General features: G+C 39.9%; 2 protein-coding genes across 3 annotated transcripts; both read right to left on the bottom strand.

Moving 5' to 3' along the window:
- Positions 1-12146: 12146 nt before the first annotated feature.
- On the bottom strand, positions 12147-35960 carry TMEM47 (transmembrane protein 47). Of its 2 annotated transcripts, none has more exons than XM_063182161.1 (3): positions 35528-35945; positions 21708-21848; positions 12147-15930 (listed from the first exon to the last, which is right to left on the bottom strand). In XM_063182161.1, exons 1-3 carry the CDS (start codon positions 35751-35753, stop codon positions 15752-15754), a joined length of 546 nt encoding a protein of 181 aa, XP_063038231.1. In that variant the 5' UTR covers positions 35754-35945; the 3' UTR covers positions 12147-15751. The 2 variants fall into 2 exon arrangements, with proteins under 2 accessions (XP_063038231.1, XP_063038232.1); XM_063182162.1 differs by lacking the exon at positions 12147-15930 and adding an exon at positions 20180-21007 and having other exon boundaries at positions 35528-35960.
- LOC134431552 (collagen alpha-1(III) chain-like) lies at positions 35871-38926 on the bottom strand. Its single transcript, XM_063179553.1, has 3 exons — positions 38917-38926; positions 36965-37076; positions 35871-36429 (listed from the first exon to the last, which is right to left on the bottom strand). The coding sequence occupies exons 1-3, from the start codon at positions 38924-38926 to the stop codon at positions 35871-35873; spliced, it is 681 nt and encodes a 226-aa protein (XP_063035623.1).
- Positions 38927-72089: the final 33163 nt, after the last annotated feature.

Here is a 72089-nt window from a genome sequence, read left to right as displayed (position 1 = left end):
AACCAAATCCTGTGTAGCTCCATCCTTTCACTGAACCAGGTAATGTGAAAAGCTCTTTAAGGTAAGCCTACAGCTGTTAGCTAGCAGTGATAAATGCTTTGAGTGCATTAGCATGAATATATTATCCTCACCCTCTGATTCCCACAATAAATTAAAAACTGGATCTGTTCAAATTGCATGCGTGTGGGGAGAAAGTTCAAAATCAGCAAAGTGTGACTGTATTGTAAAGTTAAATTTGTAGGTAGTTCTCATTTAAAGTTTTATGGGCTTGCAAAGATTGGATAATATGTCAGAATAGTTAGGAGGGGACTGGGAATCCTATTTGCAGTTCTCCAGCAGGCTCAGTCCTCAGGCTGATCTGCTAATAAAGGCAACCCTTGGACCATGGAAGAACTACTGAAGCAAAGAAAGGTGTAATGGTCAGATGCAGTATTAATACCAATTGTGAATTACATATTACTTTGGCCAAGTAGTGATATAAAAAAGGATGTTTCCTGTGCTGGCTAAATGAGGAGAGAGAAGAGGAAACTGCTGACTTTAATCATTACTTGGTATGCTTGGTTTCTCTGTTTATGAACAACAGGAAAAAAATACACATTTCTCACTTAAACTTATTCACACAAAAAAGGGAGGCCAATAATATCAGGATGCTACATGAAAGACTGCTGAATTATTTCAGAAAATATGATGTACTACTAGAAATTCAGTTAGAGCAAGGCAGAGACAAAGAATGGTGGGAAGTGGAACCAGATCAAAGAGGACAAAGCTTAAAACTGTATTATCAGTAAAACACCAGCAGTATCTTTACTATGTACTTAATATATGTGACATTAGGGTTAATCATCAGTGTGGGGGCTTGCAAGGAATTCCTTGACACTCGCAGAGGGACCTGTCCAGCCTGTGGTTGGAGACAAAGGAAACATCTAAACAAAGGCAATTCCCCTCAGTGTGCTGTACTCTGGTATTTCACTTCACCCAGGGAACATCAGGCTCCTCTAAGCACTGTGGTCCTTGCACTGTGCTGTAGTAGAAAACTTATAAGACTCTGCCTGTGCACAAAAAGGAATTTGCACCAGACTTTTATGAAAAAAAAAAATATTCCCAGCTCTAAGCAAGAAAGCAAGATAGGAGAAACGCTAGGGATAAAGATTTGAAACACTGCACAAAGCACCAAAGCTATAGAATCCTAGTTAATATACATGGAAAAATAATTAGTATGCATTGAAGCCTTGGGAAGAAAGCAGATGCACAAGCATTTTTACTGTAGATAAACACAGTGTGGCTGCTGCTGAATGTAAAATACAGAAGATAACTTTTTTCCTTCTTATCCCTCGTCATGCTTGATGATCTTGCAGCAGTTTGGGATGGTAATTAAGTAACAAACTCATGGAAATTAATGTTTTACCTAGTCCATTTAATCTCATTCTTAGCCTGTGAATGTATGGGATGAAATCAAGTATCCCTGTGGTGTCCCTGTTGTCTGAAGTATACTGTTGCTCTATGCTAAGAAAAGATGCAGGTATAAGGATTCTCTACATTTGGATATGAAAAATTGCTGTGAAGTGTGTGGAGAGGTTGTGTACTAAAGATCTGTAATTAACTCTGGAAGTCTTCATCAGGCATATACTGTTATAAAAGGTAATAAGAGGTCATAATTTTAATAAAAGGTAATAATAACAATGATTTCCTTTGTTTTCTCTTTTCTTGTTCATTCTTTTCCTTGTTCTCCATTGCTCACATTGTTCATTAGTGATCTTTTGAGGGTGGTTCAAGACCATCCCTGTCCAAGAGTTCCAGCTTCTTGAATTAAAAGTAGATAAATCACTCTAGCCCTAGAAAAACCTATGAAGAAAATAATTTTCTTTACCTTTCCCAGAAATTAATGTGCAGACTAGACCAGGAATAGATACTCTGAGAAGCTGCTTTATCTTGGTATTTGAGCTTACTACAGATATTCACAACATATGGGGTCAAATATAAACTTTCTTATTTCTCTTGACTGTCACTATTGGATCCATAACTAAAAAGGGGTTGAGCCATAATAGCTGCTTTCTTATCTGGCACTTATAGAACATACTAAGCAAAAGCAGGATTTGACTTGATTCAAGACTTGAAGTGCAAGAAACTCATTACATGTCATAGCAGTGTGAAATTTTAAAAGTAAATAGAGATCCAAAGATGCAGCCTATGGCACACTGAAATACTCAAGAAATATGGAAAAGCAAAAAAGGGAATTAAAGGTTTGGTCTATTCTCTGTCATTGTTGAAGATACATCAAAGAGAAAGGAAATGTTGGGTCAGACTGTAGCTTACACTGGAATTAAGGTGATTGATTTTATATCATTTGCAAGTGCTCATGTTTGAAACCCAAATTAAGTCTTGAGGTGAGGAGCTTCCATGGACTCTCCTCTTGCCTGGTGAGGCTGCCCAGCATCCAGCACACCCAGAGCTCACTTCTCCCACTCAGGACTGATGGCAGAGCACTGGAAGAAAGGGACAAACCAGCAGAGACAAAGGGCTTTTGTGTGGAGACAAGAAAGAGATAAAATGTGATTCTCTGACGGACTGCATAAATCTGACCATATCTCCAATTCCTTAGCAGCCCTGGCGAGGGGAGCAGCATCAGAGGCTGAATAGGGGATATTGCCCAGTCTCCTGTGAAAAGCTTTGCCTGTGCCACCCACAGTCCTGCTGAAAACCAGCTCTGAAATGCAATCACTCCTCTTGCCAAAAGCGTCCTCTTCCCCACAGGAGTCCAAACCTTCCTTCTCTCTCCCCTTGACATTAAGCAAACATTACAAACCCACTCAGCACTTTCTATTGTTGCCAGAAGAGCATTTCTGCTACTGACTTGTACAGCAGAAGAGGTACAAGTAGCCACATGTTCATCAGACATCTTAATTTACACTCCTTCCAAAACCAGCACGCATCTGAGAGCTCATCAGTTTCTAAAACAAATTACACATCACTTATGACATATCAAAACTGAAGCAAAGCTCAGCAGGACTTATCAATTCTCAGCAAAGACTAAATAGCATGGTGAGAGATTTCTAATGCCTGTTTAAAGGGCTTTTTAAAAATATGCATATGGATAACTTTAGCTAGAACATTTCATCATGACTATCTAAAGACAAACTGCAGCTGTCAAAATCAGAGGACAAAAACATCTTTGTGATTTTTGTTGTTTAATGATGAATTTGTCTCTTGCACACAGAATATCACATCTGTCTTATCTTGCTGGTATTTCAGGGCACATTATTTTACCATATAGGAGCTGAATTCCACATTCTTTGTGCCCCTTCAAGTATCAAGACAAATTTGTCTTTGTCCTGCTGCTCTGGGGTACAAAGAATTTTCCAATACCTTGAAATAAAATTGCAAAAAAAGAGAAAACCAGGTGAAAGAGGAAAAGAGCTATCTCATGGTCGTTGTGTATGTATTGCAAAGAAGAATCTTCAATTTTAATTCAAGTTGCTGTTAGAATCAGATGCAACCAGAAGTGAAGTTCAGTAGCTCTTCCAAATATTACCTAACATGCATTTGCTCTGGAAAAAACAATCTACCTCAAGATATCAGTGGAATAAAAAAGCAACAGAACACATATATTTAAAATCAATGTCTCTGCAGACAGCATCCATTCTCCATTGTCTGCACTTTGGCTTGGGAACTCTCTGTTTTCCTCAGTGTTAGGCTTACCTTCAGACTCTTCAAACACTGGGGAAGATGGCTGAGAAAATAAATTCCTGCCTGTTGGAGATGTTCTAACCAGACTCAATCACAGGGGCAAAGGATACCCCTTCTGATGGCCCTCATTTCCCTTCCAGCATCCAGTGACTGGTCTCACAAATACCATGGTTTTTTCTTCAACTATATTCTAAGTGCTGTTAGTCCAGGCACAAACTATTTGGTATAATTCAGATTAGCATTTAAGCTTAATTTTGGGGTCACACCAATATCTGGGAAGTCTCATTCTAAGGTGGTGGACAAATTTTTCCTCTAGCATCTCTTTCTGCCACAGATTCATCTTTTTAAACCCACGTTCTACAGGCAGCCATGGAAGTCAAGGCTGGAGGATACAAGAATGCATCTCTGAAATTAAAGACTGCAGTTTTGTTCTATGTGATGAGGTTCATAGAAGAAAAGTGTAGGAAATTGCTGCAGTTCATTTGGGACAGAGAGAGAATATTCTTCACTTTGTTCCAGGATTGTGCAACCAGTTTACATGGACTGGGCAACTTACACTTCACTGATGTTTGCTGCTCTAAAGGCCCTAAAACCAAAAGAAATCTTTTCATTGACTTCAGTGGTTTTGTATCCAGTTCATACTCTACAGTGCAATCTGTATTTCCCACTCAGATCAATAAAACACAAAGCAAAATATTCACTATGTCGTGTAATCCATCCTGTTCCAGCTCTGTAGCAGACAAATTAGATGTCCTTTTTTGAAGCTCACAATGAATAAATGAGACTTTCTGCAAGTTTTATATGTTCATCAATGATCATTACTTCTCAATTGATTTTCTAAGGTCTGAGATATTCTTCTACCTGCATTTAATATATGCCCTTGGTTTAGTTTTTTTTGACTGCAGTTGAAAGTCTCCTGGCTCTGATTCCAGGCTGAAAGTTCCCTATTTTTTATGACTACAAGATGAAATAGTACTACTTGCATCCTTCACTAAAGAGTCGATACCTTGTCACTCATCAGCATTTTACAGGCAAATGAATGAGCTTACTGAACAGAATATCTGTACTGAAAAAAAATTCCAATTACTATTATAGAATATTCACAGAAAACACGAAATTGAATCCACCCATAGGGTTGAAATTGAGAAATCCTTTTTTATTAATCTTGTGCATTGAATCAAGGAACAAAAATGGTGGCACTATGAGTCACATTGATAATTTAAATTACCTTAAAATTCCAAAGCCAAACATTCAGAATGGCCATCTGACTTGCATTTTTCAGACCAAAAGCTGCAAGAATTATTAACTAACTATTTTGAAATATACACTAGTTTTCACGTTTTCATCCACGGTACAGTTTGTTGAGGCCACTGATGCAATAACATATCCGTAAGAAAAATGACAGGTTTCCATCCAAAGTGAGCCTTTGGGGAGAGTATCTAATGGCCTGTTGGGTCAGATTGTATCAGAATACCTGATTCTTGTTTCAGACACTGATTTTTTGCCTTTTTAACATTTTACAAAGCTTCTGTTTCATCTGCCCTGGGAAACAGACACAACCTGGGACTTGCAACAGCAGCAGTGAGGGAACAGCTGCTGTCCTGAGTGTCACAGCAGAGGCTGGGGAGTGACAAGGACAGGGCACCTGCCCAGCAATGCAGCCACAGCTCCCTTCATAGACAGCAGCAGGCACAAATTCCCAAGGAGCTTTCCTGGGAAGGCAGTGAGAAGCACAGAGAGAAGAAGAGGAAACAATTCATATCTCTATTCACTGCTCCCGTTTTTGCACATGTGGAATGTGTAATGAAGATTGTTTACCCAGAGTGATTTGGTTAATTGGATGTGGGTGAAAGTTGTTTTGAGTGATTAGCCAATCACTCAGAGCTGTGTCCTGGCTGTCTCAGACAGTCATGGGCTTTTCTTTACTACAGTGTATTATCTCCTGAGTATAGTTATAATGTAGCATTAGTGTAATATAGTATAGATTTAATAAAGCAATTGTTCAGCATTCTGAACCATGGAGTCAGAGCACATTATTCCCCACATCAGGAGCTCCCTGTATCGATACAGGAGTGCAGCTGGGGCCAGTTCTCCCCTGCCCACCCCTCCTGGTGTGCTGCTGCAATGGTCAGAGCTGACAACACTTCCCAACCACTTCACTGTGCAGTGGATCACTGAAATTATTCACATTTGCCATGCAATCATGGAAAAATATTGTATTAGAACATCAGAGGTTGTGGTCATGGTATGGTGGGCAGGAACAAGAAGCCAAAGGAAAATATGGCATTAGAGCCTTGAAAACAAAATCTGCTGCAAGAAATCAGGAAAGACCAGAGGACCTTTTTCTATATTCTCTCTTTTAGCTCGAAAGGAATTTTTGCCTCCAGATGGTAACTAATTAATCCCAAGTAAATGTCAGTAAAGGTGACTAAAACACTTTTTGGAGCAGCCATTCCTCACACAAGTCACCCTTTTCTCTTTGACCAGCACTGCCCTACTTAGAGAACAAATCTCACTGCCATCTTAATTATGAATTTGACTGGAAACTCCACAGTATAGAGGGACTGGAAATTTTCAGGGGCTCTTCTTTGGTGTTGGTTGAGTTCTAGCACAACAGAGCCTTAGTCTCAGATGGAATGCCTAGCTATGATGAATTTACCAGTAACTAAAAAAATATTAATTTCAGTAATAATAGTACCCTTATTCTGATTGACCTCAATCCAAGAATACAAGTCCCAAAGATACCAGAGGAAAATTTAAACACTCTTTTTTTAAACAGTGCTGTTTTTTGTCCTGAAAATAGACTCTTACAGATGCTATAAATACACTCAGCATAATGGTCAACAGTTTCTAGCACTGCTCTGTGAATCCTTTTAGCTTTGCTGCTGACTCCTAAAATTGAAACCAATTTAATTTTAATTTTACTTCATTGTGCTTGGAAAGATTTTTCAACATAGGGTTTTCTTTTGTTTTGTTCTTTTGTTGTTGTTGTTTTCAGTTTTTTTAAAGCACTGCTGTTTCAGGTTTTGCTGGCAAATAGTGCTGAACTCATTCAGTCTGTTTGCCAGAGTTAAGGTCAGTGCAGCTTTAGTTTTACAAAGAACACCATTTCTCTGTTTCTCTGCTAATCTTGGCCTGAAAAGACCACACAGTTCCCTTCCCAGCCGAACAGTTTAGCCTTTGTTCCTTTGTTTGGGTTGTACTATTAATCTGCCAGGTCGATAGCACAAACGTGTGAGCTGCTGGTGCACCAGATGACTGACAGGCAATTAGCAGCTTCCAGAGAGCCCTGCTCTGAATTCCCCAGATATGTGGCTGTGTTGGGAGGCAGAGGCTGCTGATCTGACTTTTTTTGTAAACTTTTGCTGCAGCGCTAAAAACGAGATCTGTAAAAGAACCGGTGTAACTGTTCTCAGGAGCTACAGCTGCATGAGACCCACAAAACTGGACCAGAGGTGTGAAAAACTTAACTGCAAGCAAATAATTAACCTGTATCTATTTAGATTTCTCAGACAATAAGGTTTGCAAAGCAGCATTAGTTTTAATCTTTGCCCAAAGAGCAAGTAAAATTCCTCATTAAATCCCAAATCTGAGAAAACATTCTTCTCCAACTTTGTCTGAAAAGGTGTGTAGCCTGTAAACAGTGAAACTTTTACACTTGTTGCTCGTGAAGTTCTCATTTTTTGTCTTCCTGTTGCTAATTTCTTATTAAGATGATCACCCACTTTATGTTCTGTTAAGCTCTGCTAAAAACTAGTAGTGGGAACAACATTCTATAATAGCATTTCTGTACTCTCCAATGATATATATTCTGGTTTTTTTAAGTTTATACATTTGAAAGCATGTAAATGTGTTCAATGCTACTCCAGTTCTCTGTACGTAGAATAAGTCTAAGACATGAGAGTTGCATATCCTTCTCTGCCAACATAATAAAATATTTTATTTCCTCAGAATATTTTTAATGTGTATGAAACTTCATCAACTGAAGTGTGTGAGTGTAGGTCATTTCTTACAGACACACGTGCCCCTGAGAATCGCCAAGTGACAATTTCATCATTCTTGACAGGGTTTGGACTTGGTCAGTCATCACCAGAAGAGCAGGTGACACCTTTACCAATTCACAGTTAATGTGCACAAATCCTCACGGAGCCAAGCAGGGGAAAATCTGCCCATCTGTGAGAGCTGCTGGCCAAAGGGGTCCAGGAGCAGCAGTGCTGGATCACATCCCCCTTGGAGAGCCACGTCCACAGACATGCACAGCTCTGCAAACCACTGCAGGGACACAGTGGGAATTTGTGATGTGAGAAATGCTACTCACTTCCAAAATTTAGAAAAGTTTATTAGAACCTTATCAAAAATACAACAGAAGACTGGATAGAGAAAATACTACGGGGCCAAGAGCACAACATTTTCCCCACCATGTGCTCATCCACACAATGGAGGTTTCGCTTTTTAACCCTTTTGCCCCCCAAAGTTGTGTCCATCAACTCCTTTTCTGCTGTCCAGTGGTGGAGTTCACTTCCTCAAATCCTGATGGGAGGTCAGATGGTGCCATAGTGACAAGCTGACCCTCCCAAATGTCCCAAACCCAGGCTGCCCCCTGATAACAACATAATAAAACACAATTATAAATCTGTAAAACTTTTCCTAGCATGTATACATGATATCTGTCTTTTAATTGTGAGAGTCAATCATCATATTACTCATCTGTCACAGTGAGAAGATTGGAATGGTTCCCTCCCAACCTGCTGCAATGATTGCTTCTGTACAGACACACAACAGCCAAACTCTTGGGGGTTTAGCTTTAGTCCATGAGGCTCGAGAACCAGAAGCTGCAAAGAGCATCAAATATAGATGGATAGTTATCATTGTTATAAATGGATAATGAGATGATTGGCTCTCACAATTAAAGGATAAGAATTGTGTGAATATTAATAAAAGCTTTAGTGATGTATAGTTATGTTATTGTAGTTTAGATGTCCTCTGTTCTCCCCATAGCTCCCTTTCCCCCCTGTATTGTTGCCATCAGACAGCCTGGGTTGCCTAAGACAGATAAAAAGAAGGTGTGTACAAATTCCCCTTCCTGGGGGCAGGTGGGAATGGCAAAGCTTGGTGCTTAGGGGGTGAGGCATGGCAATACCTGACCTCCAATCCAGTGACAAGAAAGCAGTTTGCATTGATAAATGGTAAAGAAGAGCTGACTGACAGACTTTGGGAGGGGCTGATGCAGCCCCCAGGGGTATAAAAGACTGAGCATCCAGCTTGAAGATGAACTGGCCATGTGGTATGCATGAGGTAGTTCCTAGTGCTGTGAATTTTTCCTTATATAGACCTTTTGTTGTATTTTTGTCAAGGTTTAATAAACCTTTTCAAATTTTCAAAGTGAGCAGTTGTTTCTCACAAAATCGACTTTGCCAGGATAAAGGCTGAGGGAAGTTTGGATTTGTGCCTTTGGTTCCCAAGAGAAATGGCATTCTAAAACCTGAGGCTGAAACATCCATGTTGTCACACTCTTACAGCTTTAAAAACAGCCATAAAAATAGGCTGTGCTGGAATTGCAAGATGTTTGGAAGGGAGTATAATAGCACTGCACTTCCGTCAGGTAAGGGCTGTTTTCAAACAAATGGAGCACAATCTGTTCACTCTTACGCTTCTCAGAATATCCTTGCCTGTTCCTTTTGTGAGCTGCATGATATTTTATGTTAAAATGCCCGTGTGTGAAAAGATTCAGAAAAATTCATCAGTGTTTCTTTTAATCCAACATCTGCAAAGCTTTTCAGATGTTCCACAGTGAAAATCATTTTCTCCAGCTCGAACTTTCTGTTTCATTAAATGAATCCCTTTTGGCTTTCCCTCAAGCAAATTTTATTGATGTAATAATTTAAGTTGTTTCCAATTAGGCCTCAGAAATTAGTTATTCTAAACATTTCCATTAGAAATTCTTGATATTAGTTTAACAGCTACTTTGTTAAACAGCTTTGCAGCAAGCACACTTACTTCAAAAGATAACCAGGACAAATCCTGAAATAAATTCTTCTTTTCTTGTAGCATCAAGGGAAGAAATGAGAACAGATAGAAACAAAGTGTGTGTGTTTAGGAAAGAGAGGCCATTTTTTCTCAGTTGCTATTCATTTCACCTTTTTTTAAGACATTTTTATTACAGAGCTATCTGCTGATACAGCTGAAATTAGCCCCCCCACACTCCTGTTATTCCAAGATAAGTGTACTGCTCAGCCTTGCCCTCCTATTCTCTTAACTTCCAAGTGGCTCAAATGTTTCAGCTTTCTTTTTCTGATTGATGTGAAAAATAGATAAGTAGTAGAGAGGGAAATAAGAAACCAAAACCTAAAACAGATGTACCAGCCAAGAAATTATTTTAGAAGAGATGAAGTTTCACAACCTGAATACATCTAAGTATTTTAAATCATTCCAATATTATTAAATTTCCTGAGAAAAAAACTTGACTTGCTCTCAATGAAAAAACTTTAAGAAAATGGCTCTGATTCTGCCTCCTGTGACACCAACATGAAGACAAAGGTATTTTAAGCCCACAGCAGCTCTGAGTCAGAAAGTACTCCTCATCATTGTTATATACCAAGGCTTCTCTTGCTGCAGAAAATCTTTCGTACCTCTTGGTACCATTACAATTTATCTCAGTTCCAGCTGGTTTCACATTCACCAGGAGTCCCAGCTGCCTGCATCTAATCTACATCTGTGGGATCCTGATCTGTGGCAGGGCTGGGGAGCATCCCAGAGCCCTCCATGTCCTGCCCAGCTGCAGTGTCCCAGCACAGAGGGACAGGGCTCTATCAGTGATGCACAGAGCAGCGCAGAGAGCTCTCACAAGGTCCTCAGTGACCAAAGGCACCCACAAGGGCAAAAGCACCACAGGGAGCTCACATTCAGTGGGAATGCATCAAGGGTTTCAGCTCACAAAAGCCTCCAAAGCTGCTTTGCTGTCCAGTTCCTCTCAGGGGATTGAAACTTGGACCTCTTGTGTGTCTTTGTGACCCTCGAGGCTCAGCTCCACAGGCAGGAAGGTCACTTACTTCTCCCAGGTGTCTGTCACCTTGACCTGAGCCTGAGGGCTCCCTGTTTAATGCTCACTTGTGCTCCCATTGTTTATTGTACCCCAACTCCAAATCCTTATCCATGCCTGGCTGCCTGCAGGGAAGGGCAGTCTCCTTTCAGCAGAGGATTAGATCCCTCACAGAGTGCTGAGGGTAAAAAGACAAGTTCTCTCCCTACTGTTCTCTTTTACAGACCCATTAGTGTGACAGAACATACATGGCACCAAAAGTAGCCACAACCAGGTACCCAAAACAGCTCAGCTGCCTGTCCCAATAGTCCCACTCCAGGTGTTTTAAGTTGCACCACTATTCAGCAGCTTTGACAGAGAAGTGCTGATTTGTTACCTCCCCTCTCATTGGAGAGAGGGAGGAGGCTGCAAGACCTTGTGCCAACACATAGGAACACAAATTAGCTAAAATTTGGGCATTAAAATAAGGTCAAACCCTTGGGTAATGTGCCCCCTAAAGCCACAACTACAAGAATTTTAATGCAGATTTCAAGAAATATGCCTTTCATTACCCCTGACTTGATCCCTCAATCCCAGTGGATTCATAGTTCCCTATGAGCATCCTCTCTCAAAGCATTTCAAAGGAGAACAAAGCTTCAGACACCTCCCATCCTTGTTCACCCCCATCACGCTTGTTCCCTGCTCTGAGTTCCTTTCCTGTGAGTTGATTTCCACTCTGGGCACCCATCCTGGTGCCTGCACTCACTCAGCACACATCTGCTGAAGCCAAGCAAGGCTTTTGCCTCCCATTCTCCCCTTGGTTTCTGCTGGCAGCCTCAGGTTGCTGCTCCCCCACTTGGGGGATATCCAGTGATGAAATTTTCTACATTACCCAGTAGTAGGAAGCACAGTATCATGTCCTTAGTGCTTTAAACATGCTTTTCCTTTTTTGCAACACCACCTTTCAGGTTCGAAGCATCTGTGTTTTTTCACAATGAAAAGTAACACAGCTTTCAGAATCAAAATAGACAAAAGTATAAGTTATTGGAAATTGAAGAACAAAACCTGTGTGTAATGAATAAATCCCCCCACTAGAACAAGGTGCTCGGTACTGATTCCCATTTAAACACAGCCTTGTTATTTACATTTAAAGCATTTGGTTTTCTGATGTTAAAATACTTGCATCTTCGTAAAGGCAGTGTGGGCTCTGTGACACCCAGAAACTCACCCTGTGCTATTGCTTTATGGCCAGGTGAGATACAGGAACCCACCAATGACACCCCTCCATCTCTCCCTCTCTCCCTCTGTGTATTTTGATAAGATTCCTTCAGCATGTAATTAACTGAATACCAGGAATATTCATTAGCCTAAGGAGCCTGTTCCTCCTCAGTAAACCACACCACCTGAGCTGCATACATCTTCTATTCAGAGCAAAACAGGCACATTTTCTTAGTGTAACAATTTTTTTTTTATTTCAGTTACTTTTTCACATAAAACTTTATGTAAGCTACAAAAATCGTGAAATGCAGAAATGGTATTAAAACTGCAAACTTAAAAGTTTAGATAAAAAAAAAATCAGTCTTTCCCTGCTACCAATGACCATTTAAAACGAACCATATTTTGATGGATTCATTTAATAAACATACCATACACTTCTCAAAAATAAATAAAGAACAACATCAGAAAAACCAATACTATCAACAACATGAAGCATTTAATCATCTCTTTTCTTTTCTTTGAAAGACATAAATGAAATTTCTAGGCACAGTTTTAGGCATTATAGAGGACACAGAGGCAATAGGTTAGTGTGCACTGCGCTGTACAAAAATACAGTCTGAATAAATTACATTGCTAGCCATAAGATTAGACTTCACTTACCAGTCAGTTCATTGCATGTTTAATAATATACAGTTACATGCTAATCCATATATATCATTTATATTTCAAACACATAGGTCTCTCTATATTTGTTTTTAAAATTTACAAAAGCTAAACGAAGTTGTGCAAGAAATCCAGAAGAGGTGCTGGGTATTTGTCAGCACCGGACGGTATACTTTAAGCTTAAAAAATACAAATAACTAGCCCTGCTTGCAAGTTTGCTATATATATATATTTATTCATATATATTTGGAAGAAAAAAAATGGATTTGTTGTGGGAGAGAATCATTCTGCCAGTGAGATAAAGTCCAAGAACTGAAATAATGGTGACATGACACAAGCACAACATACAAAATTATTAATTTGTCGTACGTACACTCAGGACACAGACTTGCATCTTTTCCGTGGCTAAAAAAACCCCAAGAATCAGCACAGAGTTGCATTTACCTTTAGTTCTGTTCTGAGAAACAGAATGCTTGCCAAAATTTGCAATGGTAAAGAAGAAAAAAAAGACACTGCAGTAGCAACCTAAGCTAAACGTAGGTACCTAAATCCATATACTGAATGCCCAAACACAAAGGTCCTGAGGAGTCTGAGGTGGGTTCTAGTGGACTGCATCACCCTCAAGAGGAAAAGCAGACATTGGGACTGAAAATCAGATCTCTGACTCAACTGTGAATCAAGAACCTTGTCTTTAGGCATTCACGTTTGTAAATTGTTGTGCCAGAACGCCTTTCACATTAACAGCCAGTGCCTTGCAGAGCACACACCATTCATCTGCATCTGCCTTAGGCCTGGCAGCTGCTTTCACTCAAACTCTACATAAAGAAAAACAATTTGATAAATTAGTGGCTACGATGTGGGTTCAGCATTGCACCTTCTTGTCAGCACAGACAAGTGCCACAATGCTGGCCCCAAAACACCATCTCCTTAGAAAGGTACAGACATCTTCTCACAGTGGGCTTCTCTGCACTAATCTAATTCCCATGCCAAACTACAATATTCTCCATGCTGCTAAATAAAAGCAGAACTACACAGCTGTTCAGAAAGATACTGAGTGAACTATATACTGAATATCTGCCTCAAGTCAGTCTCAGGAAATAAAGCAGAGTTACAAATGCTCTCTTGGTGCCTGTGAAATAACTGGAGCCAAGTTTTCCTCCCATCCTTTTTGTTCTCCAGGCATTGCCATGCAGTCCCTTCCATGTCAAGCTCTCATTTAGCTCCATCTAATCTAATTAATCACCACTGCTGATTCTGAGTATTCTGCCACAGTAGTAAAGACTGAACTCCAGAGCGTGCCAGAGTTTTATAAACCATCTCCACAAGCCAGCAATACTTGCACAGTGACCTCCTAAAGGCAGCCCTGTGGTCATTGCAGACTCTCAGCACCCTGGAGATGGTGGCCCAGCAGAAACACAAGAGATGCCATCTTAACACCCATTATTTCAGGAGCCTTTTCCATGGAACCAGCAAAACCGTTTGTGTAGAGGTGGATGTGCAACCCCAGCATATCTGCTTGTGTAGAGGTCCACAGAGAATATATTTTAAATTTCTCCATTAAAAAAAATAGTTATTTCTAAAGATTACAGTTGTATAAAAATATGCTTATAATTAATTGAAAATATCCAAATAAGCAAATTGTAAACAAAAATAAAAGTGATGCGGATTAAATTCATGTGAAGGTTCTCCCTATTTTATATTGGGTTTAATTTCATGAGTACAGTCTCTGGATGTTTTAAATGGGAAATACACTAGGCAAGGAGTAATCAGATGTAGATAATCACCAAAAAGTCCATTAGAAACACAGTTTTTAAAAACAAGAGATTACCTCCTGAAGTGCTAATGTTTTAATATGGACATGATGGGGTCTCAGCTGTATTCTTGATGATCAGGGACATTCACAACCTAACCAGATTTTTAAAAAATGGCAGTTTTTAAATTTGCAACACCCTTAGAAAAGTATTTTCAGCAAGTATTATATTACACATGGAATAGCAAGAAGTTATTTTTGTCCAGTTCTACCTTAACTTGATGTGAACTTTTAAGCATTTCCCATAACACAGAGTCTGTACAAGGGCATATACAGAAGACAAACCATTGTGTGTTTATTTTGTAACACCAATCAAAATTGGGGGTATCAATCCAAGACTTTCAAGAATGTGTACAAAGTTAGTATTTTAACCACTGCATCACAGGTCATATTACAATTTTAGGATGAATCATTTCTCTCCCTCTGCATATATATTTGCATTATATATATTCATTTATACTAACAAATACCTTTCAAAAATATAACTGAACTTATTCCATATGCATTCGTTTCATGACAATGTTTGCAAGTTAAATGGTTACTCAGGACAACTGCAATTCATTCACACATTTTAGATGTCCCAGGGACAGAACAGGTCTTTTTCTATTCCCCTTTATCTTCACCCCTCCAGCAAAACACTGAGAGCTGAGACAACTTCCAACTACACAGTCAGAAGCACATGTCTCTGGGTTTGGACTTCCTTCAACAATCTGCTACAGCTGGCACGGTGATGTCGATTACTAATTCATGAAATCCTGTGTGGGTTGGTGACTTGTTTGGGTTTTACTTTTTTTAAATTATTCCACCAGCAGACTGTTGAATGCAGATATTAGACAAGTCATTAACCAGTTACATTCACTGCCCTCAACACAGTCCCTTGCAACTAATTCCTTAAGAGCGCTTTTGAGCAAGTAACAAGGGGCCAACTCAGCCTATTGTACACGATGCCATTGCCTGCTTATCAGACATCTGAATCCTCTATGATACAGGGAAACTTCTAAATGGAGCCCATACCAGCTGCTCCCCTGAAGGCAATAGCAGATGCTGGCATTGCATTCTCATTCCAACTAGTTTTCTCACAATGATCGCTGTTACGTAGATCCTTTTGCTTGTTGTCAGGAAAAATGAAGTTTATGTATCAGCAGCTTGCAGCATCTGCCTATGAAAGATCAGCAATCCTAGTGTTTGCAGTTCTTCTAAATGGTTGTAAAAGCTGGTTACAGTGTTCACACCCAAAAGGCAAAGGCTATTTTATCAACAGAGCAGACTGTTTGGTGCTCCACAAGTGTTCTAAAAAAACTGTGAGCTAGAAAAGATGGGGTAATCCTTTTTTAAATTTTTCTTTTCATTAAATGATTCTAGTAATAGTCTTCATAGTTCTTAGGGTTCAGGCAATAAAGAATGGCACCCCCAAATGAAAATATAGTTGCACCCCATGCCAGGCCATAGCCCCAGTTGAATTCATGGTATATTTTCAAGCTGACCGTTTCGATGAACTTGATTGGGTAAAGGACTAAGCTGCAGACCTGGAGAACAACTGAAAGAGAAAAAAAAAATACAAATGTCAGAAGAAGCCTTATTTTGCTTCCCTAAAACAAAGAAAATATCAAATAACTAAAATTCACATTTAGAATGCTTTTGGAGATTCTTAGCTTCTAAGTGCTGCCCTTTTTAAACCACCTTCATTTCATTCACAGACAACAGAGCAGCTCTTCCATACTCCCTTGCTGATCAACAAATATTATGGCTGTGATATAATGATGATCCTTCAAATGTCCACAAAATAAACAGTGAGAGTGGCATTTCCCAAATTCTTTTCTGTTTCTCCTTTGTATTTGAGTTTGCAGTCATTACTCCTTCCATAACAGCAAAACTTGTTCTATTGCCATTATAAATAAGTCAAAACGAGAAGCAAGAATACGTATTAAGAAATGTTGCTGAGAATCAAATAATTTACTTAGCCTAGAAATAATTCATTGTCATAGGTGATATATACTTGTGCTCAGTAGAGACTCAGTGAATCACATATTTCATATTCATTACTGTGTTCTGTAAGCAGAATTAATGACATTCTTGCACAGAATACCAAGGAAACTATAAAATTTGATCAGTCACTAAACTTCAAGCCAGCAAACTATTATGAATTTAGGGGGTGGATCAGAAATACTGTTTGATGAAAGAAGATAACAAAATAGGTCAAATCCAAGACATTAAAAAGCTTCAAAATCAATACTTCTTATAGCACTGCCTCTGAGATCTACAGACACACATTGGCCATTTCACTCACACACACCCTTGCCCAACTGGCCCCTTTCAATAGCCCTGGAGACAAATGCTCACCTGTCCTGAGGACAGGCCTGCTGTGGGGAGATCAGACCCCATGTTCATCAGAACCTCAGTGATAAAACTCTGTAAGACACTCACTGGAAATTTCAGCTCATCTACCTTAGCCTACAGAGTAGTTTTTGGACCCTTACTTGAGACTGGCAATCTGAATAATGTTTGCACAGTGGATTTTCTAATGTGGATATCAAAATCCTCAGGACTTTTATTTAATTCTACACTTATTGAAGTATTATTTAATATTATTCCATTTGAATATAATTTTTTGTCTGTCAGCTCACAAAATACTGTGCAACATTTGAGAAACTCTGGCAGGCTACACTGGGAAAAGCACCTACTCTTATGAAAAGATTATGCATTCTAGTTCTGTATAATAAGAGCATCTTTACATCCAAAAGCACCTCAACATATGCTCAGCTTTCAGACACATCTTTAAGACCATTCAAGGTCAGAAAGGATTTCTGAAAATGCATGGAAATATATGAGTTTTTCTTTAGTGCCTTCCTGCACTGGGGATGCAGCACCTCTGCTGAGTCAGTGCAGGAGCTGCTCCATGTGTGTCTGTGTCAAGTGCAAACCAAGGAAGTCTCCACCTTCCACACTGTAACATATGAAGCATGCTTAATTTCAATCCACAGATTGGACTTGTCAAAACACAACCGAAAAAAAGTGATTCTCTTGGAAGAGGAACATGTTGCTAAAGCAGCAACACACACCAAGAGGGTTTTTTGACATTTCCATAGTGAGGGTTCCAGCTTTCCCTACTATTGATCCAGATTTGCTGTTGTAGAACTCAGAGCAAGTGCTGGCAGCAAGTGGCTGGTGGGAGCAGCCACCCTCCACAGCCCTGTCATCACTTTGCACTGATTTTGCCTCCTGCCATTGTTTTTCCCTGTAGAGCAGGAAGGGAGCTGGGCAAACTAGAGACAGCAGTCAGCAAAGTTATGAGAAATGACCAGCATGACCCCAAAAGATGTTGAAAGCAATGCCTGTAACTTCTGATTTATTTCTAATGAATTTAAAGGAACTCCTGCTAAGGGAAGTGTGTACTATCCTTCTTCAGAAGCACAATTCTTTTCCTGTAAGAAAAGCAGAGTGCAAAGGAAATCTTTAAAAATTGGCTACTCAAATGCTGTTCAGAGAAGACTAATCATCTCAAACTTGATTGTTCACTCCAAATGTAGACACATTTTTATGAAGCACTATGATGTTTGTAATATAGGAACAAGAATACCAGTTTTATTCCATTCAAAATTAAATATAAGCAATTATACATACTCATCATATTAAACATGCAGAAATCATGAGAAATGCTTTAAAAGTAGGAAAATATAATTTCAGTCATGCTTTTTTTTCTTTGTACAAATGTTTGACTGTAAATTTTGACATCAAAAAACCCACTTATGATGTGGCTTTCTAATTTATCTGTAATTATGAAAATGCTGGTGCTGGCTAGTAAGTTCTGTACTTCTGTTCTCTACCTCCTGCTCATTTCAGATGAGTAAAGCACTTCATTAATCAGTGCTGGGTGTTTCAAAGATTACCTGAAAAAGTAGCTGCAACAATGATAGGAAAAAGAAAGTTCCTCTTTGCAGTGCCAGGCAAGCTGGCAGTAATGAGAGTGGACACTAATGTCAGATTCAGGATGGACATCAGCAAGGAAAAAAGTATCACAAGGAGGGCAGCAAGGGCCCAGGACAACATGCTTGGAAAGGCTGTGACATCTTCATGCCTGAATTTCTTCAAAACTGGGCCAGACAAAGCTGTCACTGTTAGAGACCATGCTGCCTCAAAAAGGAGATTGGAGCACATAACCTAAAGAGTATTCTCCCCAACAGTATTTCTTTGATATTAGGATTCTTTTTGCTGCCTTGTAGCAACCTGAACTACATTCTACTGAAGTCAGTCCTACTTTTTCAGACCATTCCATCAAATTCACGAAATCAAATTCTGGCTTTCAATGTTTTTGCAATTTTTCCTACTTCCGTTGTAAAATTGACAAGTAAACTTTCATTCTATCTTCCACTAACTTTCATTCTATCATTATGAAAATAGGTGATAGCACAGACTAAGGATGCAATCCAACTGTGCTCTCTCTATCAGAATTAAAAGATACCTCCTTAAGTATTCTTCAGTTATTGTCTGCCACCATTTTATATTACTCTCTTACCTGTAATATTTTCACTTAGCCACTGTTTTCCCTATCTTGCATGGAAAAGCACCTTGTGAAATGCATTAAAAGCTCACTAACGTCACCAGGATAGTCTTCAAAACACTGTCACAATTTTTGAAACAGCACCAAAAGGCAAGCATCTTTACTTTTTCTTTTGTTTCTTTTATGGACTTTCAGCAAGCACACTTCCTATTTCTGCCCCTAAGTTAGACTTGGTTAGCACTTAGTTAAACAGTAAGTGTATCATGAAACTCCTGCACTGACAAGTTTGTGAGCCTGCACTTTGAGGGCCAGTTTGATTAATGAGCTCTAAGACACCCAGCAGCTCCATGAGCTGGAGACTCCACTAGAGCACAGAGGCACACGAGCCGAGGTGGCTCCATGCAAGATCTCCTGCCGCTGCCTCCCTGTCTGCTCCACAGTTTTCCACCACCTGAGGTGTTCCTCAAGTTCTCAACATTAAAATACATACTGTCAGCTCTAGGAAGACACATTCACATCTTTTCATTACTTGCTGGCTTATTTTCAGCATCTAGGTTGAATTTTGGTTTTTTTGGTCCCTTTCTTTGTCATCTCTTCCAGTCCCACTCAGTCAATCTTCTCCCTCACCTAGAGAGTTGCTAACTGAAAGCTGAAGCTGAGGGAAAAAAAAATAATCAAAACTTGAAGGAAAAAAAATAGCCTGGAGCCAACTGTTTAGACTCCTATAAAGCACCTGGAAATAACTTTTCCATTTTGTCCTTTCTTCCACATAGAGACCTTTTCTACCCAACACCCACACATCATTAAATGTCTCTGGGAAATTCATACTGTGCCCTTTTTCCAGAGGCAGCTGATACACTCCCAAGCACAGTTACACAGAATATTTGGTCTTGCCAGCACATTCACAGGTCAGGGTGATGTTTATCCTGAAAGATTTGTGAAATCCACAGATGAAGGCTTGAATCCATGGAAAGCTGCATAAGGCACAAACTGCTACAATTTAACCTTCCCCTCTTCAGTGGGGGATTCTTTCCATAATTCTTTCAAGATACATCATCCATATTCATCTCTACAATTGCTGACATCAAAGATAAAATCTGTAGGAAATATCTTCTAACAATGTAAGTGTCAAATCCTGAAAGGATTCTCCTCAGATTTGCTAGATAATGAAGAAGACTGGGGCAGGTTGTCTTGGGCTCATCATCTCTCCTCCAAAATGCTTCAGGTTATGGCTGCTCAAAATGCACATGCACACACATAGAGGCAAAGGGAAGATGTAAACACCATCAAAAGCTAAAGAACCAATTTAATTTCCTCTTAGATTCAAGTAAGCATTAAAAGCCTTAACCATCAACCTTTTGTAGTAAAGACTAGAAGCAATTTTATGCAGAGGAGAGCACATGAAGAGAAACAGTAGGATTTGAGGAAATCTTTTCTTGTGGAAAGCAATTTCTTTTTTTAGTACAAACTTAACTACAGAATGAGCAACACAGCAAGACAGGCATGTATGGCTGAATAATTACCAAGTTAACTATACGATGTTATGAGAAATGAAGCCAAAGGCCAAACAAGAAACCACTACAAAAATTATATAAACCCATTTCCTTCAAAGCTAACTGCCCAGCATACCTTATAAACCTCAGAATTAACACTTAATTTAAGTACTAGTACCTTTATTCATTTAACCAGTACCTTTATTCATTTAACCAAGCAAGCAATGCAACACACAGAACAAAACCAGATGATTTCCACTCAGGTAATCTGATCCTAGGTTGCTTTAATTTCCTAAAAGCAAATGAAATGCAGTCTAGGAATATGTCCAGAGCACATAAAAGTTGCATCTTGAAGGGCTTGGTTCCATCAAGGCAATGTTATCAGCAGGGGGCAGCAGGAGCCTTCCCGGAGTTCTGCTTCATCCCAAACTCCTCCAATTCCACATTCTCATCCTCTCATCTCCCTCTAAGTGGCTTTTTTTAATACATCCCAAAGGTTCTGTCATCCTCTTCATTATGGGCTATCAGAAGGGGCTTAAGCTGCTGGCTCCAATGCAGATGTGAGTGACAGGAGGAAGGCAAACCATGGTTGGTGAGTCTCAGGAGAATCTGAAACATCCACGCTGACAAAGCCCCAAAGCACCAGAATATATATAAAAGGAGATGATTTGATATTTTAATTGTACCTCACTGGACCAGTCTTACAGACAATTCAGATTCTTAGGTCTCCCTTAAGATTTTGTGATAGTTTATATAAACTGTTCCATTTTTGTATTTTTAAAACCAAACAGGGACTGCACTGTGACAGCTTGTTAAATTAATAACCAAGCGAGATGACACAACAAAATTAATTCCTCATGGCACAGGGGCATATATAAACACCTTGAAAGATAATCCTATTTATTTTCACATGTAGAGCTTCCAGGGCTCACCTTTGGGTATTAATTTCCCTGTTTTAAAATTGCAAAAGAGAGAACATTAAAATAAAAATGGCTTTGCACGAAGAATAAAAATGGGGACATCAAGCAGCACAAAGTCACAGATTAAAAATGGTATTTTAAGATTTATCCTCTGTAGTTTCTCCTGCTGCATGTACTTCATAAAACAATAAATATAATGCAAATAAATAATTGTTTATGAACTAATAATAGTGCAGCTGCAAAAATGATTAATGCTGTGCAGAACTTACAGCCTGAGAAACCTCACTGGAGTTAAGACAGAAGTAACCAAACACCTCTGAATTAGTATGCAGAACGAGGCATATCTCCCTCCATGAAGGTTCAGCTGCTCTCAGGAAATGTTTTTAATGATGCCAGCGCTTACCTGCAGCAAAGAGCATGACTGCAACTGGTCTGTAGAAGCGCCTCCGAGATCCCACGCAGATGGAGATCAGCCCAACCAGGAAAGCTATGAGAATAATGGCAGCACCACCCAGCAGCAGAGCCAGAGTAGCTATCTGCCAGTCTAGGGGAAAAAAACACAAAGAGGGGAAAAAATAATTATATCATTTCAGTAAAACAAGCCCACAGGCCTGACAGAAACAAGAGAATATGAGGAACAGAGTCTGCATTGAGGATTGAGTAAATAAAGAGCTGTGCCTTGAATTTCTTTTTCCCCTAATTACTGAATCACCTTCATAAAGCAGATGTAACTCAGAAGCAAAGTGCCACAACCTCCCACGCTTACTCAAGCCTTAGTTGGCTTCGTTGGGATTTTGTCTCAAGTAAAACTGAGTAATTTGGTCCCCTGGTTTTTATCCAATTTAGAATGAGAAATTGAGGCTGGCTCAGAATTAGCTGGTGTTATGTTAGCTGCCCCTCAGTCTGCTGTAACTTTCTCACAAAAGAGAGTGAAACTCAAACCTCTGCATGAGCTGATCAGGATGACACAGCAAGGGAAATGCACAAAGCCCCATCATACACACCTGTCCCTTGGGAAATACCAAGGCCACAGTATGAGTAACAAAACTGAGGAGATGCTCAAAGGTTAAAAGAAAAAAAAAATATATATATATATTTTTTCAACACTAAAAGATAGCTGGAAGTCAAGAATTTCTAAAGGCAGTAACAATCATTAGCTGCAGACCCAGTCAAATCTCAAGACCATTTTAAAATGTCAGTTATCCTCAAGAGTAAGTTCTTCTTCCCCCAAAAACAACCTCTGCACTTGTCCCAGACTATTTTCTAGTTATTCTGATATATAATGGATGCAGTTATAACAAAATATTTGCAGTCTTAAATCACATAAATCAGAATCCATTTGTAAGCTGATGGCCATGATGCATGCGTACAACATCCAAAATCTAACTTAAGAGCTTCTGTGGGACTTTAGAAAGGCACAGGCACTGGGTTGTCTCTTTTCCCAAAAGAATATCTAAGACCTTTCCTCTGTCCAGTAGCAGGCATAAAGAAAAAGAATCAGATCACTATTTACTGCTTATCACTACTATTTACTAGTTCAAGAAGATGATATAAATTCAGCTCATGGGAAAAGCATGTATGGATCCTTTGCATCCCACTACTTTGAAAATGCCACCAGTCACGTGATACTCAGAATAAAATGCCCAAGTTCACAGAAAATAAGATTATTATTTCCAAATTAAATTTAGGTATCTTAAGGTTACTAAAACAACAACAACAACAACAATGAACATAGTCTTTTGGGAATGAGTAAAAAGCACTGTTTTAAATAAACATTGGATCCAGTTTCAAGAGGAATCTAATCTGCTGAAGATACAGACAGTGCAGCTGTGGAGTTTGGGAATGGAATGCTGGCGGCTATTATCACCAAAAAGCCCTCACATATTACATGAAAAAAAATGAAGGAGATTAGAAGAAGAAAGTGGGTAGAAGAGCTGTAAAAGCATTGCTTGAAAAGAAAGTGATTTTAAAGGTGTGTTTGTGCAAGTACACAGATTTATTTTCATTCTTTCCAGAAATCCAGGCATGTCCTTTACTAATAATTTAATTACTAAGTACTCAGCCTTCCAAGATATTTTACTCCATGTTTTCTTACTGGACTAAACCCCAAGGCTGGGAACAATCTTTCATCCTATCATCAGCCTGCAATCTCTAAATATCTAATGCCAGTTTGTTGTGTGTCCCACTGCTACACTATCACTATTGGGATGGAAATATGATTTTAGGACTGGACAGAGATGTTTCAGTGAATGGTTTTTAATATTAACATGAGCCTTCAGAAACACCAAGAGGTTAGTGTACTGATGATTTAGAAAGGACTTTTCCAATACCAAAGTGCATTACAGATACAAAACTCAGAAATAAACAAACAGAATGAATCACTTTGGAACAATATGAAAGGAATCCTTGCACTGGAAAACTGCACAGATACAAAGACCAGCCACATAAATCCATATCACACCAAAGTTAAAAGACACATAAAATTGATGAAATAAATCAAAGGGCCAGACAGGAAAACTCAGAAACTAAAATGTTTTGAAAGTCACCACAAATAATTAAATATTAAATGATGTCTTTGCATTGATCAGGTGCCAAACTCTAATGCAAAGGGATGTGTATGACACTGGAGTAGCAACTAAATGGAAAAAAAGGTTAAGCATCCTATTGCTTTCCAAAGCAACACTGGAAAAATCACCAAAAAATTGATAATAAATTAGGCAAAGATGATATAAGTGCAGGGTTAGAATAAAGTTTAACTTCCAGGACAAATATATAGATTTTAGAAAGGTTAAAAAATAAACAAACTACCTTACTATAGCACTGATGTGGGAGGTAAAAGGACAAATGAGTGTTGGGAGACACCTACACTCCTAACTAAAAAAGAACTGCCTTGAATAAACAAAATTAATTTCTTGAGTAAGACAACCTACTCAGAGATGCTGACTGCAGGACAAAACCAAGGCTCTCACTGCTCCTCACTACCAGCTGGGGACCAGGCACTGAATGCTGTGCTCTGGGCACATCTGGAATTGCCTGCTTATTTTAGTCCCTTTCACAGGAGCACACAGTGCTACCAGCCTTTGCCTTGAGCTGCAGGGACTTTGGCTGAAGAACATGGTGAAAGTCAGACATTAGTGCATGAAGAATACAGGAATAAACTTTCCTATAGTGGCTGCCATAGTAACTAATTGTTTAAATTTCCTTGTCTTATCGGAAAAATGTTAACTTTCAATTCCAAAAGCCATTTATTAGGTGACAAAATAAAGCTTATGGTGGACTAAGAAAGCAAAATCTTCTGCATGGGTCTTCTACTTAACAGCATTTTTTTATCTTTTATTTTTTTTTTTTTAATCCAGGCCATTGGTCTTCACACAAAGTAAAATAAAGATCCAAAGAACCACTACCTCTGAAGGCAGAGCATCCTGTAAATCAAATATCTATAATATAAACACATAGAGGAAACAGAATTTTTCTACAAAAAGATCTGTAGTGTTTCTCAGACTACCCAAGAGTGATTTACAGGACACAGCACCAGAATGGGATCAGGAGATTGGTCTGTTACACAGTGCTACTGGTACACAGATCATAAACATCACAAGCCTACTTTAGAGCATCCAAAATATGCTTGTATCTCTTCTAGGCATGCACCAATCTTGCAAAGAAGTTACTAATAAGAACTGTAAGTTCAGGAGCCTCAGCAGTTCAGTGAGACTGCTTGTTCTCAGAGAGACAGAAATATGTAAAAACAGAGGTAAAATGGGCCTTACAGATGATAATTATTACTTTTCTGCATTCAAAACACAATTGGTTACACTTGAAGAGTACACATCAGTCTTTTTCACTGTACACCACTACAGGTTTTTAAACTACACATCTATTATCTAAGAAAAGTACTAGGAACTAGCAAAAACCTAGTAAAACTCACAGAAATGTTAATAAAATTTTAGACTTGAAAAAGCACTGTGACCTAATATCATGCCCAAGTAAGATTTCCTTTATTGGTTTAGATAAACTAGATTTTTCAAATGTTCCAACATTTTAGCAATACATTAAGAACTACACTAGTAGTGCCACCTATCCCATGCAAACTAGAATTAAGACATTTTTGACAATTATTAGGTAACTCGAGAGATTTCTTAAGGAAAGTCTCACTTAATGCATCCTATTTTTAGGTCTGAAATTCCCCAAGAAGCATCCCAGAGTCTAGAACCATAAGAAAGATATACTGCAGTTCTGACAGGGATTACAGTGTTTGCATATTTTTAACTGTAACAATCTGCCCGTAAGTTTGGGGATGTGGGCTTCAGTATTTGGAAATATATATAAATATGAACCTAGGCACTTGAGATCTATTTTCAATACATATTTGGTGAAAAAAATTATTAAAATTACCATCTTCTGTTAAAAAAAAAATAAAAAGCCACCAAACCATGATGATAGAGTTTATTTTCAGTTAGTTCCTCATACAACAGCCTTTCTGGGGGGCAGCTTGGTCTCCTTCCTATTTGGAAATTCTGCCTGTTTCTTAGTGACCCAGAGGCACAGTGTCAACTGTACACTGACATTTCTAACTCTCCTCGCTTCTTTCCCCAAAAGAAATGACCCAAGGCTTTGAGCTGTGATTTTTAATTAAGAGCAGTGCTATTTCCTCAATTCCTTGGACAAAATAATACTTCGCTACTAGGAAAAAATCAGGGAAAGGCATAAAAGAAGAAGAAATCACATCAAAGTCCTGAAATGTCTATTTTAATAACTAGGTCCTTTTTTAATACATGGAAAATCAATGCAAAAGGCTAGTATAGATATTTTCAGTAAGGCACCCCAAAATTAAATATTTTTTTCAACATGGTATTCTACCAAGTAAAAGAAGCAGAAGAAGTGGTGGGCATAGAAACATACTGTGGAATATGTAAAGCATTTGTGTATAGGGCTATTCCACACAGTGCGTGTGAAGTGAATTAATTTCTTAAACAATCAAATACTCCTTTCTTCCATTCAACAGCTCTTCACCAAGTCTTCTCATAAAGGCTGAAGTACCAAAATGCATGCAGCTTCACACATGATGAAGGGAATGCCTGACCTTCTAAACAAAACAAAATCTGGGTAAGAAACAAAACCACAACATTCAAGTAAATTTTTCTGATTCATTGCAATGCTTCTATTTAACAAGTACCTGTTCTCAGATAAAATACTCGAAGAAATTGCAATATAGCATTTAAAATCAAGAATAATGATTTTGAAACAATGGGTGAAGCAGAGAAACCTGAGGCACCCACACATAAGAAATAAAATGTAACCCACTGAGTATCATAAAATCAACTTAAATAAATAGGATAGCTAGAGATATTCCAATTGCTTCATATTCAGACTTAGATATCAAATAGCCAACAAAAGTTTGAGAAGTGTAGTACATATATAAAAACATAAAGACAAACTCTAGTTCCTAGAAGTGCTTTGGTTGCATGATCAATGAGATTTCTTCTGTCTTCAGCAGGATCCTGAGCACAGGCCTCCGTGCAAGGTGAAGGTCCACTGAGTTCTGTGGGAATGCTGAGGAACAGCAGGGGCCATTAAGGACTCACATCAAATTACTCCACAGAGGTCACCTCTGGAGCCCCAGCCTGAGGCAGAATGATGGTGTTCAAAGAGCTGCTCAGAAGAATTCTGCCCTGGGTGAAGGGGATGCTGGCCAAAGCTGGGAAGCGCCTGTGAGTTCCTGGGTTCCACACTCTGCTCCCGTAGACCCAGCCTGCAAGTGCAGTCCTTTGGGATCCCACAATGGACACTTCTGCACACTGCAGGCACGAGTGCTTCCTGGCAAGATCCACGCCAAACCTCCATAAACTGCTCTAGCCACAGCTTTTCACATTGGAGCCTTGTACAAAAATGACAATAAATAAGTATTTTCTGTTCACTGATTAATATAGTATGCTTACTAGTGCTGGCTGCTGCACAGACATACTCTGGCTTTTGTATTTTTCTTTTTATTTTATGGATTGAGAATAAGATTTTTCTGAAGTAGGAAAATTACTTGTGCACGTGGCTATTCCAGTCACTCGGACACTTGAAAAACATTAGCATTACCAGAGCTACAGAAACCAGCCAGCTCTGGCTGAAAGCACAATTTCCTTGAGGAAACTCACTTTACACCAAAGCTTTCTTTTAAAAGCCATAAATTTAAACAAATGAAACAGCTACATTAAGTCACAGATATGTTAAAAAGAAGAACATGACATTTTCCCTAAGAAATCTGTCTTTATCCACACACAGCAGCACGTGGGACAAAGCCCTGGGTAATCCAAGTGCTGCACAACACCCATGGGACCAACAGGAAAACATTCCCATAGCTCCAATTCAGCAGGACACTGACAACACCCAAAGAGAAATTTAAGCATTTAATGCTGGGTGCCAAAATCCTTAAGTGCCTCCTAAGGATAATTCAGAGGCTCCACATAAGGCATCAGTCATTTTGCATTTACTGTACAAGAGGCTTGTAGGATGGTTGAGTGTTCCTGATGCCAAGTGAAGAGTCACTTAGAATCAATCAAAGAAAAAGAGAACAAGCAGAGAGAAATCCAAAAAACAGCTTTCTGCTGCAGACCCTGTGTCTTACAGAGGTGCAGAATGCTAATGGATAGTGAGGGCAGGCAACCAGTGAAGGAGGAAGGGCAGAGAACTCCTCAGCTGCCATACCCAGGAGCTAGAGAGCTTTCCAGAAGCTGCAAGGCCTTTGCCTCCCAGCCCTTGCTCCAGACTCTAATCTCACACCTCTGCTCCCTTTTCCCAGTGGGATTTCCTGATTGCTAGGGCAGGCTGTAACTGCCCTCCTCTGTCTGCTAGACCCAAGGCACAAAAATATTTATGAGGTCCATGAAAAAATAGGTACAAGGAAGCCCAGATCTGAGTCTTGCTCAAGAGAGCCTCTTATTTAACTGGTCCCTTCCAACGCTCTGTTGCTGCTGGTGCACCTTTCCCCTGATGCACAGGAATGCTGACCATCACTGGATGGTGGTCCAGACTCAGGGCTCTCCCACCTTTGAGGGAAAAAGGCCTTAGCAGCTCCCTACAGAGCTGCAACCCTCTCACCTGGGCTCCTCCTGTGGCTCTCCTCTTCTCAAGAGCAAGGTAACTTGTCACTATAAGACACGAAACAACACGACGTGGACACACTGCTGTTCTCAAGGTAAAAAGGGAAGTTGATTTTCTGACTCCAACATTTATAGATTTCCAAAAGTGACAGTGGACTGGAGGGTGAAAGGACCACCTCTCCAATGACACTGGACAAACCAACAGTCCATCAAATTTCTCCTCCTCCATAAAAGAATGCAAAACAGTAAGTTATCTACAGAAAGTGTGTGAGAAAGTTTGTTACAAGAATGCAAACATCAGAAGGCTTAGAAAGAAAATCTTAAAAAATCAGGGTGACAGTAACTGAGATGAGAGAGGAAGAGGTTGACTATTGCAGTCAAGATAACAAACAGCCCACTGGCAGGATGCTCCAGTGCTCTCCTCCCAGCTACCCTCCTCAGCCTGGAAAGGATGTGCTTGATAGTCTGGGGGAAGAACTAGGCAGCCACTATGCAGACTGCTCACCTCACCATGGAAAGCAGTGTCCTGTGACCGTGTTCACAGGGGTTCTTGGAGAAGGGAAGAGATGAAGGATCTGACTCTATGTTTCAGAAGGCTTGATTTATTATTTTATGATATATATTAAAACTATACTAAAAGAACAGAAGAAAAGGTTTCATCAGAAGGCTAGCTACGAATAGAAAAGAATGATAACAAAGGCTTCTGTCTTGGACAGAGAGGCTGAGCCAGCTGACTGTGATTGGCCATTAACCAGAAACAACCACATGAGACCAATCACAGATGCACCTGTTGCATTCCACAGCAGCAGATAATCATTGTTTACATTTTGTTCCTGAGGCCTCTCAGCTTCTCAGGAGGAAAAATCCTAAGGAAAGGATTTTTCATGAAAAGATGTCTGAGACAGTGTCCCTCACCTTCCACCCAAAGATGTCATTGGGAGTACAGGGGACAATTTGGTTATATCTGTAAAAATATGGTAAGCAACTCTACTGCTGTGTGAAAGAGACAGCAAGACAACAAACTGGTCTAAATGCCTGGGGGCTGCAGATGCATGAGCAACCTGAAACACAGCAGGTGCTTGCTCATCTGCCCATGGACACACACCTCTTGTGAAGAATCAAGCTTGCATTCCTTGTTTATATGAAATATATACACTTTGCAGAGATGCGGGTTGGGGTGAGGAATGTTGTATGTCTGCTCTGTGGTCCACTTTTATTTCTAAAATCACCAAGTCCTTTAAACACAGCACAACTTCAAATAAAAAATTAAATGGTGCCATTGTATAGATCTTTATTTTACCATTTATAAGCAACACACATTGCACACTACTTTTGCCAACAGAGGACTTGAAGACAAGCACAGCATTACAGAAAATCATGTAATCTATAATTCATTCACAGAATAGTACAGCATGTACTCAGGCATTTCCTCTATTGGATACACAGCATTCTTCTGAGATTTGCTTGTTACTATGTCATTTTAATTATTATATATTCATTCATTCATTCAATAAAAATAATAAAAAACCCTCAAACAACTGCACACACCCACAACTTTGAGAACTTCACAAAAACCTGGAACTCTTAGAACTCTACCATTAGGAAAGAAGTGTGGGAGATGTGTTATACAAGCTTTTCACAGTAAGCTCAGTATGCCTGACCTCTTCTATAAAAGCTACTACTTTTTAGCAATCTGAAATACTATGCTTTGCATTGGAACTGGAAGTAACTATTTTCCACAGTTATCAATGTTCTTCCAGAAGAATGGCAATCTTCTGCAACTTTCAAAACACATTCCATTGTTCCTTGAGAAAAACGATTAGCATTTTAAAGAGTTTGAGTTGTACTTTCCATCAGAACAATGACTTTAAGTGGAACAAGTGAAATACATAAAGCAATACAGCTGGCTGGACTTTACAGGTAACCTCCTGTTACTCTGAATCTTATGTGGTCATCTTGGGCCACAAATCAGTAGCAGAGGCAAGGTCACTCTCTATGCAATTCTAAATATAAAAATCTCATCAAATATTAAAACTTCTTGCATTATCCCTAACTCCAGGGACATCATATTTAATAAACAAAACTTAAAGCAACAGGATACATTACTGATTTTAAAATTGCAATGAAAAACAGCAGTAGTAATAACCCACTATAGCTACAAGTCTTTATTTATTTCTTTTAAGAGTATTATCACTGATAAGGTGTGAGGTGCTCTTGCCCTGATGACACAAACATCACAGATGAGCTCTAACCATGTCTTTTACTGCTTGGAGAAGAGTGGCTGCAATGGCAGCCTCCACCATGCTAAAAGCTCCAGACTGAACAGGATCTCCTGCTCCCATGGCCTTGGGTCCATTTGTAAGAGAAGGAGCATTCCTTGAAATATTCTATCAGGGGCTGCTGAGAGGGGTAGTTAAGCCAATTCAAGGCATTCTGCACAGTTTGAAAAAGCCAGATAGACTTCAGGCATTAACAGAGTGTCAGTCATCACAGAATCACCAAGGATAATTTAGGTTGGGAAAGGGTGTCTGGAAGTCACCTAGTTCAGCTCCCCATGGAAAACAGGGCCAACCTTCAAGTCAGACTCAACTTCAAAATTAGATCAGCCTGCTCAGAGCTTCAGACACTGAGTGTGAAGTAGTATGGCTTTTGATTATATATCCATCTTCAGATACAATGCTGGGGATGATTATAGAGTTAATACACAAAATGAAAGACTACAGTATTCAAAACCAGAAGGAATGCTTTATTAATTCCTCCTTAGATTGTATGAGCCTCTTTTTTCAGGTAAGTAAAATCAAATTCATTCTTCTGTTATTTTATAGCAAACTACCAGCTTTGCTGAGCTTTTTACAAATACATGTCAACATCAAATCTGAGCAATGATCCAGATTTTCTAATGAGGAAGCTGCTTTTGAGCTAGCAATTTCCCCTTGGAACAGCTCCTTAGATTCTGAACAAGGAGATACCATCCAAGACTATTCTGGCATGTCAATTCTGATATCTGCATCTAATGTGTAATTAAGGTTAAGCCCTTGAAGTGCTACCGAATGAACAGCCTCTGATGCTGCTTTTATTTTAAGAACAAATTAGAACAAAATTACAAGCACAAAACTAGACTCAATTTGTTTACTGCACTGTGCTACAGGCTAAGCTTACCTTCACTGTTTGCTCATCACAAAGTTTAATACACATTCAGAGACTCTGTTGCTTGTATTTCCTGGAGATGTTTTGTTTTTCAAGCATTCATGGGCAGTTGTAAAAGGGCATAATATTCTTGAAGAAAACTGAATGTTGCATAAAGAAATCCACAGGTTGTAAAGTAACAAAGCCATATACCCCACATTCTCCAAAATGAATACAGTTAATCAAAACCATTCAAATGTATTTTTGTATGTGCTGTTTTCACAATAAACTGAAATGCTGCAAAGGAGCCATTGTTTTCTATGAATAGCATATACACATATTTAAGTCAAAATAGACAATGTTCACCTGCAGGTCAGATTCTATGGAGCCCTTTATTTCTTCTACATTACATTTGTGTATCTTTCATTTAAAGAGCCATAGTGGCTGCAGTCTGTTGCAAAAATTCAAATTTACTGTTAATTATCTGCAGGAAGAAGAAAAGTACCTGTGATGGTACAGATATACCAGGCAGTTTTGTATGGGATGCATTTAATTTTAATGCTGTGACAGGAATAAATATTCATATATAACTCTTGATAAATCTGCAAATAAACCATCACAAACTAGCTATAACGCATTTCAAATAAGGTCTAAAAAAAATAAATTTGTTTCAAGACACACAAGTTTAAAATACAGTGGGTCTAAAGACAACTTGTGCATTAGCCAAGGTAAGCTTTGATCACAGAAAACAGCTATATGCTAAGACAGGTGGTGAAACTTCAGAGCTTTACAACTGCAATTCTGAATTTCAAGATTTTGTAATGAAGCTTTCCACACTGGCAACTTTGTTATTCATCTCCTGAAGTTGCTGCTAGTGGGAGATTTACTCAGATTCTAAGGACTCCAAAAAAAAAAAAAAAAGGCAAATTAAGATGAGATATTTTATAATTTTCAGATGTCAAAAAATTAATTTGACTCACTATTTTACATACTTGAACCATAATTATTGTGAAGTACTTCCACAAGTTTAAAAGTAGTATGTGAGCAAACAACACTTGCAAGTTACAAAAAGGCCACTGGAACAGTGAAAGAACGAATGCGAACACGCGCTCCAAGCACTAGCAATGCTCCAGGAAAAATGAGATTATTCCCTGCTACAACAGCCAATGCCACCATGCTCTGTGCATTTCCTTCTGCTCTCCACTACCAAGTTGCCCTTCTGATAGCAGTCAGGGGTCCTACATGTAATTACAACAGAAGTTTTTAATTAAACCTCAAATATGCTTTAACAGCTTCCAGTATGAGCATGCCCTTGATGGTGCCACTTGAGGTGCTCTCCTTCAAGGGATGATGAAGTAAATCTCTTAAAACCATGGCTGAAGATGCCTTTTTTTTCCTGTGTGTGCTGCTGCTTCTCCCAGCTAGCTGAAAAGCTGCCTGCACTGGTATCAAGCTAAAAGAGCTTTCCCTGTGGGAGCTCTCCACTATCTGCAAAATCCTGCTTGCTGGATTCACAATGTAGGCGGAAAGTGCACTTAAATATTAATGCCAGCGCTCAAGACGGTCTCAAATATGAGCCCAATCCAACTTGGTGAACTTAGTGGGAGCCCTCCTATTGGCTTTAATGGCAACTGTACCACAGTAGCAAAAGGCAAGAGGAAAACAGTGCAGTTTCTCACATTACAGGTCTAGTCAGAATGCAGTACTCTGTGCTCAGCATGAGGAAAGTGAAGGGTTTATCCCAGTCACCTCAAGTAAAACAACCATTCCCTTCTTCCACAGTAGCTTCTGAAATTTGGCTCTAGTAGACTGGAAAGTATTTGAGGAAAATGGGTAAAGCTCATTCAAGGAACTTGAATAAAATTGGATAGGTGGGAATTTGTGCACGATAGAAGAAGGCACCAGCAGAGGACAGACCAGCTTTTCAACACACAGCATCCAGCGAAAACTACATCTCATTCCTATCCATCCTCACCCATTCATCTTCCACAGACAGACAGGTGACCAAGAGAGGAACAAGAGAGATTAGTGTCCCTTTATGCTGTTCCATGAGCTGTCCTGCTCCTCTCCCCGTCCCACTTTTGTGTCTGTCTGTCTGTGTGTGTCTGTACACACGCATGCGTGACGGGAGATGGATGGAGGGGGAGCCCAGCAGAGCGTGTGGGGCTGGGGGGCACTGGAAGCAGGCTCTCATTCAAGCCATCTGAAAAGTCTTTCTGTAATCAAGGGGATACTATTTCAGGAGACAGGGAGAAGGGGCAAAGGATTCACGTTGCTAAGGAGACACGTAGAAGCTGACATTCCTACATAAATTTCCATTTATACCAGGGAAGGAAAAGAAAGCACTCCAAACTTTGTGCAGACACCCTGGTAACTGACTGAAACCGGCATTTCTTTACAATTCATTTTATATTACTTAAAACAAAATCTCAAACAACATTTTAACTCTCAAATATTACAGCACACGACAAAAAAAAAAAAACCCCAAACAAACAAACAAAAAAAAAAACCCCAAAAAACAAAACAAAAAAAAAAAAAAAAAAAAAAAAAAAAAAAAAAAAACAAAAAAAAAACCAAGCACAGCAACCAAGGAACCTGTGTAATTCCAACTCAAACTGAGATCAGTTATTTCCCAGAACCTATACAAGGACTTCAGAGAACACAGGAAAACAAACACACCAAGAATATAGTCAGTCCTTTGCTTTCCCCCCCAAAATACACATCTTGTCCCTGCACGATTTACCCAAAGAGCACAGCAATCCAAACAGATGATTTATCAATGCAAGTGTGTCTGTGTGGACAGGAATGGGGATAAAAACGATGTGGGGGGAGGCTGGCTGCATTTGCCAGTGTTTCTCTTGGGGCTCCAGAAGTTGCTATCAGGCATAAAGTAAATAAAACCACCCATGAAAACCAAAACAATTATCACACTACAAAAGAATTTACTGAAAAATATTCAACAGGCAGCTTGTTTTTATCATTCACAACCCGTTTTTGAAGTACCCCAAGCAATAGTGAAATGACGTTAAGAAAAACAACAATCTGTGATCAAAGACCTAAAAGGTGAAGTACGAATGAGCATCAAGAAATCACAACGGGGAGTGTGGCATGAAGGCAAAGGAGCGTGAAAGACGATGGGGAGATCAGTACGTGATAGAGAAAGACACACACACAAGCACACCCGGCGTGATGGAGAGAGTCCAAGCCCAGGCGTCCCCACTCTGGACAAAGCAGCAACCGGTTTGGGTTTAGGAAGCCCCAACTTTCCAGAACCTGAGACTTCTCAGATGGGGGCGGAGGGACAGTAAAAGATACTCGATCCCAAACAGTTTCTCCGCGGAAAAAATAATCAAAACTAGTTCAAACTCGGGATCTTTTGTGACAGTACCACGGCACATAGGGAACCAGTCACCACCATATGTGATTCGTTTCGCTCACTGAAGCCTCGCACTTCCCGCAGCCCGAGCACGATCCGAGCTCGGCGCTGCCCCTCCCGCACACGCCGCTCGCCGGGAGCGCCGCCGCCTCCGCCCCAGCCCGAGCGCCGGCGAGATGCGGGTCGGGGCGGCTGCGGGAGGACGGGGAGGAGGAGGAGGATGGGCACGGGTGAAGAAGCTGGGAAGGGAAGGGAAGGGAAGGGAAGGGAAGGGAAGGGAAGGCGGGCGGACAAAGGTGCAGGCAGGGGGCTCCTGCCTGCGCTGGGAGCCGGGCGGGGACCGGGGCGGCAAAGGGCGAGGCGAGGAACCGGAGGGGGCAGCGGGACACGGCCCCGGGCACTGCTCCGGTCCGGGGGGACTGGCTCCAGGAGGGCTGGGACACACTCCCGAAGGAGACTAGGGTGAAGGAGAGGCAGCTCGAGGGATGCTGGTGGGTCAGCCAGGGCACGGCGAGGGGAAGGAATTCTCAGTGCCCGGGGTGCGGCCAAGGGAACGGGAGGCGGACGAGGAGGGGAAAGCAGCAAGGGCTGGCGGCGGAGGGGAGCGGGGCAGCGGGGGCAGCCGAATCTCACCGCTGTTCAGCGTCGACTCGCAGAGCCAGCTGTCCAAGTTGCCGGGCTTGCGGCAGGACTCCCAGAGGGACAGGTAGTACTGGTGGTCCGCCGTCACCCAGGCGGGGCTCAGCACAGCTCCCAGGTCCAGGCACAGCGCCAGAAAGATGCACACCAGCCCCACCAGCTTCAGCGGGGTCAGCACCGAGACGCGCACCTCCTCCATGCCGCTGCCGGCCGAAGCCATGGGGCCCAAGGGAGGCGAGGAGGACGCGCAGCCGCCGGCCCCGAGGGGAACAGGAGCGAGAGCCTAGCTCCGCGCAGAAGGGGCGGGCGGAGGGAGAAGCGGCGAGACCAGCGCTGTCTAACGGCGGCGAGAGGCGTTCGCAGGCGGCGGCGGCAGCGCCGCTCCCTCCCGCCCTCCTCCGCCGCGCTCCCGCCCCGGTGTATCAGGTGCAGCAGCTCCCCCGGCCCTCCGGCGCCGCCCGGCCCGGCCCGGCCCGGCGCGGAGCGCTCCGCCCCGAGCCCGCCCCTGCCGGGGGAGGCCGGGCCGCGCTCCGCGGGGAAGGGGCGGGGGCGCGGCCCCTGCCGGCCCCGCTCCGCCCCGCCGGGGCCGACTTTGGGGAACTTTCAGCGGCCGCAGGCGGCGCCCGCAGCCGCTCCCATCGCCTCGCATCGATTCCCGCTGCCCTCGAGCGGCCTCCCCGGCTTCCCTGGGAGCCTCACCGCGCTGGGAGCGGGAGAAGCGCCGGTTCTGCCCCGGCGGCCCCACAGCCCCCGGGTGTGGCCGGCACTGAGGGGGTCCCGGGCCGGCACACCCGGCCCCGCCGCGGCATCGCTGCAGCGAGGAACCGGGCGAAAGGAAAGGCCGCCTCGGCTGCAGGATTAGCCGTGCCTCACCTTGATTCTTCTTCTGGAGTGACCTTTAAATCACAAGATATTAGTGGAGGGTTTAAAAAAATAATTCAGCGTTTCATTATTCGTGTGTGGGCTTACCTGCGATTCGCGCTTCCGTCTCCCGTCAGCGGCGTTGCTGATCCCAAATTAAATCTTTGAGGAAGGATAAGTACTTTGCCCGGTTTCCATTTAGTCTCTGTTTATTTTGTTTAATTAGCACTGAGGTGCTGAGAATGTCAAGGGCAAATGTTTGGGTTAGTTATTAAACAAGGTACTAGTATAATTCACTGTCTGAAGCAGCTCTTCCTCGAGATACAAACACACACAGGCACGAAGGCGGAGTGTAATGTCCATAAAGGATTATTGAAAAAAGAAGAGCAGGAAGAGTCAACCTGCGGCTTTTAATGTGAATGCTGCTACTTACGTTTGAGGGAGAACTAGAGAGAAGGAAGATAAAAGTTAAGCCAGAAAAGCCATTATCTAGTGAAGAAACAGGGAAAATCTTGTCCATGAGTGCTAATTATTTTATCCCTATTAATAGTACTTAGAGGGTTTTTTTACCTTCTGAGTACTATAGGGATGTTCACATTAATCTCAAAAGGTGCAGGATTAAAACCTAGTGGTTTGCACAGCTTTCTTCCAAGTTTAATTTCATTCTGTTCACAGTTTAAGGCTGAAACAGAAAGAAAAAATATTATTTACATGACAAACTTCTCGGAGCACCAACAGCTTTGCTCTTACAGCTGCTCGTAGGAGTTAGCATATGAGGTCTAGTCCTGGTTTCTCAGTGGTGTTATGTTAGAGAACACTTACAGCATATTGCAACAATTTCTCTTTTTCATTTAGACGTCTCCTCTGCTAGAAGCACAACCCCCAAAGCTCAGTACCCTGATTCCATAGCAGGTGTATCACAGTGCATATAATACTCCGAATGTTAGCAGAAGTTTGGTTTATTTCTAATGGGCTCTTGGCCATAGGTCTCTGTGAATTCAGCTACCACCAGTCTGTCATTAATTCTGAAAAAGAAACTCGTTTCCTTGAGCTGTTGCTGCTAGAGCGTGGAAATAAATTAGAAATTTGGAGGTGGAATTTTGTGGAGTTTGTTGGTTTTGGGATTTGTTTAAGGTGTGGTCTTACTTCGCTAGGTATGTACCAGACACATATGTTAAACAATTTCTTTGTTGGAGTCATGTTTCTATTACATCCCAAAGTGTTAAGTATTGGAAGAACATAGCAAAAATAATAAAAAAAAAAAGAGAGAGAAAGAAAGGAGTTAAACAATAATTTATAAAGAACGTAGATGTGCCAAGCTAAAGACTTCAAAACCACAAGTACAGAATCATGGTTCTGATCTAGTATTTCAAATAAAAGGGAGAGAAAAAGTAAACACTTTGCTAGAATATGTGAAAACTTGTGATATTATATACAGAAATAACACTTGCACCTATAGTTAATGTTGCCAGTACTTTCTGGCAGTAAAAACTAAGTTTTTTATTTTTTATAAAAATATTTTTATTTAATTAAACTATTGCTGTTTGTGCTGGAGTTGCCTATACAAGATACCTGCCTCAGGCTGATTTTCTTGTTTAAGAGTTACAGCTAAAATTCAGTCATATGTAGTCTGAAAAATAGACATTTTCACCATCTACAAAAAAAAACCAAAGATTTCAGCACTTTACTCAGTGAGAAGCAGAAGGTTGACATATAGCCTGCCCCAAAAACAAGCCCAAGCACAGCCTGCACAGCTCAGTACAGTGTGCTGTGCTCTAGGGAGATGCTTTGGTATCTCACAGTCTCCAAAGAATTCATCTGAGGTGAGTGTGTGGAATCCATTTACAGCTTCTCTGTCTGAATAAATGATGTATCAGCAAATGGACGCTTGGGCAGGCTCCAGCCTCCACCTTCTGGCCTCCCACTGTTCCCAAAGTGCCTCAGAGAGTGCTGGAGCCACTCTGGGAGTGAAAAGGAACAGGGGGGATATGTCAGCCCGCCTCAAAGACACTGCTCACAGATCTTATTATAAACAGCCCACATGGTGGGACCACTTGTCCTAAGGCACCTTCCAGCATTGGGGGTTCAAGGGTTAGCAAAGCCTGGGCATCACAAAGGGCAGGGAGGGCTGGAAAGAAGGCAGAGGCAGTATAAAGGTACAAGGAAGGTTAAGTGATAGAGGCAAAATGGGAAAAGAAGCGAGAAAGCCAAAGTAGCAGAGTTCATAACAAAGTAACAAGCACCATTGCGTCAGAAATTTGACTTAAGTACTGTGACTATCTCTTTTCCTATGGTCAATGGATGTGAAATCAACTGCAAAAGTCAGCCCTGCCCCCCTGGGTGGTCAGTCCAGAGAAGGAGCAGCCACTGAAGCTGTTAGTTGAAGTGATAAGGATCTCCTCTGTGTCCCCAGGAAGACCTGACCTTTGCTGATTACATAAGTTGTGGTTCAGTGCAATTTCACACGGTGTGCCTCTCATCTGTACAAATAAGTTATTTTTTGAAATGTCTGAATGACTTACCTGGTTTCATTTTCGGAGCTCAAACTGGAAAATGAAATCAGTTACAAGGATGTTTCTAACATGTAAGATATTAAAAGCTTGTTGAATATTTCCAAATACCAGGTGCAAAGCACTGCCCATTCTTACCATCAGTGGGCAGTTCCAATGAATCTCAGTAAGTCTGTACATGGAATCTCTCTCAGGAAACAGGGAAAAATACACCATCTCTAAACCTAACAGAGATGTTCATTACTGTGTGGATTTTCTGGGTCCCCCGTTGGAGGAGGAAATGATGAATCTGACTCCATGTTCTTAGAAGGTTAATTTATTATTTCATGATATTATATTATATAAAAAAATGCTATACTAAACTATACTAAAGAATAGAGAATGGATATAGACAGAAGGCTACAAAGAATGATAACGAGAATTTGTGACTCCTCAGAGTCTGACACAGCTTGACAGTGATTGGTCATTAAGTTAGAACAATTTACATGAAACCAATGAAACACTGACCAGTTGATAAACAATGTCCAAACCATATTTCAAAGCAGCAAAACACAGGAGAAGCAAATCAGATAATTATTTTTTTCATTTTTCTCTGAGGTTTCTCAGCTTGCAGGAGCAGAAATCCTGGTGAAGGGATTTTTTTTCCAGAAAGTATGACCGTGACAATTACTGTTTATGAGAAGACACATGCTAAAGTCAGGAAAACCATCAAAGTATTTCAAGATAATTAATACTGTTGTGTTCAATAAAAAGTCAGTATAGAGATAAAAATTCAATGAATTTATAGTAAAGGTTCTAAGCCCTACTGTCTGCTTCATTTCCTTGGAGAGGCAGGGATCCTTGGGAAACATAGCTCATGCTCATGTATTAATTAGCATGCCACCATTTACATTCCTCAGAGCACATGTAGAAACAGCTGAATTAAATCCGTCTAAATCTTGTCATTCCCTCACTTCTAAGTGCCATGCTTTGGAGCAATAATATCTTTCAAAGTGCAATATATTATTCTGCATACAACTTGAAATGGAACAATTCTAATTTAAAGCATTTCCAATGAGTACTATTTTTCCAAGATACATAAAGATGTTAAGAAAGTGAGCTGCTACTACTATTACTGTTGTACTAGTTCATGTGTCTGGCAACACCATTTTTGTGTCTTCAGGTCAGGAAAGAGTGAGATCTTCTTAAGCCTTTACTTCTCCAGGCTCAACAATCCCACCTCTCTCAGCTTTTTTTATATAGATTGCTCTGACCATCCTCATTGCCATCAGCAGGACTCGTTCAGCATGACTGTACCTTTCCTGCGCTGGGCAGCCAAAATTTTGGACAGAGCTCTCCAGAAATGGTCTTACAAATCCTGAATAGAAGTGGTGAATCACATTCCTGGACCTGCAGGCTGCTTTTTTACCAAGGCAAGCCAGGATGCTGTTGGCTGTCTTTGTTACAAGGACAAGAGCTTTAAAATTAATGACATTGGTGGTGCTTGCTCCCCTCACTGCCCGTCTTGATCACTAGGTCATTTTCATTCAGAGCTGATCCCAGCTGTTCATACCCCAGCCTGTACTGGTGTGTGGTATAATCCTCTCTGGGGTGCAACGTTTGGATTTGCATCCTTGACCTTTGTGAGGTTCCTGCCAGACCATTACTGCAGCCTGAGCAGCTCCTTCAGAATCCCAGTGCATTGGCTGGTCCTCCTCTGGCTCAGTGCCACCTGCAGATTTGTGGAGAGTTGCTCTTCATGCCATCCTAAGGTCACACACCTTGCCAAGGGTCCTTTCAAGACAAAGAGCTTAAGGAATTGGCCTGAATATGATGGACACTGCATAGGGAAACGTGAGGGATTCAAGCTTTTCCCTGTTCTGTCACGAACACGACTCTTACAGGAGAGCAGTAGCAAGCAGTCAAAGCCTGGTCCCACAGCTGCCTCTATTATCAGGTTTTTGCAGACTCAATAGGAAAAGCTGTGTGACAGAGGTCCCCTGAGATGGTTCCAGCCTTGCAACCTTTAAAAAAGGATCCAAGCAAGCAGGATGTTGGTTTCTGTGGGACTTCTATTCTGCATAGTGTCTTAGCACCAGACCCTGTGATAATATCAGGAGCACTGAGGCAACAGCTGAGTTCTTTTTCTCTGGAGTGGGGTAGAGTCTGAATTATGCATGGGCTGAGGTCACTGCTGCTAACATGCTTGGTTTTAAATTAGACTCCAAAGCCAAATAGCACCCAAACTGGGAAGTACAGCACCACCTAAGAGCTGCTGCATTTCCCTTATCCACAGTGAACCTGTCACTATGTGGCAGGAGAAAACCTTGGGTGGTTTAGTATTGGCTGTGACACAAAGTGCACAGTCACTATGAAAAAAAATGAGCCAGATACTGAAAAAGCATGTGAAAAGTTTATCTTAGTAGGAATGGAAAATAGTGTTATGTCCATGCAAGAAAACAAAATGTGTTTTGAAAACTGTGATGAAACAGAATATGACATATCAAAGAAAATAAAAAAGGTGAGTAGAAACTACTCTTTGCACCAGGTGGTACACTCGTACCAAGGGGAAATATATGGTTAAGCTAGTGACAAACAGAAAATTCAATGTGACTGATTCATCCAAAACTAAGAAGAGGAGCATCATTGCTGCAAATTTTAATATCCTTTTCATTTCTTTTCTTTTTTTTTTTTCCTTTTCTGCAGAGGCTGGGATTGTAGGAACATTATCTCCTGATATATTGCCACCTCATATGGCCGAATGAGCTACTGTTCAACCTCCCAAACATCATATCTGGGAAAGTATATTTGTTCTGCTTGTTGATGCCTGTTGGAATTTCTTTCACAATGTTTTGAATCTTTCCCCAAATCGTTGTCATTTGTACATCTGACTGAGTGCATTTCCTCACTCATATATTTTAACACTTTTCATATGCCCTCGAGCATCAACAGAAATGTATTTTTCATTGGCTGAATTGATGTTGCTGTTTCTTCATTGCATTTGTAATGTGACATTCGTGTTTGTTTTGTTTTGTGTTTTGCTTTGTTTTTTTTTCTCCTAGTACTCTACTTTAAATGACAAAGTATTTAAAGAGAGCAAGCTGGTTCATTCTACTCTCCTATATTAAGAGAGTGCTTCTAACTGTAGAGTTAGAGCTAATCTAATTAAAATTAATGACAAAACTCAGCATTTGAAAAAAAGCGATATATTGCTGTGCTCTTTGATTACTTTGGTTAACATGAAGGTCACCTAGAAAACCATTCCCCCCCCCCCCAGCATCCGTTCTGTTGTTCTAGGTCTCCTGCTAATGAGAAGAACAGCCAGGCCTGGAAGTTTTGCTGCTGTTCCAGGTGTGACCATCCCAGTGCTGTGCTCCCTCAAGCTTTTTTTTTTGCCTTCCTGTGGTCCATTTGTCATTTGACAAAGGCACCAGGTCTGTCCTCCAGCAGCATTCCTGCAGTTCCCTCTCCCTGAACTCCAGCCCTTCTGTCCCCTTGCATTTCCTCTCTCTCTGTATTGCCCTTAGAAGAAATGCAGATGAGGAACGGGAGGGCTGATTGTTGAGGGCAATCCTATTACTAATCTAGCAAGGCTATTTCATTATAATAATATGGCAGAATTTCAGTCATAGTCTTTGTGCTGCCTTCAAAGCAAATTGTTCAGATCTTTCTCTTAAATGAGGGAAAGGACAGTCATCCAGCTGGGGTTTTTTTAAAACCCTGTCTGGCATTTTTTTGATTCCCTGAGAATCTATAAAGTGTTTTACACCCATTTTTTGTAATCTCCTCTTCTGTCAGACAAACTTCATGCATGTTTGACATTTGAAAAAAAGAAAATTGAGACCTAGCAGTTCCCTTTCCTCTTTCTCCCTCCTCCACACTGTACACTCACCACTTGTTTTTAGCCAAGAAGTGGTGCTTCACAGCTCCAGTTGCTTTGTTATTCATATTAAGACTGCCAGTAAAAGAGTTTCATTTGGCTTCTGTCAGTCATACAAGAAATAGGGAAAATAAAAGGGAAGGGAAGCTTGCAATCAGAAATACAGCCAAAAAAGTTTTGCATTGAGAAGTCTCAGAACTTCATTTCTTAACAGAATTGAATGCAAAGCAAATAAGGTGATAATTTTTTAGACAATTGAGAAAATAATGGATCTTTAAGACTTTTCCCTAGATCTATTTTAAGTGGGGTTTTTTTTCCCACCAAAATGTTTTTTTTTTTCAAAAGGGAAAAAACCCCAAAATCATAAACCAAGATTCAGAATGAAACCGGAAAAATTATTTTTACTTAAAAAATCAGTTTTAGACAAAGAAACTAAATTAAAACTCTCTCGTGGAAGGTGGCTTAAATTTTCCTTTAACATGTGTGTCTCTCCACTAGCTGGCCAGGTAAATTGCTCAACCCCCTAGTCCACTTAATCTGGACAGTGAAATTCCACTCTTAAAATCACTGAAAAAACAGTGGTTCATTTTCCTAAGTCTGTTTACCACAGTTCTCTGTTTCTTCCTTTTCTGGATGTCTCCACATTAAGAAATATGGAGAATGAAAGAGGCTGTCATGGTCTATTGAGAGATGTCAAGGCACCTTTGATGTTTTCAGTATCCTTGTTCACTTGAAGGAAAACATTAGTTATGAAATGATGGACCAAAGAGCTGGTGAAGAATGTGAAATTAGTAGAAAAAATAGTACAGTGCATCGTACAAAAATTAAATTTGTCATTCAAAAGAAAAAATAGCTCATTGTGATGTTCAGTGTATTAAATCTACCTTCACTAGAGCACAAAGCATGTCAATTACTGATTAAGGGAAAAGCTATATGTCAAATATAGTATATGATAGATTGAAGAAAAATCACTTTGACTAGCATGAAAATTAAACCCAGTCCCAGATTCTTTGCATACCCCAATCTCTTACTGAGTTGAGTAGATGAATACATTAGGAATGCAAGCTAGTTGGGAATGAGCGCTGGTAATAAATAACCCATACCCCAGAAGGAGTATGGGTTCCTTTCAGTTCATTCCTTTATCCCCTCTTATCCTGTCACAGGGGCAAACATTTGTGTTTTGGTGTTCATTACATGAATCAATAATTTTTTAAAAATTCAACTTCCCTTTCAGTTGGAGGAGTACAGGGTTGCAGCAAGGCTTTCCCTATTCATTTATCATTTACAGAAACTTTATATAATCCCCACAGCTTTCTGTCCTTGTGGGACCACAGTGGGATGGCAGCCAGCTGCTGGCAGCAGCCTGGCTGGTGCTGCCCTTGGCTGTGAGCAGCGCCTGCACAGGCACACACAGAACAGATGTCTGTGGCATGCTGCTCTTTGGAGATGAACCATTATAGACCTTTCACACTGCTCATCCAAAATGTGGGTTGGAAATTGCCTCTCTGTTTTGAGTGGGATTCATCTGTCTGAAGAGCCCCATTGGTGCGAAGAATGAAGGGTCTGATTCACAAGCAGATGCAGCCTGAATGCACAAGGAGCATTAGGAAGCCAGGTAGCCAAGTGCTGAGGGCTTGCCTCTGCCTGAAGGCAGCTGCAGGTCTGGGGGCTGAGAGGAAAAGGTTCCATGGTCCTGTTACATTGCATGTCTGGCTCTCAAAAAATGGCATTTGGGACCAAAAACTGACTAGAAACAGCAACATGATACTGAAAGCAAATTGATTCCCACCACTGTGAAGTAAGGGTGTGTATTGTATTTGCCAGGATGCCCCGACAAAGGCAGGAATGATGAATCTGACTCCATGTTCTCAGAAGGCTAATTTATTACTTTATGATACTATATTATATTAAAGAATACTATACTATACTAAAGAATACAGAAAAGATACTTATTGAATGCTAAAAAAAAATAATGAAAACTTGTGACTCTTTCCAGAGTCCCAACACAGCTTGGTGGTAATTGGCCATGAGTGAAAACAACTCACAGCAGAATCCAATGAAACAATCACCTGTGGCTAAACAATCTCCAAACACATTCCACATGTGAGCACAACACAGGAGAAGCAAATGAGATAAAAATTGTTTTCCTTTTCTCTGAGGCTTCTTGGCTTCCCAGGAGAAAAATCCTGGGCGAAGGGATTTTTTTCAGAGAATGTGAATGCCACAAGTGTGAGATGGGGGTAGGTTGCAAGAGTTATTTCTTCTTTTCAGACTACATCACACCTATCCCATTCCCTTGCCTCCCCACTGAAACAGCGTGCCTGACAGGGAATTCTCTGTGGGAATGCCAATGATTTTACATCAGTTTCTCATTGAAACAATTCACTTTGTTTTGGTACAGAAAAAAATACTGTCGAGCCTCTTTCTGTGCTTTATAGCACCAATTCCCACTCTGGAAGGAGTACCCACATACTTTAGGTTAGATGTGTCTTCAGTGCCCTGGCAGACAGAGGCAGATGTTTCCCTCCTTGTGCTCCATCTGCCAGGAGAACAGGGCTGGAACCAGTCTCACAAGCTGCCAGAAAAAAGCTAGCAGAGAGCAGAAACTTTTAAATGCTGCAAATTTGTGCCTCACTGTTACCAAAGAAAACAGAAATTAATTTCAAAGTATTTTCCCATAAATCTCCATTCCTTGCTATTTTAAGTGAGCTACACTGTTTTGTTGTGTATGACCACACAAGGTTTTAAATTTATGGGGTTGTTTTTTCTGGTTTGTTTTTTTTTGTCTTTTTTAATAAGTTTCAGATTTATGGAAATTCTATGACATCCTTGAAGGCTGGGATCAGATCCAAACTGTCTGTGCCATAATTATTTTCAAAACTATCTGAATTTTGTGTCAACTTTAACTCAACGCCAATATTTCTGTTTCACACAAAAGCATCAGATGGTGCTGTGTATGAACAAGTGCATGTGGACATGATAAACTAGCACCTCCATAATGACTTGGAGTGACTCCATGTCCCTGGCTTCAAAAATATGCAAATTTGGGTTTGTCATAGTGAATTTTTCTCTTCTTCCCACTCCAAGAAAGAAGCAAGAAGAATGTGAATTTCAAAATGTAGTAGCAAAATGTGTTGGTTTTTACAAATTGACTACTTAATTAAAATGGATGAATTCTATGCCTAGAAAATTACTTCCCAGTGTGAGGAAGACACAAAAGACTGTTGTGAAAATTAGAAATAGATATGCAATTCGGGGACAATAATTTCTGTCCAATATTCAAGAATCTTCCTATCTCACATCCCTTTGAAATGATGACTCTATGCGTTGGTTTATTTTTTGTACTAATGAGCCATATGGATTTGTTCTTACTTTTGGTAGCTGTTATATTTGCATTTGGGAACTTGCAAAAACAACTTAATGTGTAGCAGGAGTTTAATAAGATTTTATGGAAGCTCCTGGATCAGGCTGACCTTTCCTACTCAGGTGTCTGGGAACTCTGCCTTTTTTCCATGCTTCAGAACCATGTGTTTTTTCTTTGAAAGAGTCTAAAGAGAAATTAAAAGAAAATGTAACAGCCTTCCAAATACCTTTGCATTGTTATCTGTGAGGAAAGCTGAAGAAATGTTGGGGAGGTAATAGGGAGAAATGCAATGAAAAGTTAAGAAGGCTGGAGTGGAAGGTGAAGATGGGTGGGGACTAAATGTCAAGGATACTGGCAGAAATTGTAAAAATGAAAAAAAATAGAACGCCAGAAATACCTTCAAAGTGATGAAAAGAATTATTATGTTCAAGGAGGTATTCCGACTGTGCAAGAAGTGGCAGCAAGGTTGAAGTGCTAACATGAAACTGCAGAAATGTCACTGCAGTACAATGGGATTTGTAATCCCCATCACAATGTAAGTGTAGTCAGTTGTGGAAACTCAGATACCCACAGATGCCACTGAATTCCAAGGCTGGACACCTGGTAGTCTGTATGCTCTCTATCACTGACATGGAAAATATGGATTACTCATAAAGACACAAAAATTAGTAGTCATTTAATAGGTATATCATATTAAAAATGTAATGTTCAAATGAGAATGGAATGAGCAAAAAAAAAAACATGGACTTTTTTTTAAATACAGTTCACAGTGAGATCAAACTGTGAGTATAAGGCTTTAAGAATAACATGGGCTAGGACAGATAATAGATGAAAGTCATCCTAAGTTGTCAAAGTCTAATACTTGTGAAAGCTGTAATTCAATTGAAAGTATAAAATAAACCAAAGCAACATAAAAATGCAGCACAGGATTGTAAATGGGACCATCAGAGGAGATACCTCACCTGATAACAGCAAGGCTGTAAATATGAGGATGACAGAACTGAGAGAAGCAATGGGACTAAGCTCATATCATGGCAATGAAAAGCCATAAAGTGGGAGGGCAAAGAATATTTATGGGAGGAAAGACATTGAAAACTGAAAAAGATATGGGATGACACCATCCTATATTTTAAATAATAGATATGTCATGCAAAAGAGGCAGAATGAAGGAGATGAAATATTGTGCAATAACACATCCGGGTCACCCAGAAACCCATGGAGCTGCTGTGAATTAAATGCTGTTACTGGGGGATTATTCCATATTCCTTTATCTGGTACCAGCAACAAAGAAGAATGACAAAAAATGAGTCTGCATTTAGGTATATGGGATTAAATTTGATTTAAAATATAAAATTGCAATCTGAACAGCTGTTAATGACTATCAAAAATACCAGCACACAAGGAAAAAATATGTAAAACCCCAGTGTGACTATTCACTAAGCCATTAACAAATTAAGTTTTTGTCAGGCTTTCAGAATACCAAGCAATGTGGCATTGTCTATAAGATTACCACACATATAAATTCTTCACATATTCCCTTAAGAATTTACAAGACAGTATGAAGTGAAATATCCAAGTGATGTATGTGCAAATCTTTCACAGGTTTGAAAGAAGTGGAAAAAGAAAGGTGATACTATCAGCACTGTCTTTTCTTTAAGCTTTCTTGATTTCTATAATAAAGGTGCTTAGAATAGCCTTTTAATACTAATAAATAAAATGTCCTTTAAAATATCTTATTGAAAATTGAAAATTATTTTATTCCATTTGCCTAACCGAGGAGCTAAAATAAAAGGTAAAAACGTTTGTAGAATTAAAATGAAATTATAAAATTAAAGGGTCTTCAAGTCCTTGGAAGATAATTTAGGATTGATAGACATAGATAGAGTGAGGGACAGGAAGGAACCTTTTACAAAAATAGGAAATTTCTTTCTCAGGGGAACAAGAGCTACAGACTATTTCCAGTAACTTCTTATCTTACTAGAATGAGGCCAAGAAATAAGGATTAACCTCTTAGCAGAAGACTCACCTCTCTGTTTGAAGCAGCCAAAGAAGGCTAAAAAGGAGCAGAAATAGGAGGAGAGGAAAATTACTATTAGCTGCATATGCCAAATTTCTGGAAAGCACATTTAGGCTCCCTTTCTATATGGTGAAGAGATCAATGTAATGAATACTTGATTTCCTTTCAAAGGGACTATGAAGTCTAAATGACATTTTTAGCCATCCTATATCTCTAGATCATAAAGCTTCTGACAATAGCCATCTAGAAGATGATGAATTGATAGATTTCAAAATATTGTAATTGAAATTATATACATCCTATACAGCCAGAGAAGAGGATAATGCAGCAGGAGCTTTTAATTAGAATTGGTTTTATTGCATTAACAGCTTGTTTAAAGAACTGTGGTTTCTTATATTACATAAAATGAGACCTCTGTATTATCCATATTTTGCTATATTTAAGAGTGATAATACAGGGACAAAAACCAATGCTAATTTGTTAGTCCAAAGTCTTTCCACAGCAGATAATGATGTGTCCTTCCTAAGAGCTAAATGTTGATTCTGCTCTGAAAACAGACTTGCAAAAGCCCTCAGTAAATAAGTATTTCTTCTATTGACTCTATGCCCTAAGAAGCTTCTGTTTGCTATTTACTGCTACCTGCATACTGAATAATTACACTCAATAAATTCCTTCCTGCTATGCCTTTCTCAGATGGTTGGATAAGATTAGTCACAGCAGAAGGTGCCTTCATGCTTTTAAAAAGGCAATCTATTTTTTTCCAGAAACAGGCATTCGTTTAGATGTTGGAACTGCCTTATAATTTATTTTAAATTACAGGGGGTTTTTAAATCACCTTTTCACGTACTTATTATTGTGGAAAACGGTGTAAATAAATGGAAAATTTAATATTTTATAGTTTTACCTTTTTTTCAATGTATGTATGCACATGCATATAAAAGAAAATATAAATGTAATATGCTTATAAACTGTGTGGATATATGTGTATACCACACATTTTCAGTGGAGGAAGAAAAGAGTCAGAAATTCATGTTCTTCTGTCTTGGTTAAAGCCCCATATAAATGCAAAATGTAGAAATAATTTAAATAGCATTGATGCCCACTATTCCTTTCAATTTACTTCATTGTGGTTCAGAATCCAACCATCCAATTTCATTTAAGCACTGGTAAAAATGAATGTCTGCACTTCAGCAGGGAGGTTCTAATGGAGCAACATGTAGCCAGCAGCAGGACCTGCTAAAGGTTCCTCTTTAACTACCTGTCAATTTTTTTGGTAATTATATTCATAGGCAATGAGACTTACTATAATTCTATTAATCTTTATAAACAAGATAAACAATTCAAGATAAACAAATCAAGATATATGAGCCTGTATATAAATGACAGAAATTTTCACAATTGACTATTAATTTTGTAACTTTGTGCATTTTTATGGAACTACAAAAACAAGATCAGATATCTTGTAAAAGAGCTCAGTTGGAATGAAAGTAAACTTTAGATTTCTTGATAGTGGGATTATCATTGAGTAGTTACCATCCCTGTGTATTTTAAAAGTGAGGGATGGAAAGCACATCCCATGGGATAAACTGAGAGGAATTTCAGCCCCTTAAATGAATTATTTATACATCTCCTTGTGACCACCTTGGTACTCTAGTCCCACTCAGATAAGTTTAGCCACAGGAAGTACAACTATTAGCAGGGATCCTGGTATTGTTATCTTCTATCAGACTTTGTCTGTCAGCCAAAGTTCTTTTACAATAGTTGAACTATTAATTTTAGATCTGAACACTGTGCATAGATTGCTATCAAATGGTTACAATGGAGAAATAGATTGTAGTGCTCAGCCATGATACTTGGTGTGGCAAAAATTAATCATCATTTCTGCTAAGTGTCAGTCTCTAAAACAGTTGTTCCTCTCAGATCAAAGTCCTTTCTAAGTGTTTTTCCCCATGCTAGAGTCCAGTATGCCAGAGAAATAACAAAAAGTACTTTGAGTACAGTTAAAGAGGGTCGCAACATTGGTGCATCTGGACTTTATTTTCTTTTTAATGTCAGTAATTCTGTGCAGGTAAGAGAAAATACATATATTCTTGTTTACTGGTGATGGTCATACATACCACCAATGGTAGGCTCATTAATGCATCTCTTTTAAAGATTTTTATGTTCTAAATCTTTTTGCAGCTTCACATTTCCTCTAGTTAATTAAAATCAACCACTCAGCAGAGGCTTGGAAGGTCTCTGTGTATCTCACTTTAAAAACATTTGTTTGGGTGTCAGATATTTATACAGTTGGAGAGGATTGGATTAATACAGCTGGATTAAGAATATTATTTATCTAAATGCTTTCTTGTAGATGTTTAGAATCAGACTCATCATGATTAGGGGTCTAAGTCTGCTAATTTTCATGGCAAAACCCAATTTAAATAGTTGGAAAGAATACCAAGTCCTGGTGGCTTTACTACAGCTTATGTATACACACACAGAAATTGCTTCATCCATCACTGATGCTCAGCTGTCACTGTCTAGAGCTGGCATCATCACCAGCAAATCAGGGTTTATTATTTGTCTTTAAGGACAATGTCCAGACTTCTTGCTGGATTAGTGGTTGCTGTATTATCTCCAGTGTTATAATGTCTTTAAGTGTACATCTTCCAATTTGAGATATGATACTTTCTCTCAAAAAAACCCAAAAGTTGAACAACAAAAAACTAAAATAAAATTAATCTCTTCTGGAAAAAGAATGGAGTATTTTTCACTGTATAAAATAAATACAAAGAAGGTAACCATGTCTGATTATGTGAATGCTAACACTGGCAGGGAAATGCTCCATTTAGTTCCCCATAGAATGAGGATAAAAAGAATTTGCTCTGAGCATCGTCTACACATTGGGATTCTCCTTAGAGAGTGCAAGAAACAATTCTCAACCAACCCTGGGCAGCTTTAAAATTATGGGTTAGCTTTGTGTTGAAGGGAAAGGGGAAAAGTGGCCCAAAAATGCTGCTGGGTGAAGGCATCCCCAGGCAGCCATGCAGAGAGGAGGAGCTGCAGGTGCTGGTATGGAGCTGGTGGCTGTGGCTGCAGCCCCTGCTGAGGCTCAGAGCTGGGAAAGGAAGCAGAAATCCACTTTTGCTGGTGACAGCTCTCTGTTGGAGGGACAGAACATTCTGCCCCAGCAGGAATACAGCAGCACATCTCCTCAGAGAGGTGTCCCCAGGTTCAAGCTCCAGCCCAGGGCTCTCAGGCAAACACCCCCAGCTCCAGGAGAGAAGCTCCTGGGGATGCATCCAGCAGCTCATGGGGTGCAGGATTGAACCCCTCACAGCAGCAGGCATGACTTCACTCCTTGGAAAGGATGACTTGTTTTATAAATCCAGCTGTTACCAAAACAAAAGGGCTGTTTCTCTCTAATCACTTGTCTTTTGTCTCAGTTCTCATGTTGCAGCATTTACTGTGGGGTTTTTATCTTTTTTGCTGTGTAATAATTATCCTTCATCTGAAAATTAGAAACAAGCTTCTTAAGCTCTCAACCTCAGCTCCACAGGATTAGATATTATCACTAAGTTTTCTGACATCTATTTCAAATGCTTCCTTTTTTTTTTAACTTTTCTTCTTTGAAACCAAAGGAGAAATTTTTGACTTCATTTTCTCCTCCACTAAATGAAGAGTAATACATTTAAGATTAATGTCCTCTTGGGTCAGGCAGAGCAGCCAACATTCCCATGGCTTTGGACACCAGATGGTCTCTAGGAAAATGTTGTGACTTATAGGCACATTTTAGTCCTAACTATTATGAATTTAGAGAAAATACTGTGATATAAGTCTGGGATCTAAAAGGAGAGCTGAGCAGGGTATAAACAACCACACTGGCAGTTGACATCAGGCAATGCTTGTAATCACTCACTGAAATGGGAATTTATAGTGTTCTACAGCAGAAAAAACCTTCATTTCCTGCCTATCATTTAAAAGGTTTCCTGCAAAATTTTTATCACAATGAAAACCAGTCATAAAAGATACTTATTATTTCCTGATTTGATATCGTCTTTAATTTGCAACTTAAAACGCACAGTTCAAAGACAGAGCTCAGGACTTGAATTAGAGGTTGGTTATGCATTTTCTAATTCCTGCTTTTGTGAATTCTAATAGTTACAGGGAGAATTCAAATGAATTTGACAACTTATCACAGGATTTTGTGCTAATAAATCTAATTTAGTAGTATGTTCTTCAGTGCAAATACATAATTGAGATTGCCAATATTTGGTCTGTCAGAGTATTTTGAAAGTATCCACACAGATCTAACAAAAACTACATGTATCCCTCACTTCAGCAGAAAATGCATTATTTAAAAAAGGTTGGATTTGGTTCCTATGTCTAATACTTTCCTTTTGACTACTTGGGAGATTTTTCTAAATCCAATATCTGTCCAGATTGAGTTTTTTTTTTCTTTTTTTTTTTTTTTTTTTTTTTTTTTTTGTCTCAATTAAATCTCAGCTATGGCAAAGGCGATTATCATATATCATAGAACTGGAGCACTATGTTGGCATTACTTAATAGTCTTTGAAGCTATTTACCAGTTCCTTACATCTGAAGAGAAAGCTAAAGGAAAGCTTGCTTTCTTTTTAGAAATCAAATCAGAATTAACTGTTTAAAAATAAAAGGTCAGAATTAGATGAAAGGAAACATTTCTTAGCAGACAAGCAATTAGATGATGGAAAAATGCTTTCTACTGATGAACCTGAGTCACTTTCACTAATGGTGCTCAGAAATAAGTTACATTTGTAACATAAGGTACATTTGTACATAAGGTACATTTCTTGTTGGCTTTCTGTACATTCTGGAACATTGTGCTCCACACAGGAGGTGGTACTGCGTGATCTGAGAGATCTTCTCCAGCTCAATAATCAAAGCTTCTGCAAGAAACAGGAATCATTACAGATCAGTGAGTTTTCTTCATTTTTTTTTTCAAGTGGAATATAGTGATTTGCCACAAATGCTACTTGAAATAATCTCAGCATTTTTCATTTGGCTAGTTAAAAACTTTTGCAGTCCTTCTATATGCCTTCACTGCTTTCAGCTAATTCTTGGTGTAAATTTAGGGGTCATAACCTGTGGTATGTGTATAGTATTAGTGATACAGAGGTGATTAGCTGATTCAGAAATGGAATAAGGCCTGACATGAAAACCCTAACCTCACTGCATGCTGCTGTCACTGCTTCTGATGGTGAGAGTTTGCAAAAAAACCCAAAAAATCTGCAAAATGTTACAGTTGGAAATGAATATGCTAGTGTGCTGATTTTGGCTGGGGTGAAGTGAATTTTCTTCCCAGTGGCTGGTACAGGGCAGTGGTTTTGATTTGTGCTGAACACAGCGTTGAGATATTTTTGTTATTGCTGAGCAGGGCTTACACAGAGCCAAGGCCTTTGAGGCTTTTCACACTGTGCCTCTGGTGAGGAAGTTGGGCATGAGGGGGAATTTGGGAGGAGTCCCAGCTGGGACAGGTGACCCAGCTGACCAAAGGGACATTCCAGACAGGGTGGCATCATGCTCAGTGTAAAAGGTGGGACCTCATCTGTGTTCAGAGGGGGGCTCTGGCACTGGGCAGTGAGTGGCAAGCAGTTGTTTCCGAGGGTGATGTTATGATGCTTGTATCCCCATTCATGTGTTCTATTATGCTGCATATTTTATTCTGTGCCTTTAAGACTGGCTCTGAAGAGTGAAAGTTTTGTTTGGGTTTTCTTATCAGCCTGGTGGAACAGAGACAGGGCAGTACCTAGTGCTGCTTTTGCTTTTCGTTTTGCTCTCTTGCTCTTGCTTCTGCTTGCTTTGCTTCTGTTCATTAGCTAGTTTAGCTAAACAGTCCAAATTTCTTCCTGGACTGTTTCTCCTTTCCTTTTCTTGGACCAACTTGAACCTGCTCCAGGCTGGGCCCTGGGAACACCGAGAGTTTGCACCCTGCGGCCCAGCGGGGCCTACTCTGGGCAGCAGCTGCCCCAGCGCCGGAGGGACTGAGAACAGAGCGACCACCCCCAAGAGAGACTTTCTGAATTTGTCATCTTTGTCAGAGGAGTAAAAGAGTGGTGTCATCCTGTACTGTTCATTTTGTGTGCTGGGGGGGGTGCTGTGTCTGTTAAATAAACAGGTTCTTTCCACTTCTCTCTAAGGAATCTTTCCTGAACTGGTTGGAGTGAGGAGCCCTGTGGGTTTGCTTTCTGGAGGGGCCCCTTTTGGAGATTCTCTCCCAAATTTGCCCTAAACCAGGACAAGTTGTATTGTGCATCACTTATTGTTCACTTTTTTCATCATTCTTAGTATCATTTACCATTTTTACAGTGTTTTACTTTGTTACTATTAAACTCTTCTTATCTCAAGGGAAAAGTTTTACTTTGATTCTTCTCCCCATTCCAGTGGGCTCAGGGGAAGAGATGGTGGCTGAGCAAGTGGCTGAGTGTAGCTTAGTTTTCAGCAGGGCTTAAACCATGACAGCTGACAATTTCTGTTACTGACGTCTCCTACATTGTAAAAAGTACATTATAAATGTGATATTTCCAAATATCCTGTGCATTTAGAAGTTGAAAAAATGAAGTATGGGAGACTCTAGAAGTTCTAATCTTTTTGTTAACTTGTGTTATGCAGTAGTGACTTAAAGCCTGTCTGTCAGGAAGAGTGATGGAATTAAACAGAATAATAACATTTCTTTGTGATAATTCTGTCACTGGGGTTTTTTTTGTGTTACAGTAATACAGCAGAGATACATTTCTAAAATGTTACATATCTGCTTTTCTTTCCTCAGTCTTTTGTATTTTTAGTTTTACAGCCAGGTATGGTGCTTAGAAAAATTGTGTGTACTAGCCTGCTTACTTATTATTTTTTGCTACTTGGTGAGCAAGAATTCAAACTTAGACTCCTATGGGAACACACAGTTTTTGTCCTCAGATCAGAGGGAATAATTTTTACACATTTTACTCTAGTGCTGGGTGTTTATATAGATCTAGATATATGTGCAAAAATATTATTTTTTTCAGTATTTTATAAGATATCAATTATGTGATTTTGCATAAAAACCTAATTTTCTAATGTTCACTTATTGTATGTGGTAAGCTACAACTCCATTAACTCTTATATTAGATACAACATGAGTACACAGAAAAGTAACAGATATAAATAGAGCTAAGTTTTCACTGTAAACAGGGCTATACATTTAGCAATTCAAGGGAAAAACAGCAGCCTTCTTCAGTTTTGGAAAAATTGTCTTCCTGGGTTTATCTTCCTTTGTGAATTATAGGAGAGTAGAGTATATATAGAGACAGATATAGATACAGATATTTTCACTTCTGCTTAACTATGGACTGGATGACTTGTCCCATTTAAAAATTGAGAAAGTGCACTGAAACTTCCCAAAGCTTTCATTTCTGTTTCATAAAAAAATTCTGGTCTGAAATCCTGTGTCCACTGCTGGAACTGAGTAGCCAGTTCCAACTGAAGTGAACAGAAAATCAAGGCCCTGAAAGGAAGGTCAAGACCAAAGTGAAGAACTGAATTTACTCAGCAGGAAAATCAATTCTGGGGAAATCAGGAAATAATTTGATCTCAGGAACTGAAGGAGACTTGGAGCCTCCTGATGCTGGCCTCCACACAGGTGGGAGACAGGGCCCTGCTGCAGCCCCTGGAACTCGTCCCTCTCCCAAGTCCTGCATCCCCTGCAGTGGCTTCCCATTCAGCCTCTCCTTTCCCAGCACAGCCACAGCTCCTTGCTGGGGGGAGGCTGCTGCCCCAGGCATGGTCTGGCAATAAAAGTCTCTTTCCTTTTTCTAGATCAGCCCCAGGTTAAGAAGTTGCTCAAGGCAAGGAACCCCCCATCAGACAGATATTCTGTGCCCCCTGTCTGGCACCTGCAGTTCACTCGCCCTTCTGTTTGCACAGCAGAGGAAACTGCCCCAAAATACAAAATCAGTCTAGTTCAGTTGCTTATAAAATGTGCCTTGTTAATGCACACATAACATTTTTATAGGCAAATGTATTATTTACATGGCTCTGAGAGTGAGCTGCATTATTTGATCTATACCATGAACATTGCCTTGCAATACTTGGGGTTGCAGACACTTTAGCAGCTCTGCTGAATCTGTGGTTGATCACAGTTTCTTCTGTTTTCTTATCAGTCTGAGGAAGACTTTAGGATAGGAATTACACGTGATTTCTTCAGCTGGAATAGCAGTTCACCTGAGTCAGCCCTAGAAAACAGGCACAAACTGTGGAGCCTTTAAAGCTGAAAGCTTAAAACAGAGTAGCTCAATAAGCAAACATTCAAATAAAAAGCAAAACAAAAAACCACAAGAAACCAAATCAGTCTGAACAATATGGGCTGATTTTGGCTGGTTTTACATGAAAGCTATGTGAAAATAATTCATGATTTGAGTGGAGTGTTATGAAATTGCTATAGCAGGAAGCCTAGGAGCGAGGGGAGGGGTTAATTGTGATGTTAAACCCTATAGCCTGGTCCAAAATGATCAGGGGTGGAGATTGTATTGGACATGCCTTTAAATTGTTGGATAGTGTAGGATGTGAGCATGACATAAACGGTGCAGAATAAGGGGTGGAGAACTTTACTCCAACCAGAAGCAGCACAACATCTTTCCTGAGCCAAAATGTATTAAGCTAGGGCAAATCTGAATTATTTTCAGATAAGGGCAAATCTGAATTATTTTCTGCTAAGCACATGTAAGGACTTCTATATTTCTTTTACCCAGATTATGCTGGGGCAGGATGATAAGATCAAACAAAAATACTATCAATATACACATATGGAAGATTAGTCTCTGAATACAAATCTTTATCTCCATATTTAGAATAGAATCATTTTCAGATTTTCTTCATATGCATATATACAGAGACACAGTCATGTGCACATATGTGCATGCACACAATTAGTACCCATAAATATTTAAGAATTTCCTTATTTAGATGAGGATTTTTCATATAACAACACTTTGCAAACCATGTTTATAGAATTACATCTACAGTGTAACCTGCAGCAGGACTGCTAATCAAGCAGGGAAAGAAACCATCTAATATTTGGTGATGAAAATTACTTTAGAGTGACTGATTGTGCTAATCAATCTTCGTCAAGTAAATCACCACTAAAAGATAGTCGATAATTATAGGATCTTTCCCTGTAACTGAGAAAGAAGTGGAATAAAAATAAACTTGCACAGGAAAGCTGTCCTCTTCAGTAAACACAGTAGTTTGCTTTGCTTCCAACATGTTGGAAAGAAATTTGGAAAATGTGTCCAAGTTGTCTTAGCTTTCAGAAATATAAGTCTTGTGTTGATTGAGCTAACAGTGGTAAAAATGGCCATTAAAAATAATGTATGCAATGATCCACACAAGACATCTACAAACAGGTTGCAGTCTTGCTAATTTCTTCATGATTCACAAAACTTTGACAGCTTTTATAAAAATGAGTCCACTTCTGGCATTTTACAGTTCAAAAGGAAGAATTTTTCTATTCTCCACTCTTCACAAAATTCTTAGATAAAAGTAATTGTTGGAGACCAGTTCCAGTAGGAAGAAAATACTTTTTCTAAAATTATTATGCAGATTAAGATTAATAAGTACAAATAAATCAGTGAGGTGATAAACTCAGAAAAACAAATTCACAGGCTTCAGTCACAAAAGATGCCCCAAGGAAAAGGATTATTTGGATTGCCATTAAAAGTACAGATCACCAACGAATTGTAGGAACTTCTGCAGACCAGAGCAGAATCTCATGTGGGCAGGACAGAAACTCCAAGAGCTGCAGCAGGGCAGTGGTCTGAAGGAATTGTGCCTGGGCTCTGTGACTGGTGGGAGTTATGCACAGCTCTGCAGCTCTCTCACACTTAGCACAGACAAAATTCCCTTGGTCAGGCACCCGGGAATGTCCCACAGAGCCCCATTCATGTCCATGTCCCAGCACAAGGATTTCCAGTCTGGGTGGTGACATTCAGCACATCAGGGATGGAAATGGAAGTTCATACATGGCTTATGCCTGATCCAGCAGGGCTGCTGTGTTGATTGTTCTGTGAGCTTCCTGCAGACTTCTAATGCCAACATAAAGTTCACTTTCAACAACTTCAGCAAGGCAGGGTCAAACTAGACAAGTCTTTGACCATGATGTGTCAAGGGGGTTGCAATCTTGTGGGAAAAGTTAAGCTAAAGAGCCTGTTTCAAAGTATTCAAGAGAGGAAAATGTATTATTTCAGCTGAAATATTTAGTTGATGAATGAACTTCCAGACTAATGATGACATTCAGGGTGTGCTGCAGGATTCTCTTTGGAGCAGATTTTCCCCCTTTGTTAAGCTAATGGGGGATGAAGAAGAGTAAAAATGGCATGTTTACCAAAACCAAAACCTGCTAAATGGGGAAGCAGGCTCCCAGTAAGGAATTTATTGTGCATATATAATTATCCAGAGAATGTCACAAAACCTCTAGGAAAAGCAAAAGCTCAGAGAAACCTGCAACCTGTATTGGCCCAAATTCATGGAAGTGTCACTGCTCTTTTGTAGTAGTGGTATTTTTTTGATGTTGTAACAGGTCTGACTTTATTGCATAGTCATCCATTACAGTGAAGTAGCAAAACTTCTAAAACTTATTTTCTTAGACCAGCTTCAAAGGTGGCTACCACCCCTAACATTAAAATGCAGATAACATTTTTCTGGATGGATTGCTCACACTGCACTTTTGTGTTGCTCCATTAGCCCACTTCACTTATCTATCATTCCTGGAGATGACAGGAAGGTCATATATCTTATTCCCTGCTTCAGAACAAATGCTGCCTTGGCATCTTTGGGCATCTCCTGTCTCCCCTTGTAATTTGTAGCTCCTGAATTCCACTGTGAAGATACTACCTTGCTGTGTGAGGGGAAATTTCAAGTACTGATGAGAAATATTTTCCACAGGTGAACCATCTGTGGTGAAAATTTTGAAGTGTATGGAACATAAAAGAGCTTAGCATGTGTCTTGACTCTTAGATTAAAAAGCTATTTTAAATAGGTGAGTGCAAAACTTCTACCAGTTTATTTCTAAGAAAACTACTTTATTGCTCTTTCTAGCTTCCATTTGTGAAGGTGAGGAAAACAAAAACAAAGTTATTCTTTTATTTTGCTGTATTGGACTTGAAAGCCTGCATTTTCCCTTCAAAACATAGCAGAATTTCCCATTTCTGTTCAGCTTGGGATATGAGAAATGATGCATATTTCCCCTTTGTCCTTGTGGAACAAGCCAAGCATCGTGTTTAAAAGCAATTCCAGTGCTGACAAGACTTTTTTTTTCCCACACTGCCTTTTCAACTGTCATCAGACACAAGATCCTGGTTACTGCTTTTGGATGACAGCACTGACACTTTCTTGGAAGCACCTGCTCTGCTCTTGAGTTTCCACTGCTGCTCACTGTCCTTTGTCAAAGCTGCTGCTGAAAACTGGGTCTGCAGAAAAGGTATTTTGCCAGAAATTTATAGCAAGACTGCAGCTCAGATTCCATTTTCTTCAACGGACCCTTTTATCCTCCTTCAGCTAGCCTTTCTGTGCCTCAAAGTCCAAATTTCATCTCTCAAAGCCAAAATGATTTACATTTTTAGAGATCAAACCCCACCATCTCTGGAGACTCTGTTCTCAGTGTACACAGTAATAAGTGGTGCATTTCCACCTGTGACAATCAATTACATGCCCTTGTCAATTATCAAGCTCATCCTGCTGATATTGGCAACTAAGTCAAAAAGACCATTAAACCAGGCACCAGTGGATGCTTTAAAATGAAAATTCTTAATGTGCAACAGATGGTTGATGTTGACTTGTTGTTGTTATTTATGCATCAAAGAAGTACATGAAAAGAGTTTTAAAAGCCTGTTTGACAAAAAAAGCCCCAACAAACGAGAGATGAAAGAAATTCACAGCTAACCCTGGGTCATCCACATGTGAAACATTCTCCACATAATTCTCCACATGCCTCAATTTATTTGCATGATCAGATTTTAACTCCAAGTCTCCAGAATTTTTTGTATCTTGTGCCACGTCCTTATACGATTGCATAAAATATAATCCCAGGTAAACAACTTTCCTTGCAGGCAATAACACAATCATTGCAGAGCAGTCTAAGACATTTCCTTTCTCAAGGGCTGAGCAAAGCCTGGAGTGTCCTTAACAAGATCAAGAGACAAAGACCTGTCTCTCTTATGGCTGCTGAGAACAGCAATCATCCAGGCACTAGAGGAATCTGCCAGGTTTTGTACCGTGCATCAGATTCAATAAGAGGCTATATTTTGCTTTATGAAAGATAACCATATTGCCTCTGACTTCTTTAGGTCTTTGTCAGGGAATTTACTTCAGCTCTGGTCTTCTCTGTTTTAAGATTGTATTCTATTTTCTCAACACAATTCACATAATTCCCAGAAAAATATTTCCATTTTCCGTCTGAATGTTTCCTTGTCTCTTAATATACTGACAGATGAAAATAATTCATATGCTGCAAGTGGCACTTACTAAACATTCCAGAGCTATTTAAAAATCACAATTTCAAAACTTATACTACAATTGTAAATTTGAACATATAGAATAAGAATAGATTTGCAAACTGAAAAGCTGAGTAATATCTGAAATCAGATAAATAAATTTATCTTTAATCAGATAAATAAATTTGTCTTTTCTGATAATCTGATTTTAGATAAATCTGAAATCAGATAATCAGAAAACAGATTAAGATCTGTTCCATTCAAATTAAGAATCCAAAGCTAGACTCTCATCTTTCTGCTTAAAAGCAAAGGCAGGAGGTTTTCAAAATCAGTGGTTTACTAGAATTTTCAGTTAAAAGCAAAGCATTCTGAGTGGACTTTAACAACTTCTGTAGACAGATTCCAGTGCCTCTGAAATGGAAAGTACTGGCTATCTGACAAGGAATTCTAGTCCCTGCAGAGCTGTGAGCTTTTGCACAATACCCGCTCAACATGACCATTCCTCCACTTGATGGCTGAAAAGTCCAAATCCCACATCAGGTTTGTGCCAAGGGAGCTGCATGGTGGAGGTGCTGGGGACACAGAAGGTCCCAGCCCACAGGTGGCACATTCCTGAGAGGAGCACCAGGAGCCAGTGCCATCCTCACTCCATGGTCACTGTCACACCATTAGCTGGAATTTCATAAAAGGCCTTTAATCCAGGGATTCCTGTTACTGAATTACCCTGAAATTTATTTCCAAATATATTTCTGCTTGATAGACACGTCTGTTTATCTGCTTAAACCTAGCTGGGCTGTGCAATGCTTCCCTCCAGTTTTGGGATGTGGTGGTTCTGAAGTGCAGCCATTGAGAGAGGAATGGCTTCAGTTAATATGGAAGCTGACGGCTCTTAGTTTATGAATGAAAACACAAATTTAAAAAATATATTTTGTACGGAAAATATACTAAGCTGGCAACAAAATCTAATGTAATGTGGACCTAACCAAAGCTTGCCTTTCTAGATTTAGCTGTCTTTTCCTAGTGCATTCTGCTCTTTCCAAATCCATAGCTTCTACTGTGCTGTCTCTCCTGCCTTTCTCATTGTGCTTTTACTCTGTAGTCTAAAAGAAATCAAGGTATCCACCCACCCACAAATCACCCTGCTTCTGTGTAGATGCATTTGCATTCTAATAAAAATATGGAGAAATTAATTACGTTTTTACAGCTTCCAGACAAGTAATCATAATTTGGCAGAGTGAGGGATATATAATGTGTTAATATGTGATAATAACAAGTTAATTTATTTTGCAGTGAATATCTGAATTTGCTGGTCTACTCTGTTATCTGTCCTTTGGAGGTCACTTAAACACTAAACAGCCTAATAAGCCTTTTTTCCCTTAAACCTTTTAAATACTCAGCCAGCTTAATATCTTATTTACATTTTTAATTCCAAGGCTTATAGAAATTATATTAATAGTAATAAGTACAGAAAGTAATTAATAGCTCCACTAAGTTCATCCAAACACAGCTTTTGAGGTGTCATAATGAACTATTTAACAACCAATATGCAATCCTTTAAAGCTTAGATTTTACCCACTTTTAAGTTATTTGAATGCAAAATCCACTGAATTAATTCTAAAAAATTACCAAAAATAGTGCCAAAAGTAGAAGACTACAATTTAAAGTGGTCAAAATATCAGACTTGATAGACAGAGCCTAAATGATTACTGTCCTTTGGCTTTCAGAGTTCTTTTAGCAATAAATCCTTCAAGAGTGGCACCTTTTGTGCATATCATGCATTCATGTGAAAACAAAAACCAAGAAAGTCCCCCCAAACCCAGTAGTTCACCAAGAAACACAGAATATATTTCAGTTTTGTACATGCTGAGAGCTGCATGGCTGCTGTTTCAATTTTCAGGTTTATACAAGAAAGAAAAGCTTTCTCTATGAATAATGAGTCCCTTAAAACTGTAGGTTTTACAGGTGTTGATTAAAGACAAATGAGCTTAGAGGCCTGAACCAAGCACCTCAGACTGAAGAGCAGAATCAAACCATTGCAAATTATCTTTATTGCTATTGTAGTATTTCATATTTATGGATCAGAGCATACCCTAGCCTGGACATTTTCACAGTCTGTACCTGTAAGTAACTCCCTGTCAACTTGAACATATTTTAAACAAAAAAAAAGAATATGAAGCTTTGCTATGTTTTATATAACAATGACTGGATTTTTTTTTCTCAAAAATTTTAACTCTAGTGCATATATACAAAAATGAAACAACCAGTTGGGAGATAAGCCAACAAAATTATTCTGGAGCACTTCAAACCTCTGTAGAAATGAACTAGAACACAGTACAAGCCATGACACCATGGCATAAATAGTTTTGTGATTAAAGGATTAAAATCTCTTGACTTTCAGTTTCCACAACAAAATGAATAATAATAAATTAGCTACAACCAACAGTAATTAACATGATCTTCTCACTAAACTTGCAGGCTACGTGTGTCAGAAAGCAATATGCTTATTAAAAAAAGGTAAAAAAGTAAAAAGCAGCAAAAGGAGAAGGAGTCAGTAAAAAGTGCTGCAGGGCAGATAGCAGAGCATGAGAAGATGACAGCTACACCCTGCAGTGAGGTACACTTGAAATATGCTTTTGTAATAATTTGTGTGTTTCATGGTTTTAATATTCTTGTCTTAAGGCTTCTTAATAATACCAGAATTGAACACAACCCAGGATCCTTCACATCTAATGCACATGATAAATTGGCCAGTATTCTACTTGCTTTAGGGCAAAACATGAAGACCAGGTTCCAATATTTTGAGTTAGGATACATGCAAATAAGCCCTTGCCACATCTCATTTAGGAAACAAAGCTCTTTTGAACAAACCAAGTCAGCCAAAACCCTTAAATTCATGTTTAACTTTCAGTCCATGCAACTCCAGTAGGAAGTAAACACATACTTAAATAAGTTGATGAAATGCAGCCTTTATGTGATCCAGTTGCAAAACTACTGGCCCGCTAATGCCTTAGAAAACCATAAAGTGACAGCTGATCATTTATATTTTCCCTCCACTCCAAAAGCACCTGGAAATATGCAAGTAATGTTCACCTTAATGTCACTCATTGCTAACAACAAAATGAACAAAAACTAACCCCCACCTTTCAAGCTAATTTCTCAGTTAACTAGTAAAGGCAAAAGGTAATAATTTAATGTTCTCTACACTTGGTGTTATCCTGTGCGATGGCTGGCTTCATGCAGATTATTGCTATTATAAACCATACTCAGCTGTTCAAAAAATCAATAACATATTAAAACACCCCCAAAAAAACAACAAACAAAACCAACGGTGATATGTCTGGAGCAGCTCCCATGGCAAATTGATTGTTTTCCCAGACACAAAAGGTGGGATTTGTTTAACTTCCTTTACAGTGTAAAGTTAACTACATGTATTTCTAATTTTTATGGTTTCCTGCTATCAAAATACCATTAGACACACTGTGAGGTCATATTCTTTCAGGTAACAAAATCAGTTTGAAGTAATGGGCTTTAGAATAATTGCAGAAAATTACAATAGCAGAAAATTACAATAGCAGAGACAAATTACAAAAATCTATGTGAAGCATTTTTTTCCCAAGAGAAAAATCTGTCCAATGCCCATCAACGTGAGAAAAAAGTTGTCAGCAATCTAATGGTTAATCAGAACTCCATGTACTTATTTAATGCAACATTTAGAAAGTGTGCAGGGCTGTGTAGGTTACTAATTATCCAGGGGGGTGTGGGATTTGCATTTTCTTCCCTTGTACTGCTTCAGTTGTGTGCTGAAGCATTTTGCCTCTAATTTAGGTTAAAGTGTAGTCTAAAAGCTATTGCATCTCCTGCCTTCCGTGTTAAAAAAATCATGAGAACTGTATTTCACCATCTATCAGTGTGGTTTTTCAGCCAGGCAGATGTGGGAAACTCAGTACAGGGAGATTTGTTTCTTCCCTCTGTCTTTTAAACAATTCAGAAAACAGAAGAGGCATTAGGGAAGTGCAAAGCACGTGCAGCTGGCTCTCACAGACATGATGAAATTTTGGCCCTTCTAAAAATTACTGAGACTTCAGTCAACAGTTAAAATTACTTTTTGCCACTTATTCATAAAATGTAAATACTCCACTAATGAGGGGCAGTGACAGCACAGTGTATATGCCCTTACTGGGGCTATTATTTATGATGCTATTTACACAGTTGTCTCAGAGCTGTCAGTTGTGGAAATGCAGGCTCGAAAAACATCTAGTAATGATGGTTTCAGTGTGACAATACAAGCCATGCTTTGTCAGAGAACATTGAATCTCTCACCTTTAAAAGAAAATAATGCAATTCCTTTCTTGTCACTAGATGACTAAGCAGGAGGTATTCATGATTAGATGAAATTAGAATAATTATTCTCTTCCAGTTAACCTGTTAAATTAATGGCCTAATGAATATATAAGCATCTGTAAATCATGAATTGAACTGACTAGTTAGAAAAATGAGATATTACCTGCATATATGTTATGATAAGCAGGTCTGTAGGTATGTCTGTATTTCTACATTTAGTAAATGTGCCTATATATTTGAAAAGAGCACTTCCGGCACAGTATAGCTTACTCATGTTTCCTTCATAAATTTTGATTTCTGCCTTTGATAAAAGGTGACAGTAAAATTGGTCTGAGTCAGCTGGAATTGCAACCTTCCCCTAAAACCTGCTTTCTCTGAGGCACATTCACTCACTTGCTCATTCAAGAACATTCACATGGGAACCTGTGACAGGGCCTGATCAAAGGGACAGGCAACATGTAATGGCAAATAGCAACAGAACACACTGAGAGTTCTGGATGCTCCAGACTGAGACATCTCCCTCCCAGTCAGGGATGCTCTCAGCACGTACACACTGCTGGGAGTAGAAAAGATGTGGGTACCACACAGGGAGGGAGAGAGGGGAATCAAACAGGGATTCTGCCTGGCTCTCACAACCTGTAATTCACACCTGAGTGAGCAGCACCACAAGCAGCAGGTGTTTGGGAGGCTGGGGCTGGTTGCAGGCCATGGTTTCACAGCACTGAGCCACAGCTCTGCTCCCCTGAGGTAAGGAAGGGATCAGTTCCCACCCACCACCCCCGGCTCGGAGGCTGTCTGCTCCCTTCTCACCCTGCACAGCTTGGCTGCAGGGGATGTGGAAACCTCTAGACCTATTGCAAAGAGAGGTTACAGCAGGACTTAGGGTTCTGTGACCAGAGCTAAGGCAGATGGCCCAGACAGTGCAGGGTGAGCAGAGTCGGGGTACATCCCCACCAACAGCTGTGTGATGCCATTGAGCACCAAGGCACACACGGGACATGAGGGTGGCTGAGCCCCATCCAGCCCCTCTCCTCCATCTCCCTGTCCTGCCCTGGGCTCCTGGAGGAGCTCCAGGTAGAGATACCCGGACAGTGCTGCCCCTACCTCCAGCTGACACCTGGGTCCCACATGGGATTTGGCTGGACCAGAGGCAGAGCCACCCCAAACAGGATTAGACATTAGGATTGCCATGCTGGAAATGCCCTTTATGTGTCTGCCTGTCGGAACCCAGGACATTCCTCTGGCTGCCCTGCAGGACTCGAGACCCTGGCAGGGGGCTCAGAGACCTTGGCACAGAGTCAAAGACACCTGTGCCTTCAATTTTAACCTATGGAAAAATTTACCAACTTTGTGTGAGGAGTTACAAGCCACAAGAGTTTGAATAGAATGATAGTGAATTTATCACAGGGTGAAAAAGTAGAATTTTGGGGATTTGGAATGTGGGTTCAAGAGGCAAGATGGAGGAATCTGGGTGTGTCTTGTCTTCTTCTTCTTGACCTCCACCTTCTGCTGGGATGGTGACACTTTTGGATTGGTTTAGAGTAGAGACAAACTGTCTAACATAGGTGACAGGTATTGGAAAATTATTGTAAAGAAAGTACATGTGGGTTTTAGTATAAAAAGATAACACTGCCCCAAGGGTGGTCAGTGTGCCTCAACCCAAGCTTCTGGACAGACCTCGGCAGGTGATAGAAAGAATGTAATAGATAAGAGAAAATAAACAACCTTGAAAACCAGAGCTGAGGAATTTCAACTTCTTCTTTTGTTGTGGGGTTGGGAAAAAAGACTTTTTAATACCTTGGGAACCATTCCAGCAACACAAAACCCAAGACCTGCCTACCAGGGGAAAACATTTGGGAGGATGAGGATGGGAAGGTGATGCAGATACTCCTATTCCAGTCTCCATGTAGGGTTTCAGTGCAAATGTATTTAAAGCAACTAGATTTCAAGTGCAGCACATGTTCAGCAGTCAGTAACACTAACTGCCTTCATTGGAGAAAAATAAGTAATCACCAACTATTTATCAGGTTAACTTGACCAGGAACTTTGCTTTTGGTTGTCATGCCTTTTTGATCAGAGTACATCTGTTGACAGAATTGTTTTAATCACATTTACATTTGGTAAAAATGTCAGAGCTGTCAAAATACATTGATTTGTCATTTTCAGAAAAGAAAAAAGTTGGATTAATTGAAAATAAAATTATCTTTCATTTTGAAGTTTATTTCTAGTGAGAATTAAATCAAAGCAGAGAAAATATGACTGAAAGATCCTTATATTTAAAAATAGTAGACATGTACTCATTTTGTTTTATGATATTGTTTCACTATTTGTAGCCCAGAGAGAAAAATCAGGTGATAGTATCATATTCTCAGGGATAGGTAAAGATGGAAACAGAATCTACATTTATTAATTTTGATAGGTCACCACTCAGCCCTTTGCATCCTCCTCACTCATTGTACAAATAGGTCTATGCCTGTTCATGGGTCTCTACTAGATAAACATAAACGAGTTTCTAACATAAATAAAAAATACAAATTAGAAATCCACCACCTCCAGATTTCATAAATCTAGTGCTGAAAGGAGTGTTTTTTCAAACCCAGACGTCCGTACTGGCATTGGAATCCTGGGGTTTGCTCAAGTTCTCTGCATGATTGCTGATTCTTATGAGGTGCAAAAATATATATCAAAAGGCATAAAACCTGAATTTTAAGACTCCTAGTATGACTCATGTAAAGTAAGTAAAAAATGATTCATGACTATGCCTCAGTGTAATCCCCCAAAAGAAAAGAAAAGCCCTATTCACTGATCCCCCGAATCGCTGCCTGCACGCTCAGGCTTAGGAGCTGGTGCTCAGTGCCTGTGGACACAGAGATAACGTTCTCTCAGCCCTCCAAACATGTTGTGTCAGGTTGCATCACATCACATGTGAAATGACTTAATGGGATGTGACACAGTGTAGACCAGCACTGCTCCTGGCCTTGGGAGCTGAGGGAGTGGCAGTGACTCTCAGCCACACCTGGGGCCATTTGAGCCCCTGGGTCTGGAGGCATGGTGTGCCTCAAATGTGACATGCATTTTAGACAGGTATCTCTCTAATATATCATATTATCCTTATGGAAATCTATGGTAATACATCAAGCTGGTGATGGATATTTGCTCCTTGTGAACTTGCCCACATCATCTCCTCCACTGCAGAAACCAGAGAATAAAGGGAAATCACTACATCACTTTTGTACCAAAACATGCTGGGCACAACATTTCTCTGCTCGCTGAAGCAGCAATACTGTGACCCTACAGAGGAAGCTGAAGGTTCTACCTTGAATGCAGCAGCACCTTACTTGCATCATAACTGTCATGATTACTGTTTCAGCAATTTGTATGTGATGTTGTAAGATTCATGGTCTGACTCCAGGGATTTGAGTTGTGCTGCTATTGCAGTATTAGCTCCCATTTTTGAATGGTATCTATCAGGGTATTTTACCAATTTCTGCTGAAGAAGAGCTAAACAAAAGGTCCATCCCAAGTGCATCAAATAGCCTGTTTTGTCAGATAATATTTGCCCAAATGTAAATCTGACAACAATTTGCAATTGCTAGAAATAAAATTCTCTATCCTCTTCTCTGAAATCCTCCCGCTTTATTTTTTTCTTTTTCTTCTTCTTTTTTTTAAATATATTTTACTTGAAATGTTGAATTGTGCAGTGACAGCTATGGGGTGGGTAATTTTCTCCACTTCCCTTTTCACTTTTGACCCCTTCCACAGGAGATCCAGAAAAAATATTCCTGCAAAAAAGCTGTCCTTTCACTTGGATTACCAGAATTGGGGAAGTTTTCAGATGCTCACAGATCACTACAGACTTAACAGCACCAATATACACCAGCAGTCACCTTGGCTGACCCCTCATGGAGAGGAGTAGGAAATATAAAGCTCCCATCTTGTTACTCCCTAATTAGCTAAATTAGGGATGCATGGATCTCCCAGTAAAGTGAGGCCAGCGTGCTTGTAGACAGCACATCTCCTGCTGCCTGAACAGGGACACTTATCCATGTGTGCTGATTACATAAATGTAAATGGTAACTATTCCTGTGTGCTTCCTCACCCATGGCTGCCCAGGAATCTTCAAAATAAAGGGTACTATCCAGTTTCATAGCTTAAATACAGAAACTGATAGTAACACAATCAGCTCCAAATAGGAAAGAAAAAACATCCATCTATGTATAATCTTATTTTATTTACCACAATTTAAATAATAATAACAATATAAAATATTAACATATATAATAAAATAAAAAGCATTCTTAAAATATGACACATATTCAGCTATTTTCTGTTTCTAGTGGATAATTCTCTGTATATGTACAGTCTTTTTTCTTTTCCCCAAGGCTCTGTTCCCAAGAGTCCAACAAACTGTTAGAGTTTGTGTTCAAAATTACTTACTGAAACTACTTTCAATGATTAGGGCAATTTGTCTTATGCTAACTGTGCTCATCCAAACCTCAAATGAGCTGACTGATACATGAGAGTGATGTTGTAGGACTGACATCTAGGAAACCTGGTTAATAATCAGGGTTGGCATTTTATACTCTACCCTATTAAAGACAAATAGCAAATTCTAGTTTAGGAGATGGAGACCCTGGAGATGATTAGGATGCAGCAAAGGAGTAAAAGAAGCAAAAATGTGACAGAAATCGAAGCTTTCATTTTACTGCTGTTGCTTTCCTTACTAACCCTGCTCAGATATTCACCTGTTGGAATTAGGTTCTCAGCAATTAATTTCATTAACAACTGATCCCAGGCTGGGTATATAAGTGGATGCTTCTAAATTTTTATAGGGTGAATAATATGCAGAAAAATTCTTCCTCATTGTGTGGACTATGAAGTGTGAAAACACTGCACTGCAGATCCCAGAGGCTTTTAGCCAGTGACACAAGGTCCAGTTGGAGGCCTGACACCAGTGGTGTCCCCCAATATGTCGTACTGGGCCCAGCACTATTCAACTTATTTATCTCATTCATTATTTCTCTTATTCATTCTTATTCCTTATTTTAACTTATTCATCAATGAGGGTTGATGCCTCCTCAGGGAGTTCTCTGGTGACACAAGGCTGGCAGGAGGAGCCAGTACCCCAGAGAGCCCTTGGGAATGACCTCGACAGCATGGAGAGATGGGCAGAGAACCTCCTGGAACCCAGCAAGGGCAAATGCAGGGTCCTGCCCTGGGGAAGAACAACCCCAGGCACCAGGACAGGCTGGGACTGACCTGCTGGGAAGCTGCTCTGGGGAGAAGGACCTGGGGGTCCTGGTGGACAATGAGCCAGCACCGTGTCCCTGTGGCCAAGAGGGTCAATGGGATCCTAGGGTGCATTAGGAAGAGAACTGCCAGCAGGTCAGGGAAGGGATGCTCACTCTGATCAGCCCTGTGAGGATCACCTGGAGTGCTGTGTCCAATTTGGGCTCCTCAGGACAGGAGAGAGGTGGAGCTCCTGGAGTGGGTCCAGTGGAGGGTGACAAAGATGATGGAGGGACTGAAGCATCTCACTGAGGACAGGCTGAGGGAGCTGAGCCTGTTCAATCTTGAGATATCTGAGAAGGGCCTTCATCCCTTCATCCCCTTGTGATCCCTTCCAACCTGGCCCATTCTGTGATTCTTTACGCTCTTAAAGCTCTCATGCTAAGTGGAGGTTTTGAGACAAGGTCTTCAGAAAGGAGTGTGGTTTCAGCAGCAAGACAGGAGTGAGCTCTAGTGCTGACACAGCTGTGTTTCCAGTCTTCCCCAGTCCATGGCCTCATTTTCAAAAGAAACCATTGATTTATGTTGCTGTTATATTCCTGTTTTCAGCTTGGAGCCCAGCATGTATTTGTCCAGTCAAGCACTCAAAATTGGTGGCTCCTGATGGATGATTTGTTTTCAGCCTCCTTAAGGCTGAGATTTCTCCACCTGTTAACCCAGGATTATGTTTAGGAATTTGACTTGGAGTTTGCAAAATTTATTTTATTAGAACTACCAAAGTGCTTTGAAGTTCAGGCTCACGTCTACAGTCCCCTGTTTTGATTGCTTTGTTTTCTCATTCTGGCCTAAAATTAATTTTCCCAATTAAATGAATCTCTTCATCAGGCCTTCTCACAGCTGAAAAAAATACACAGAGACAGAAGGTGGGAAAGGCTCCCAAGGCCCATATGTTCTACAGCATGTTTCTTGCATAAATATGTCATGGGTATTTTAGTAACCTGCTGCCTTCTGGCATGAGACGTATTCAGCTTTCCATTGTTTGCACAGACACTCAGAGCAGGGGAGGGGAAGGATGAAAATCCACAGAGGGAAGTCTGATACTCTTCTGTCTTGTCAGGTCATGTTCATTTTTTGGGAGAAAAACATTCTCTGCTTGCAGATATGCTTAATAGTAGGAACCACAGTCTTATAGCAAGTTATATTCCAGGATATCTCTTGCTGCAAAGCTTGCAGAGAAAGCAGAACAAAAGCTGGTATTGTGGCCATTTAAATAGGAGAATCTAGTCATGCTTCTCTCAGTCTTTAGTGTGTACTCCATTTGTATGCTAAAGAGGAAACAATTTAAATTCAACGCTTTTCTCTTTTTCTTTAGGATGGGCTTTCTGAAACATGAACATCTGAGGAGATAAACATTATTTACAGCTTTGATTTATAATGGTTAACTACCATCTAATTGAGGAATGTAAATTTGTTTGGTTACCTCCAACACTTGTAAATCCTTATTTACCATCAGAAACCACACACTTTTAATTTAGTGTGTTAATTTATAGATCTTGCTCAAATCTTATTTAACAGACTGATTTATAAACATTAGACAAAATGATCCAAATTATAAGTGTAACATTTCCATCAGATTTATGCATTCCAGCTAAGAACATGGATGTATTTCTTTGGTTGATTTACAAATTATAGCATTAATTAGTTCTCGAGTTGACTGATTAGAAAATATCTTCTATCCTGGCCATTAAGTTCTGATTTATCTTTTTGACGTGTAACTATGCCTCATAATTTGTTTTCACAAGGTTCTGATTTATTAATGCAATGTACTAAACTTTAAAACATAAATTTCAAAAGCTCTGAAAAAAAAAAGTAAAACAAAAAAATTCTGACTGAAAA

Source organism: Melospiza melodia, chromosome 2 (genome assembly GCF_035770615.1).
Source record: "Melospiza melodia melodia isolate bMelMel2 chromosome 2, bMelMel2.pri, whole genome shotgun sequence".
NCBI classification, from domain to species: domain Eukaryota; kingdom Metazoa; phylum Chordata; class Aves; order Passeriformes; family Passerellidae; genus Melospiza; species Melospiza melodia.
This window is presented reverse-complemented; position numbering and strand designations above follow the sequence as displayed.

Coding starts and splice junctions, on each gene's coding strand:
- TMEM47 (XM_063182161.1), bottom strand. CDS start 35,753: ATGGCTTCGGCCGGCAGCGGCATGGAGGAGGTGCGCGTCTCGGTGCTG. Junction 21,849..35,527: donor CGAGTCGACGCTGAACAGCG/GTGAGATTCGGC, acceptor TTTTTCCCCTAG/ACTGGCAGATAGCTACTCTG. Junction 15,931..21,707: donor AGTCATGCTCTTTGCTGCAG/GTAAGCGCTGGC, acceptor TTTCTCTTTCAG/TTGTTCTCCAGGTCTGCAGC.
- LOC134431552 (XM_063179553.1), bottom strand. Junction 36,430..36,964: donor ATCCCTATAGTACTCAGAAG/GTAAAAAAACCC, acceptor TGTGATTTAAAG/GTCACTCCAGAAGAAGAATC.